This window comes from Glycine max, chromosome 19 (assembly GCF_000004515.6).
Source record: "Glycine max cultivar Williams 82 chromosome 19, Glycine_max_v4.0, whole genome shotgun sequence".
Taxonomy (NCBI): domain Eukaryota; kingdom Viridiplantae; phylum Streptophyta; class Magnoliopsida; order Fabales; family Fabaceae; genus Glycine; species Glycine max.
The window spans coordinates 9104908-9176996 of NC_038255.2; the positions used below are offsets into that span (position 1 = coordinate 9104908).

Sequence of the window (72089 nt, forward strand, 5' to 3'; positions counted from 1 at the left end):
AGAGGAAATCAGACCTACGTAGTTCTTTCTTAAGAGTGAATCAAGTGATTCTTTTTACTTGAAAGGTGATCATTTTAAGGCGTTGGACCTTAAAAATGATCCATTTACTTGGTAAGGAAAACTGAGATAAACTTTCAAATCCCCTCTTTTTTAGTGACTTTTTGTGGTCGAGCTTGACTAGGCAGGTTGATTTTAGCCTTAGTTTCTCTTTAGTTATTAGTCAATTCAATTAAGAATGAGAAGTCCCAAAGAGAAAACGTCCGATTGATTTTTTTTCGCTTCATTTTACTAAAAGGTATATTTTGATTATTATATTATTATTTTACCTCTTTTTTTATTTCCAACGTGGTTACGGCACGACCGAACGGTCGGAATTCATTTTAACAGAAATTAACGAATATTACAAATCAAATGATCGGTGGAAATTTATTTTATTTTTTTGATTAGGCAAGAGATGACTTAAATAAATGACTGAAGCCCGTCAAAAGGGGGTACGGAAAGTAAATGAAAACGAGAATAAAAGTACATGAAACAAATGGGGACCACCACGGGTACATAGAATGAATTGAAAAGCTCGGTTTGGGGTACTTACCAGTTGAAGACCGAAGAAAACGAAGAACGAACGATGAATGTCGAAGAACGGTTGAAAATCTTCGCGTAATTACCCACGGAAATGTTACGGAAGCGCCTCGGCTTGGATTTTCTTCATGGAAACAATTTTCCTCAGCAATTTCAAGAGAATACGAAGTGCCAAGAAGGCTGAACCCTTTTCTCCTCACTCCTCCCCCTATTTATAGCAAAATAGGGGAGGAGCTTGCAACCCAGCTCGCCCAAGCGAGCAAGGTTGCTTCCTCCAGAAGCAACCGCCTTCTGGAGGAAGAATCTGGAAGGCCCAAGTGGGCCTGATTGCTATTTGTACCCCCCTTTTTACTAAATGCACCCCCTTTACTTTTTTTGGTGATTCTTTTTTCGTAATGTTACGAAACTTTACGAATTTCGTAACGATACTTATTTTCTTTTCGTAAGGTTACGAATCCTTACGAATCATGTATTTACTCTTTTTTAGCTTTCGAAGAAGTTACGAAAACTCACGGATTGCGCAACAACACCTCCTTTTGGTTTCCGCCACATTACGGAATTTCACGGATCGCATAACCCTGCTTCCTTTTGATTTCCGGCGCGTCTCGGGACTTACATATTGTGCAACAAAGGGTGCCAAGTATCTTGAAGCGGCCAATCAAAGGTTGCATGTCATCAAGTAATAATCCCCGGACGAAATTAGGGTATGACAATGAATAACAAAATTTTATTTGTGTCTTGTTTGATTGGTATAATTAGTTTGTACTCATATGTTTAGTTGAGTTATCTTTCTTTCTCAAAATATGAAGATTATCATAATTGATGATGCCATGATCTATAACTTTCAATTGTTGTATGATTACTTGTATAATATGTTTAGAAGTATTTGATTGATTGTTCATGTTTTTCAAAACCATTATATTATATAAAATTATTTTTCATATATTAAAACTTTCTATGTTCATATAGGAAAGTTTTAATTTTGTATTGTTGATTTAGAAGAAGTGTCTGGTAATCGATTACCTTATCATGTAATCGATTATAGGCAGTTAGGCTAAGTGTAATCAATTACAAAATTCCTATAATCGATTACGTAATCAATTACAACATTCCTGTAATCGATTACAGAGAGTCTATGTCTATAAATTCAAAATTTCAGAAACCGCGAGAATGCGATTTCTGCAGAAACTCCAACCCAAATCCCTAAATCTTCAAAACTTGATTTCTCCCTCAATTCTCAACTGAATCACGTCCCACAAAGCCCAAAATTCATCTTTTTTTATCCTCTTTCATTTCAACTGATTGAAATTTCAAATAAATCTCTCAAATGGTGGAACCATCGAAGAAGCGAAAGGGGGTTGCGACTTCATCCGTAGTCTCCGGAACACGAAGCCACGGAACATCCAAGGCGCAGACATCTCAAATTGCTCCCTTTATATCATCTCCTACGTTGATTTCCTCAGAAGAACAACGTACCCGGTACAATTCTCTTTTCTCTTCTCGTTCCATTATAGACCCTAAGTTCGTAGACTTAGCTTTCTTTGATGATGAAGTGTTTGATTGCTTTCAAGCATTTCAAAATTCTGGTTTAATTTAGTTTATCTCCATGAAACTTCCCTTTTACCCTGAATTGGTTAAATTTTTTTATTCAAACTTGGAAATTCAAGAAGATTCCTTGATTTTCGAAGTCTATGGGATTATTATGGTCATAGACCAGTCCCTTTTCTTTGATCTCACTCAATTGTCAAGTGATGGCGTACCATTTGAGGGTTCACTTGATGATGAGTTGAAGTTTAATTTCTCTGTGTCTGATGCCCGCCGGATGGTTTGCACCAACCAAGCGGATATAACCAGAAGGCTTCTTTCCGGTTCATTGGCATTTGAATGTCGCATCATGCACTACTTGATTATGCGCATCCTTCTCCCTAGATCTTCCAACTTTGCACAGGTGTCTGAGGAAGATTTGATAATCATGTAGGTTTTCTTAACCGGTCGTCAAATCAACTGGGCCCATCTTGTGAGATATTAAATGCATAAGGCATTGCGATCAAATGCTCCACTCCCATATCCTCATTTGATTACTTTGTTTCTATAACATTTCAATGTCCCTCTTGACTCTGAGCCCTTTGTCAAAGTCAAGAGATCCTTCTCTATAGGTGCAAATGTAGTTTCCTCCTTCGGTTACCTCAAAGAGAGGGATGGTTCTTGGGTAAAGAAGGATGCTCCAGTACAAGCCACAGAAGATCGCTCTCCATCACCACATTCTCAGAGAGATGACTCTTCATCTCTTATGCACAGTATTCTTGAAAGCTTTGATGGACTTCAAACCTATGTAAGTGAGAGGTTTGATGCTTTGGAACGACAAGTGGACACGTGATTCGATGCAATGGACTCAAGAATCACAAAGGTTGAAGAAGATGTCACCATCATTTGCGACTGCCTTGATTTACCTCCACCACCATCAGTTTAGACTTTATTATTATTATTATTATTATTATATTTCATTTCTAAAAGCCTTGTATTTGGCTATATGCTTATGACATTTGAACACTTAGTATTTTTAGTATTTGCTTAGAATGACTGAACTTTTATGGATTGTGTTATATGACTAAGTGGTTTACATTTTAATTTGGTTTATTCATGTCTTGCTTCATGATTGGTTTAGAATCTTTTATGGTTGTTTTACAAAGATTGTTTTGTGTATGTCTTAAATTATGTATGTTTTACGTACTTTGGCCTTTTTGATGTTGCCAAAGGGGGAGAGAAAAATGGGTATTTTAAGAAATCAAGATGTTATTTTTTTTCAAGACTTAAAATTAAGCATGAATTCAAAAAGAAAGGGGCAGAAAGGGATGAGTGAATGGCAGAACAAAATTTGTATGCATTCTCTTGATTTCAGGATTGTCATCATCAAAAAGAGAGAGATTGTGGAAGCAATTCCTTCCAAGGTTATTTTGATAATGGCAAAGAATCAAGAGTTAAGCAAAGATTCAAGAATCAAGTTTCAAGAATCAAGATTCAAGAATAATCAAGATCAAGATTCAAGACTCAAGATTCAAGAATCAAGAGAAGACTCAGTCATGATAAGTACTAAATTTTTTTTTTCCAAAACATTCAGTAGCACAAGAAGTTTTCACAAAATCATTACCAAAGAGTTTTACTCTCTGGTAATCGATTACCAGAAGCCAACATTGATTTCAAAAGTAATTTACAAAGTTGTAATTGATTACCATGAGCATGTAATCAATTACCAATGTTTCAAAATGTTAGAATTCAAACTTCAACAATCACAACTAGTGATAAAACATTTTTCAAATCATTTTTAACTTGTGTAATCGATTACACAATACTTGTAATCGATTACCAGAGCTTCTAAACATTTTAATTTTCAAAATTTAAAATGAAGAGTCACATCTGTTGATGTGTAATCGATTACACCTTAACGATAATCGGTTACCAGTGACTGATTTCAAAAAAATGAATTTCCAAAAGTCACATTTCTTCAAGTGACTTGTTTCTGAAGATTTTTTCAAAAGTCATAACTTTTAAAGTGACTAGTTTTAAAGAAATTGCCAAGAGTCACAAGCTTTGACTTGAGTCATCAAGAGATTATAAATATGTGACCATGGCATGAATTTCAAAAATAATCTATCATCCATCTTTCAATATCTTTCAACACTTTCAACAAAACTTTCTGATTCATTTCTCTTCATCTTTCTAAAAGTTTTTGCTCAACACTTTCTCTTTCAAGAAAAGTTCTTTGTTCAAAAACTTCTACTATTCATCTTTTTCATTCTCTTCTTCCTTTGCCTAAAGAACAAAGGACTAACGGCCTAAATTCTTTTGTGTCTCTCTTCTCCCTTACAAGAGAATTCAAAGGACTAACCGCCTGAGAATTCTTTTGATTCTTCCCTTTCCCTTAAGCAAAAGATTTCAAAGGACTAACCGCCTGAGAATGCTTTGTCCCAACACATTGGAGGGTACATCCTTTGTGGTACAAGTAGAGGGTACATCTACTTGGGGATCGTTATACTGAGAACAAGAGAGGGTACATCTCTTGTGGATCAGTTCAAGTGGAGGGTACATCCACTTGGTTTTTCAAAGAGAACAAGGGAAGGTACATCCCTTGTGGATCTTTGGCTTGTAAAGGATTTTACAAGGTTGAACAGAAATCTCAAGAACCGCAGGTTGCTTGGGGACTGGATGTAGGCATGGTTTATGGCCGAACCAATATAAAATTCTTGTGTTTGTTTTCTTCTTTCCTACACTCTTTAATTTCCGCTGTGTACTTTTCTTTTACACTTTACTTTTGTTTAAATTACATAACTTAGTAGTAAAGCCTAATTGAATCTAGTAACATTAAGAAGGATAAGTTTTTAATTAGTCAAGGCACATTAATAATTAATTCAACTCCCCTTCTTAATTATTCTGAGGCCACTTGATCCAACACCCTTCACTGAACCCTGGTCATATTGGCGTGATCGGAATTTCAAAATGACGTCTCCTTTTTTAGTAGAATCTAAAACACCCCCTTAGCCCTTTATGTTTTGACAAAGGTAATTAACCTCGAATGTTGTCATTAACCTTATTTCTAAAATCTATACTAAATTTCCTTCAATTTGGGATATAGAACCTTGCGTTTAGACTGACGAACATAAACGAGAAAGGTCTCTTAGTGACGCAAAGAGAAACTGACGTAGAGCTCATGATAGGTGAGGGGAGTTTATTATAATTTACGGCTTTTGATATCATAGTTGGGGTCAGGGAACCTAACTATGGGGATGTATGCTTATCCCTATTACATGCTGATTTTCAAGAAAAACAATGTTTTGACTAATGAAATGTGATATTTTTGTTATTGATAAATGACATTATTGTTTTTATTAGACTTATGTTATCTGAAGACCTGGGGAGTATGAATCTCACGCATGAACTGTATAAGTATATATATGTGGAATGTGGGATGACATTATTGTCTTTAGAGGGGGATGGCTTAGAATTTTCAATTATCCACTGTTAGTGCATTGATGGTGCCCATGTTTCATACTTCATATTGCATGGAAATAGTATAAACTTTACCAGTAAGTACTTGTAGTTTCTCGTGAGGATGAATACTTGTACTTGGGGGCATGTCACTCAGTTTGGAACTCCCTTGAGACCTAGGCTGATCACGTGGGGGGGGGGGGGGAGTTTTCTATGCACAATAGGATGAGCTCGACACTTGTTGCCTAGTTTTCCTAAGTAAGAGGGTCGTGTGGTCACGCTTAGGTTATTTCCTTGATGAATGGTACCACATTGCATTTGAGAGTTGAGATGCATGCATCATACAGAGCATGATTGATTGGAATTATGGATGGATGATGACTACTTGTTGAGTGTATGCTGGACTAATGGATGTTTGTGTATGCATATGGTAATTGTTAATGTTTTCTTACTAATTATGGTTATTTGATTTTTGTGCTAATTTCTTTTATAATAAACTCATCCTCCCAATTTTTGTACCTTGAGGTTGGTATTTGTGATGATCGTGAACCTTTGTTCATGGGAGCAAAATGATAGCAGTAGAGTACGTGAAGTGAGATTCTTTTGTGGAGCTGCCAAGCCGACGTGATGATGTTGGGATTATTTTGGGAGAGAGTTGTGTTTTGTTAATCAACTCCTCCATAGTTGGTTCCGTAATTCTTTTTTGAATTGAGGATGTAAATCACAGATTTAATTATATGTATAAACTAATTTACTTTTCATTATGTGAATGATATGTATTGAGTTACTCTACCTATATATTGTTGAACATGTAGCCTCAGAAATCTTAAGAAGGGGTGAATTAATTTCCCGCTAACAAACTTTTAACCCCATTCTAAAAGAAATAGGCTCAGAATGCATAAGAAGCAGTAATCAATTTAATAATATTCTTTAAACATGAAAGACAAAATTGATTGCAACAAAATAAATGAGATAAGGGAAGAGAGAATGCAAACACAATTTTTATACTGGTTCGGAAAAATCCGTGCCTACGTCCAATACTCAAGCAACCCACTTGAGATTTTCCACTCCCTTTGTAAAAATCCGTTTACAAAATCTGAACCACACAGGGACAACCCATCCTCTATATTTAGGAATCCTTACAACTTAAGAGACCCTCAGTCCCTTAATCGATCTCTTTGAATGAGAAGAAAGAAAGAAGAATTCTCTCTTGAAGAGAAGGATATTACAATTGAAGTCCATGGAGAAACTCATAATGGATTTGAAGGGTCATGACTTTTGAATTTGAATTTCCATGGAGAAGGATATTACAATGTTTGTGTAATCGATTACACAGTTATAATTTGAAGGGTCATGACTTTTGAATTTGAATTTCAGGAGTTTTGTTGCTGGTAATTGATTACAGACATATGGTAATCGATTACATGTTCAAAATTCAAATTCGAAACCTTTTTCAATAGCTATTTTTCATTCTTCCCTTCTGGTAATCGATTACATTTCCTGGTAATCAATTACCAGAGCCTTGCATGACTTTGAAACCCTTTGTTCTGAGGCAAGGCTTGATCTTTAGTGAATCTTGAAACAAGGCTTTATTTGTTGAAGCAATCTTGAATTAATTTTGAAGCAAATGTTTATCCTTTGAAGCAGCCTTGTTTGATTCTTCTTTGGCATCATCAAAATTCATGAATTCATACATTCACATTCTCCCCCTTTTTGATGATGACAATCAAGTGATTTTTTTTTCGACATCTTCAAGATATGCATGATTCACATTCTCCCCCTTTGTCAAGCAAATTCTTTTTTACATCATCAAAATCTTCATTATTTACATTCTCCCCCTTTTTGATGATGACAACCACCTGTGGGTTAGGAGCAACAACAAAACAAAAAAAATATCTATTTGCATATAGTTTACTCCCCCTTGGTTTTGCAATGATTGCTTATATGAGACAATTGAAGATTTCATATTTTTCATATGTAAAAAGTTGTCTCATAAAGAATAGATATTTTTTCCTTACTATTTTATCTTTTATCTTTCTCTCCCCCTTTGTCAACATAAAAAACAAATCATTAATAGAGAGGAGAAAAATGTCACCACTTGTTGCAATGTATGAGAATCAAGTGATACCAAAAGACATTAAAACAATCATTCAATATTAATCAAGCAAAAAAAAGTACAATAACACATCAATTTCAAATTAATTTCAAATTTTAAATTTTAAATTTCAAATTCCAACTTCAACTTCCAATAACTTCCCCTCCCAACTTCCAACCTCCAACTTCCATTTTCAACTTTCAACTTCCATTTCCAACTTCCAACTTCCATTTTCAACTTTCAACTTCCAATAACTTCTACTTCCAACTTCCAACTTCCAAATTTTAATTTCAAATTTCAATTTTCAATTTTCAATTTTCAATTTTCAAATTTAACTTTTCAAATTTCAAATTTCAATTTCAAAATTTCCTTTTCTAAATATGAAATAGTTTTCTTAAAATATGAAACTAATTTGAAAAGTTTAATAGATTCTTTAAAGACAATCAAAAACTCAATCAGGAACAAACATCAAAGACAATTATCAAATACAATCAAACACAATCAATCAAAAGCTATCATCAAAACACAATAAAAAACAATTATCAAAGACAATCAAAACTCAATCAAAAATAATCATCAAACACAATTAATCAAATATAAAATATAATCAATCAATCAAACTAACAAACATTGAATATCAATCAAGCAAAAACAAACGCATCAATAAAAAAACACAATCAATCAATCATCAAATACAGTCAATCAAATTCAATCACAATCATCAAGGACAATCTAAACTCAAGTAGAAAACAAGCATCAAAAGTAATCAATCAAAGACAAGTGACCTATTGGTATCATTTGATATCACTTGTTGAGCTTGTTGATCAAGTGGCCTTTGTTGTCTCCATAAATCATATATTCACTTTTCTCGAGATTCACTTTTCTCGGGGAGAAATGTGGCCTTTGTTTGTTGTCTTCATAAATCACATATCCACTTATCTTGGAGAGAAATATGAATAAACTTTGATGCATGCCATGTGTTTGGAGAAATTGCTATCAATGTATCGACTTTGCTCTTCTTCATTTTCATAGTCTTTCATCATGATACCCAGACTTATGATTTTATTCTCTAAATCACTTGAAGAATTTATGACACTATCTTCCCAAGTGATGTATCCTTTCTTTTCTTTCTTCTCTTTGAAATTCCTCTTGTCAGATTTTTCATTCTTCTTTTGAAGAAAGGACAATTGAATCTCATGTGTCCAGATTGATCGCATTCAGCATTTCGGGGCTAAGGAGGAAACTTTTTCTTTCTTCTTTCATCATCATCTTCTTTCTTCTTTAGTTTTTTTTATGTGGTTGCATTTCTCTCTACCATTGTAGGAATAAAGGAATCAAATTCAATGGCTTCCCATATCTTTAAATCTATGGCTTCTTCAAAGATCTGCATTCAGGTTTTCTAATAATGATAACCCTCACCATTGAACATAAGAGACCTATTAATAGAATTTCCCTTCGGAAATGGAAAGTTAGATGAGGCCATATCTATTCTTGAAGTTTTTAAACTTTATACAAGAAATCTGCTCTGATACCACTTATTGAACATGTGGCCTTAGAAATCTTAAGAAGGGGTGAATTAATTTCCCACTAAAAACTTTTAACCCCTTTCTAAAAGAGATAGACTCAGAATGCAGAAGAAGCAGCAATCAATTTAATAATATTCTTTAAACATAAAAGACAAAATTGATTGCAACAAAATAAATGAGATAAGGGAAGAGAGAATGCAAACACAATTTTTATACTGATTCGGCAAAATTCGTGCCTACGTCCAGTACTCAAGCAACCCACTTGAGATTTTCCACTCCCTTTGTAAAAATCCATTTACAAAATCTGAACCACACAGGGACAACCCATCCCTTATGTTCAGGAATCCTTACAACTTAAGAGACCCTCAGCCCCTTAATCAATCTTTTTGAATGAGAAAAAAGATACAAGAATTCTCTTTTGAAGAGAAGGATATTACAATTGAAGTTCATGGAGAAACTCTTAATGGATTCGCAAGTGTTTGCCTAAGAGTTTCTTTTGAGAGAGCATTTGGCAATGAAGTTCTCTTGGAATCTCTCTTATTTCCTTTTGAGAGGATAAGGCATTTTGAACAAGCAAAACTCTCTCTTCAAAATTCGTGCCCAAGTCACCTATTTATAGGCCTTTGATGGTCATTCACAAATCCAATCAAAAGATGTGATTGTTGGCAGATTTTCTAAAAACTCTCCACTGGTAATCGATTAGAATGTTTGTGTAATCGATTACACAGTTATAATTTGAAGGGTCATGACTTTTGAATTTGAATTTCAGGAGTTTCATTGCTGGTAATCGATTACAGACATATGGTAATTGATTACATGTTCAAAATTCAAATTCAAAACCCTTTTCAACAGCTCTTTTTCATTCTTCCCTTCTGGTAATCGATTACACTTCCTGGTAATCGATTACTAGAGCCTTGCATGACTTTGAAACCCTTTGATGAGAGGCAAGGCTTGATCTTTAGTGAATCTTGAAACAATGCTATGTTTGTTGAAGGAATCTTGAATTAATCATGAAGCAAATGTTTTCCTTTGAAGTAGCCTTGTTTGATTCTTCTTTGGCATCATCAAAATTCACACACACACACACACACACACACACACACACACACACACACACACACACACACATATATGTATGTATGTATTCATTTAAGTAATGATGTGTTGTTTGGTGAATGTATATCCTGAAAATTTTACTTTCATTTTTCAAAAGCAAATTAACGGAGTTTTCAATTAAAAATTGAAATTTTTGTAGTTTAGAGTGGTGATATCGTAGCGACGAGGCAGGTCGTTACACTTATTAACCGGGGATATCTTTCTAGTCCTTTCCCTTATCTTATGGAAGTTGCTTGATTCAGATTAAGAACATTTTGGCATCGAGTGTTGCTAATCCTCAAGGCCATTGATATAGTTGCAAGCTTGATATAAATAACTAGTCACCTCGATCTAATGCAAAGTGAATATTTTTATATTAATTATTTGTGTCTCATGGTATTATGCTGAAATCCAAACTTGATATTTTACTCAAGTTTGTATCACCACACTTATAATGTTGTTTGTATTTTGTCATTGTCACGACCCACTCTTGGGACATGACTGACGCACAGACTACGACTTCCTTAGTCTGGCCAGCCTATCCTATACAACATAACCTGTAAAAGAACACAATATATATATCTAGACAAATCCATATGTTGGTATCTCATCTCATCCATTTAATAACAAAGTGGTTTATAATTACTAATCACCAAGTGTCTCAAAACATCATAAGTTCATCATCATCATATCTATAAGAGAGAATCATTTACATTTCAAAATACAAGAATTCTCTCTAAATCTCCTACTACCTTGGCCCCTATAGCTGCATTATACTGGAGTTACAACCAAAATATCCATCAGACACAATGGGGACCTACCAAAAAGATAATCAAGTTCCTAGGTGTGTCAGCAAATCCCAGGAAATCGATTACTCCACTACTGGGTATCTGAGAAAAGAAGTAACATAAAGGGGTAAGTCACAAGGACTTAGTGAGAGCATAATATACTAAGCAAACATGAAAGAGAGCACCCACCATTTAACATGAATCCTTCCATTTCAAAAGATATTAAAATGACATTTAAATAAATAATGAACGAAAGATACACTTGCTTTTAGAAATCCATGTACACAAAGAATATACATTTCAAAACTTCTGATAACTTGGTATCCTAAAATAATTACTTTAAAATCAAGTATTTATTCTACTATGTGCACATAGACCACATTATCTCTTCGTTGTGGTGAACGGTAATTATATAACTACAACATTTAGCTCGTAGGCTGCATTATCTCTTCGTTGCAGTGAACGGAATATATAAATATACTATGAGAATTTAACTCATAGGCTACATTATCTCTTCGTTGTAGAAAACGGCATATATAATTTACTATATAAAAAAATCAACTCATAGGCTATATTATCTCTTCGTTGTAGCAAACGGAAATATAATCATTATACTATGAGAAATCAACTCATAGGCTACATTATCTCTTCGTTGTAGCAAACAACATATCCTTCATGAACTCAACATAAATAAAATTGAACAAACAGTTCGACATTCATCCTTATATATTATCAAGATCTCAAAATATATATCAAAGCTCACAAAAAATATATATGTTCGGAAGTATACTTGTTCCTCCATAAATGAACTTTAAGGAAATCGTTAAGTATATTAGCTACTCACCTAAATAACGCAATCATTGACTTCTACCGTTGTTAGGAAGATCAACCACTATATTTTCCACAGAACCTAAGCATTTACATAATAGAACAAGGGATTAGACAAAATCCTCAATTTTTGCAAACCTAGGGTTTTGAGAAAATCACAATAATCTATAATACTTAGTTTCTAACTCTTTTTCTCATAGCTCATGACTAATCAGTGTTATAACATACTCATCTAACATAATGGGTCATAAACATTTACCTTAAAGAGATCAAACAGAAAAACCTAGGAACTGTATAGTGTTTTCCCCTTTTTGTCGTCACCTCTCCGTGCTTGGAAAAACCCAAAGGTGTAAAAAACTTGCAAATTTCAGAACCATGGGAGGAGATGAGTGAAAAATCAAAAGATTAAATTTTTGGGGGAGAAGGGATAAGGTTAGAGAGGTGTGGTTGCTGCAAGAAGAAAAAGAAAAGAAGTTTTCGGAAATGGGGGAGCTCTCGGGAGTTTTAAAAAAAACTACAAGGGAGTGGGTTTTGTTATATTATTATTATTATATTATTTTTTTTCTCTTTCCTTTTTATTTAAACGGTGTGTTTCAGTCATACTTTTTGAATTTCAATAAAAGCTATTAGATGCATATAAAATTCTTGACTTCAAGTTGTCAAAGTAGTTCTATGTTAATGAAACTGTTAGAATGCAAGCTAGTTTTATGATTATCAGAGTAGTCTTGTAGAGAAGGTTATTTTATATATGTTGTAAAGCTGTTTTCTGGTTGTATTTACCTACTCTAAGTAGATTGTAGGTGCCTAGGCTATATAGCCTTTCTTCTACCTTTTTAAATCAGCTTTGTTATATATAGAGAAAAAGGAGGGATCAACTTACTCAAATAATAACTCTTTTAGAGTTATTCTTCATCCTCACCATCTATTTTCTCCTAGTTATTTTTAATCTGATTTTGGTTTCCAGTCATAGGAAAATTATACTATGATGGTAGAGGATGCTACAACATGCTATGTCTAGGTTTTGCACAAGTTGATAAAACTCTTCACTTTGCACAAGTACAAGTGAAAGCATAAGAGGTACATTTACCTATTTAGGTGGTATTCAATGATATAAATGTTGTAAATAAGGATGTTGGTTTGAGTTTGGCGTGTCTTGACCTTGTGCATGCATTGTTAAGGATGTATTTAGACCTACTCATGTTGAACAATGTCGTGTATTATTTAACTCTTGTTTAGTAATTAAAGATTCATTGGGTTCCACCTTCTTGCCTCTTTTATTAATGAATTACACTTTTGCTTTTAAAAAAAATATTTTTCTCAATGATTATTTTGTTTAAATTGTCAAATTCTGACAAATATTTGAATAAATGAGTAACAATAATTTATAAATGAAAAATTAAATTAAATTAACTAAGAATTATATATATATGAGAAGAAGGTATTTTATATGAGAGTGAGAAGATTAAATCAAACCATTAACTATACATGAAATGCCAAGATTTCATGTCATCTGACCACTTAAAAAGTCATGTGATTTTTTGACATTAAATCTCAACTCTTCATATATGGTTATACGTTACAGATTTAATCATCTCACTCTCATATAAGATATTTTCTCTCATAATATATATATATATATATATATATATATATATATATATATTAATCTTTAATTTAACTATGAATTAAGGAGGAATTATTGACTAGGAAATAATTTTTAAATTACTATAGATATAGGAAAATTCGAGCTATACATTAATAACTACAAAATTACTATGAAAACAACCTAGTTACATAGCTAGAAACAAAGAAAATTGAATAATATATTACCGCAAATCAACTAGAGAATAAATTATTTTTCTTAGTTAATTAGCCACTTATTTCATGCTAACACAATTGTAGCAATTTTGTAGTTAATTCTTTTTACCAGAGATTAGCTACATTTAGCATCCCTAAAAAAAAAAGGCTACATATTAGTTACTTATTTTGTTGTTGCTAATTTAAAAAATTCTTGTAGAGTTTATAACACAATTTGATAATTAAATAAGGATAGCTAACAAAAATAATAGTTTCATATAAACTCACAAAAATGTATGAATTTAGCTAATAAAATTGAAGTTAATTTCGTGTCAATGGAGTTCCAAATAGCAACATTTCTCTCAGGCATTACATCAAACAAGTTTTTGGCACTCTTGAGATTGCTCACATCTAAAACACAGAGCGGTCAAGCATTACATATAGCCCATATAATCTTTTTCGAGGAGTGTCCAAAGAGGTTGACAATTGTATAAATGTCATAATATTTAGAAGCATAAAGAATTACCAGTAGTCTAAGCGGTTATCTCTTTGTGGTAATAAAGTCTAAGCGGAGACTGATTTGAATGAGATGATGTGAAGAGATCGATAGGTGCCAAAATGATGAGAACAGCAGGAACCCATTCAACGTGTTAGAATTAAAGAGTTTTTTCTTTTTTAATTCAACATCATTTGTTAGTATTGGTTATTTTATTATATTTAAAAGGTAAAATTGTATTTTTGGTCTCTCAATTTGTCTCCAGTTTTGATTTTGGTCCCCCATTAAAATTATTCACGAATTTTGTGGATGTTGAATCCATGAAAGATGAAATGCATTGTCGTTGTCATTGATCAATCAGAACATGGCACGTGACAGTCAATATCCTGGATTGGAAAACCAAGATTGTGTGATTAAATAAAATAAGAGGACAAAATTTATCAATAATTTTAAAGGGGAACCAAAATCAAAATTAAAGACAAATTGAAGGACTAAAAATGCAATTTTGCCTATTTAAAATGAGGTGATAATTTGTGCTTGGGTGTGTCCATCACCTCACATTTGGGTTAGTCTACCCAAGTCTTTCTCAAAGAAGACAAGACATACGATGATATGAAGCTTCGTGGATTTATGTTTGAAGTGCCGTGAGTTAAAAGTAACTCCTTTTTTCCACGTTCACGCTCATCACAACGCTTGTTTTTCCACGTTCACACTAATTTGAATCTTTGTGGATTTTAATATTTTATGTTACACCAAACACATTGAAAAATGCTCCAAGATAGTCTGTGTTCTTGAATGACTTTGACGACCCAACACTCCATTCACAATCATACTAAGTTAACTAATTAACCTTTTTTTAGTTCTCATGGCTATGCAATCATCCTCATCTTCCTTTAGTTACAGATTCAGCAACGATGTGTTCCTCAGCTTCCGAGGGGAAGATACTCGTCACAGTTTTACCGGCAATCTCTATAAAGCTCTCTCTGACAGAGGAATTCACACCTTCATCGATGACAAGAAGCTCCCTAGAGGAGACCAAATCAGCTCAGCACTTGAGAAGGCAATTGAAGAGTCCAGAATATTCATCATCGTGCTCTCTGAAAACTATGCATCGTCCTCCTTCTGCTTAAACGAACTTGGTTACATCCTTAAGTTTATTAAGGGGAAGGGCCTATTGGTTTTGCCTGTTTTTTATAAGGTTGATCCTTCTGATGTGAGAAACCATGCAGGTAGTTTTGGAGAGTCATTGGCTCATCATGAAAAGAAGTTCAACGCTGATAAGGAGACTTTCAAGTGTAACCTGGTGAAGCTGGAGACATGGAAGATGGCTCTTCACCAAGTGGCTAACTTGTCTGGTTACCATTTCAAACATGGGTACCCTTCGTTGCCAATCTTTAACTTATTTTATCTTAATTCATTAATTTTCACTTCTCTAAATGTATTTTATGGTTAGGTTTAATTATTAATTGGATCCCTGTATTTTTTTCGCACTTTCCTGTTTTGACCCTATACATCAAAATTGTAATTTTTAGTTACTGAATGAGCAAATTTTTTGCATTTTGGTCTAGCGATTAAGACAGTCACTAACGTGGCTGACAGTATCCTTGCGATGACTGCCACAAAAATCTGGTTATTTTACAAAGCCACAAAAATTTTGTAGTAGATTTATAGTGTTTTAGACAACTAACCTGCAGGGACCAAAATATATATCATCCGGTCCTTTTTATAAGAAGGACTGGAGGGAGAATTTAATTTGCTTGTCTAGGGGCTAAAGCATACATTTTCTTGCGTATAGGGTCAAAACAGAAAAGTGTAGACCAATATAGAGACAAGATTAATAATTAAACATAATGTTGAAATTTAAAGGGATGAAAAAAGTTTATTACCTTGAACAGCATACATACATATCAAGATATGGAGGATGACTAGTTTTGTTTGACTTCTCACAAATTTCTCTGATTGATTAGGGAAGAATACGAATATAAGTTTATTCAGAGGATTGTTGAGTTGGTCTCTAAGAAGATTAATCGTGTTCCTTTACATGTTGCGGATTATCCAGTTGGACTAGAGTCACGAATGCAAGAAGTAAAAGCACTTCTGGATGTTGGATCTGATGATGTTGTCCATATGCTGGGGATACATGGGCTGGGTGGAGTAGGTAAAACCACACTTGCTGCTGCAGTTTATAATTCCATTGCTGACCATTTTGAAGCTTTGTGTTTCCTTGAAAACGTGAGAGAAACTTCAAAAAAACATGGGATACAACATCTCCAAAGCAACCTTCTTTCTGAAACAGTTGGAGAGCATAAGTTAATAGGTGTGAAACAAGGAATTTCCATAATACAGCATAGGCTTCAGCAACAGAAGATTCTTTTGATTCTAGATGATGTTGACAAAAGGGAGCAGCTACAGGCGCTTGCTGGAAGACCTGATTTGTTTGGTCTTGGCAGTAGAGTCATCATCACGACTCGGGACAAACAATTGCTAGCATGTCACGGTGTTGAACGAACATATGAGGTGAATGAATTGAATGAGGAACATGCTCTTGAATTACTTAGTTGGAAAGCTTTCAAGTTGGAAAAAGTTGATCCATTTTACAAGGATGTTCTGAATCGAGCAGCAACTTATGCTTCGGGCCTTCCATTAGCTTTAGAAGTAATAGGTTCCAACTTATATGGAAGAAATATAGAACAATGGATATCTGCTTTAGATCGATACAAAAGAATCCCTAATAAAGAGATCCAAGAGATACTTAAAGTGAGTTATGATGCTTTGGAAGAAGATGAGCAAAGTGTTTTTCTTGACATTGCTTGTTGTTTCAAAAAATATGGTTTGGTAGAGGTTGAAGATATACTTCATGCTCATCATGGGCATTGCATGAAACATCATATTGGAGTGTTGGTTGAAAAATCTCTCATAAAGATTAGTTGTGATGGTAACGTAACACTACATGACTTGATAGAGGACATGGGTAAAGAAATTGTCAGGCAAGAATCAGTCAAAGAACCTGGGAAACGTAGCAGATTATGGTTTCCAAAGGATATAGTTCAAGTTTTAGAAGAAAATAAGGTGAATAAGATTGATACTTGAATTATCTCTTTTGATTATTATATCCTTATGTCCCAATTAATTTTTTGGTTTATAATATGTGCATTTCTCTGAATATTCTTGTTGAAGTCTTGATATTTATGCATGTATTGTGGTTGATTCATGATTTTTGTGTTAAAAGGGAACTAGTCAGATTGAAATAATTTGTATGGATTTCCCCATATTTCAAGAAATACAAATAGAATGGGATGGGTATGCCTTCAAGAAGATGAAAAAACTCAAAACCCTTAATATCAGAAATGGTCATTTCTCCAAAGGTCCCAAACATCTTCCTAATACATTGAGAGTTTTGGAATGGAAGAGATATCCTACACAAAATTTTCCATATGATTTTTATCCGAAGAAACTTGCTATATGCAAGTTGCCTTACAGCGGGTTTACATCACATGAGTTGGCTGTCTTATTAAAAAAGGCAAGTGTATCGAGTTCATTTCCTTGATTTTGTATCTTTACAAGTTTAGTTTAATGTTATTTATTTGTTTTTTGTTTTATATTAATAAATTCTCTTTTAGTTTATTCATTTGCTTTTTCTTTCTTTCCTTTTTTTTATGTTGCAGAAATTTGTAAATTTGACAAGTTTAAATTTTGACTACTGTCAATATTTAACACACATACCAGATGTATTTTGTCTCCCACATTTGGAAAATTTGTCATTTCAATGGTGTCAAAATTTATCTGCAATTCACTATTCAGTTGGGTTCTTGGAAAAACTTAAAATCTTAGACGGAGAAGGTTGCTCCAGACTTAAGAGTTTTCCCGCCATGAAGTTGACCTCTCTTGAGCAATTCAAACTTCGGTATTGTCACAGTCTTGAGAGTTTTCCAGAAATATTAGGAAGGATGGAAAGTATAAAAGAACTTGATTTGAAAGAAACTCCTGTAAAAAAATTTCCACTTTCATTTGGAAACCTTACCCGGCTTCAAAAATTACAACTGTCTTTGACCGGTGTTAATGGAATTCCCCTTTCCAGCCTTGGCATGATGCCAGATCTGGTCTCTATTATAGGTTGGAGATGGGAATTGAGTCCATTCCCTGAAGATGATGACGGTGCAGAAAAAGTGAGCTCAACCTTGTCTTCAAACATTCAATATCTTCAGTTCAGATGCTGCAACCTAACAGATGATTTTTTTCGAATAGTTCTCCCATGGTTTGCTAATGTGAAGAACTTAGACCTACCAGGAAATTCTTTTACAGTTATTCCCGAATGCATCAAGGAATGCCACTTTTTAACTAGGCTTAATTTGAATTATTGTGAGTTTCTTCGAGAAATTAGAGGGATTCCTCCAAACTTGAAATATTTCTCTGCAATAGAATGTCGATCTTTGACTTCTTCATGTAGAAGCAAGTTACTGAATCAGGTATTGTTTTTAAGTATTTGATTTGGTCATTTATAGTGTATTTAATGTTGCTAAAATTAATGAATTATTTATCACTAACAGGATCTGCATGAGGGTGGTAGTACCTTCTTTTATTTGCCAGGAGCCAATATTCCAGAGTGGTTTGAGTTCCAAACATCAGAATTGCCAATATCTTTCTGGTTTCGTAACAAATTGCCGGCCATAGCTATTTGTCTTGTTATGGAACAGGTGTGTGCGTGTGAGTATTCTTCCTCGTCAAAAGGTGACACATTGAGACCCTTGATGATCCCTACTACATTTAGACTCATGTCACCCATCGTGATCATCAATGGCAATGAACAATTTTTGTTTGACAGTTGGGAAATGGTCCGGATGGGAAGTGATTGCACATGTCTTTTTGATCTGCGGGAGACAATACAACAAAATAATTTAAATGAAACACTTTTGGAAAATGAATGGAACCATGCAGTTATTAAATGTCCAGATCTTAATTTTGGCCAAAAATCTATAAAAAACGGAATCCACTTATTGAAACAGGAAAGTAGCATGGAGGATTTTCGATTCACTAATCCTTTTAGAAAAAGAAAATTGGTTGATGATTTCAATAGTTCAGAATCATAAAACCAACGGTTTCTGTGAAAGTAAAGATGAGTGGACTCAATTTGTGCAGCACCAACAACTTATGATTTGAGTTTTTTATATGTCACACATGAGGAACTGGGCAAAATTGTTTGGCATCTCTTCCTGCACCAGCAGTCAACAATACGATAATGAGCAAGACGATTCGAGTTCAACTGGTGTTAATGTAGATAAAAGACAACTTGGTAACTAGTTTTATTTTTCTAGTGCTTACTTGAAACTGATTTAAGTTTTGCAGTCAAGTATGTTTTAGATATGTAACTTGTCTTTGCTTTCATTGAAAATAGATTGTTCCAAATTTTACACGTAAGTCTCTTAATACAATTATTGTTCCATATTTTACTTAATTTGTATTCCAAATCTCTGGTTTTATATAGCAATTTCAACTGTATGCTTGGTTTAGAATCTAAATTCTATACCCCTTCAGATATGTTTAAAGTGTCTGTTAAATAAATGTTCGAATTTTTTGGGTCCTTAATAAATTTTTTATATTAATTTTTTTATATATTGAAATTTTTGTTTTGACTACCATCAATTAAGGAATAATGTCACCTTATAAATTGATTTTGTCAATATTATCAACTATTCTGATATTGATATGTCATCACTTAATTAATTATAGAGATTCAAAACAAAAGTTTGAATATATCATACTCACAACAACAAAATTTTTATTAGCCATCCATAATAAAATTTGATCATTTATAAAAACATTAAACATATTTAAGTCTTTATTATTATTTCATTTAAAATCAATGACAAAATCTTTCGATAATTCTATCTGTTCAACTTTCTTGAGTTGCCATTGTTAAAGCACTAGGATCGGCCTAGCAATGGAAGGTTTGGAGTAGTAAATGTGAGGTCTTAGATTCAATCCTATCTTTGTATAAAAAAAAAAAAAAAAAATCTTCTCCTTAACGTTACACCTTAGGATTCTCTCCACTTCAATATGCTGCTGAGTATCATGTGGCTGCTTGCTGTGCTTGTTTCACACGTTATGACAACTCTTTTTTTTTAGTCATACCATGTCACGTCAGTTTCAAGAATTTTAGTAACTTTATAGCTTAATGGTGTGAAATTCTTTAATAATATAAATAACTTTCACATCTTTATATTTCTTTAAACAATTAAATATATATTTTTATCTCTAATAAATAGTTAATTTTTTATTTTTTTATTTTATTTCTTAATAAATTTTAATTTTGTGTTGAATCTCTAATAAAATAATAATTTTATTTTCATTTTTTGATATTTTATTTTGGTCGATGATAAATTGACAAATATTCTTTTAGTCCCGACCAAAGACAAAATATAAAATTATCTTTTAACAAGAACTTAACATAATAATTTTTTTAAATGACAAACACAAAAATCAAACTATGATTATTCAAATTAAAAACCATTCTTAACTTTATGAACCACTTAAAAATTATAGTTGAAGTTTCTCTAACAATTCCAAATTTGGAATTCAGACCTCAGCTTTAATGTCAACAAAATCTTATTGTTCAATCAAAATAATAGCAAATAATGATGGATTTTAGATGAAGTAATTGCTGTGCAGCAAAGATATTCGATTAGTTATATTTGGGTAAATAGTCACTTTTGTCCCTCAATGTGTAATTCGCTGACAAATGTGTCCTTGAAAGATGAAAATACAAAATTTAGTCCTTAAAAGTATAAAAAATACAACAAATATGTCCGGCCATTAATTTTCGTCCGTCACTATTAATAAAATAGCCTAGGTGGCACGGAGGGACAAATTTGTTACTAAAATGATTGTTAACGTGAATTGTCGGCATAGGGACATATTTGTCATAATATTTTTTTGACTTTTGATCTTCCCATTCTGTTGACAAATGTATTCCTGGAAGATGAAAATACAAAATTTAGTCCCTGAAAGTATAAAAAGTGCAAAAAATATGTCTGGACGTTAATAAAAAAATTGTGACTAATTACTATTATTATTTGTTAATAATTTACTGCTTCTATTCATTTAGCACTTATGCAATATATTTTTTAAATTTCTTTTTGATATATATATATATATATATATATATATATATATATATATATATTATTCTGATTTCCTTGTCAAACCTTAATCTTTGTTGTTAAAAAGACTTTATCTTATATCTTATATTTTGATAAATTTAAGAGCCATAAGTTCAACCATGCTTGTAAATAACATGCTTGTATATAATACTATCATTTATATATGTTACATTAAAGCTATAAAACTTTCGTTCAAAATCAGTCATACTTTGGCGTTCATACTTAATTCAGTATCTCCAAGATTTGTTATTCTACTACTATATATTATATTTTATATGGTTGAACTTATGGCTCTTAATCTCATCAAGTGCTAGAGAATTTTTCATTAACACAATCTAATTCTCTCCAAGATTTGATATAATTTTATCAAATTTCTACTAAATTTCTACTATCTCATATCTTATACTTTGAGAAATTTAGTAGAAATTTGATAAAAGTATAAGATATAAGATAAAAAAAATTTAATAACAAAGATTAAGGTTTGACAAGAATCAAAATAATAAATATATATATATATATATATTAAAAATAAATTTAAAAAACATATTGCATAAGTATTCAACGAATATGAACAGTAAATTATAAACATATAATAATAATAATAATAATAATAATGATAATAATTAGTCACAATCTATTATTAACATCCGGACATATTTATCGTACCTTTTACACTTTCAGGAACTAAATTTTGTATTTTTATCTTCCAAGGTTGTATTTGTCAGCGGATTACACATTGAGGGACAAAAATGACTATTTACCCATTACATTTTTAACAAAAGTTTAAATATGTTTTTATCCCTAATAAATATTCAATTTTGTAATTATTTTCTAATAATTTTTTATTTTGGGAAGAATCTATGATAAAACAATATTTTTATTTTTGATCACTTACACTAATTTTTAACTCCTAATAAATTAGTAAATCTTATGTTTGCTTTACAATAAATATTTTTCATTTATTATTAATACAAACTAAAACAAAATTTACTAATTTATTAGAAAATAAATAGAAAATTTTCTAATTTATTAAGGACTAAAAAAATATTAAGGATAAGAAATAAAAGAATTATTTTATTAGCAACATCAAAAATTTATTAAGAAATAAATATATTGAGTATTTATTAAAGATAAAAACATATTTAAACGGTATAGTAAATAATGTTGGCGCGGGAAGAAAATGCCAAAGAAGTCAAACACTTCAATGAATAATTATTAATCCATCAAAAGCAATGTTACCTAAACATAGACGGTTGTTCTATTTGAAATTTTGTTCTTTCCATGAATGTGATTTCCTCCATCAAAAGTTAAAAATTAAAATTCTTGCATCCAAAACAACTACACAAAAGAAGTTACCGGCTGTTTTAGTTAGTTAATTCCTTTGTGAAAGTATAAAATTTAAAATGCAAAGAAATTAAAACGCAAGAAAAAACATCTCATATAATGGGTGGGAACTTCTATTGTCGCTTATAAATTAATAGGTTCAAGGCTGCTTAGAACCTGTTCGATAAAATGATTTAGAGAAACCTGGTTCTAAGTACAGTTACTTACAACACACTCATTGATGGGTACTGTAAGGTGGGTGACTCAGAGGAAGCTTTTGGTTTCAAGGAGAGGATGAAGGAACAAAATGTTGGACATTTTAGTGTAATTGATCTCTTTATTATGTTAAAATAAGAGTGCACGCTTGTTTTAATGTAATAACGAGATGTTCGGTTTAGGCAAATTTTGGAAGTTACATGGAAGTTACTAAAACTTCCATCAACGGTTGGAAGTTACATGGAAGTTACTAAAACTTCCATCAACGGCAGTTTTTTTAAAAAAAAAAAAAACTTCCATCAACCGCCAAAAACCACCTGTTCTTTGATCATAAATAATCATTCTGGTTCAGAAAGCATAACGGGTGACAAAACATACAAAACCAAAACAAAACTCTTGAATTATAATCTTCTGATTGTATCCGATTGAACAATTTTGGTTGAACCCCGAAATTTGATTCAATCTAAAAGTGTTATACACGACTTTAGATTTATCCAGTATTATCTCGATTTTAAAATTAACCAACAAAAGATTGAATCAAATTTTTTGAGATGACAAACGATAGTTCGAAGATGACAAGCAAGTTTGCGAAGTTGGACAAGTTTGAAGGGCAGGATTTCAGAAGATGGCAGAGAAGATGCACTTTCTCTTGACAACATTAAAGGTGGTGTATGTGTTGAGTACACCGATGTCGGTGTTTATGGAAGACGAAACTCTGGATCAAACAAGAAAGCGTTCGAAATGGGAGAACGACGATTACATTTGTCGTGGACACATTCTGAACGGTATGTCTGATTCTCTCTTTGATATTTATCAAAATGTTGAGTCTGCTAAGGAATTATGGGACTCTCTTGAATCCAAGTATATGGCAGAAGATGCCTCAAGTAACAAATTCTTAGTTAGTAATTTCTTTAATTACAAAATGATTGATTCGAGGCCTGTTATGGAACAATATAATGAACTGCTGCGGATTTTGGGTCGGTTTACTCAACATGATTTGAAAATGGATGAATCCATTGCAGTTTCATCTATAATTGATAAACTGCCTTCTTCTTGGAAAGACTTCAAGCATACCTTGAAACATAAGAAGGAAGAGTTGACTCTGGTTCAACTCGGTAGTCATTTCATGATTGAGGAGTCGCTAAGGGCTCAGGAAATTGACAAAGTCAATGATAAAAATGTAGCAGGTTTCTCTTTCGTTAATATGGTAGAGGAAAGTGGAACAGTTAAGCAAAATTACAATGCTAAAGGTAACAAACGAAAATTTCAAGGAAATAAGAACAAAGGTCCAAACAAACAGACAAAATTGTCATGTTGGAAGTGTGGGAAACCTGGTCATTTAAAGAGGGATTGCCGGGTGTTCAAAGGAAAGAACAAGGCTGGTCCAAGTGGGTCTAATGATCCTGAAAAGCAACAAGGTCAGATTGTAGTGAATAATTTTAATTCGAATACGAATTCAAATTATGTATCACTAATATCTTATGCATACTATGTGCAGGATGATGACGTTGCTTGGTGGTTTGATTCGGGAGCAACAAGCCATGTGTGCAAAGATCGTCGTTGGTTCAAGGAATTTAGACCAATCAATGATGGCTCTATTGTGAAGATGGGCAATGTTGCAACTGAACCAATCCTAGGATTAGGTTGTGTGAATTTAGTTTTTACTTCCGAAAAAATTTTGTATTTGGATAATGTCTTATTTGTACCTGGTATTCGTAAGAACTTATTGTCTGGTATGGTTTTAAATAATTATGGTTTCAAGCAAGTACTTGAAAGTGACAAGTACATCTTGTCAAGACATGGTTCGTTTGTTGGATTTGGTTATCGTTGTAATGGAATGTTTAAATTAAACATTGATGTTCTTTTTGTTCATGAATCTGTATGTATGGCCTCGTGTAGTTCTATAACTAATATAACAAAATCAGAAATTTGGCATGCTAGATTAGGACATGTTCATTACAAAAGATTAAAAGATATGTCAAAAACAAGTATGATTCCTCCTTTTGATATGAACATTGAAAAATGCTAAACTTGCATGTTGACCAAGATCACTAGGAAACCTTTTAAGGATGTTAAAAGTGAGACTAAAGTCTTAGACCTTATTCATAGTGATTTGTGTGATTTGCATGCTACTCCATCATTAGGTCATAAAAAATATCTTGTTACTTTTATTGATGATGCATCAAGGTATTGTTATGTATATTTATTAAATACAAAAGATGAAGCTCTTGATAAATTTTAAAATTTATAAGAAAGAGGTAGAACTTCATCAAAATGGGCTAATCAAAACTCTTCGTACGGATAGGGGAGGTGAGTATTATGATCCATTTTATTTTCAATCTACTGGAATAATTCATCAAACTACAGCTCCCTATACACCACAGCAGAATGGTGTAGCCGAAAGGAAGAATAGAACCTTGAAAGAAATGGTGAATTCCATGTTATCCTATTCGGGTTTAAGTGAAGGATTTTGAGGTGAGACTATGTTGACAGCCTGTTACTTGTTGAACCGAATTCCTAACAAAAGGAATAAGGTTACCCCATATGAACTTTGGCTAAGGCATATAGTCAAGTGTATAATGGGAAGTCTAGACACTTGGGTGTTAGACACAACATGGTTCGTGAGTTAATCATGCATGGTGTGATATCAGTGGAGTTTGTGAGAACTCAGCATAATTTGGCCGATCATTTAACCAAAGGGTTAAGTAGAGATCTCGTGAAAAGGTCGGCTGTGGGATTAGGATTAAAGTCCATTTGAAATCTCTTATGTTAAGATACCCAATTCCCATTTAATATGACATTAGGTGCTGAATTCAATGTGGAAAGCTTAACATGTAGAGATTGGAATACATCATCGAAAGTATCCCAAAAGGAATGTGTTCGGTTCTGTAAGTTAAGGAGGTTGAAGTATAACTTCTCAATGGTTCTTTTGAAAAATTGCATTTGCAGGTGCAAGAAAGAAAAGGACTACCTATATAAGCATGAAGTTTAACCGCTTCAAGAAGCTGGGACTTGGCTTTGATATGCTTATGAAGGATAGGGGACACAGGCTAGTAAACTAGTGTCGAGCAAGAGTAAGGTTATAAACTATTGTGCAGATTATCTTCATGTATTCATTATGAATAGAAAGGGTTCAATCCTTAGTGACACCCTGATATTCGAATATTTGAAACATGTAATTTGCTAAGATGAAATTCAATCGTCACGATATTTCATCTATGCAGTAGTTTGTTGTATGTTATGACTTTGGTGATTTGATCGGTAATTACACTAAAATGGGGGAGGTTTGTTGGACATTTTAGTGTAATTGATCTCTTTATTATGTTAAAATAAGAGTGCACGCTTGTTTTAATGTAATAACGAGATGTTCGGTTTAGGCAAATTTTGGAAGTTACATGGAAGTTACTAAAACTTCCATCAACGGTTGGAAGTTACATGGAAGTTACTAAAACTTCCATCAACGATTGGAAGTTACATGGAAGTTACTAAAACTTCCATCAACGGAAGTTTAAAAAAAAAAAGAAAAAAAAAACTTCCATCAACCGCCAAAAACCACCTGTTCTTTAATCATAAATAATCATTCTGGTTCAGAAAGCATAACGGGTGACAAAACATACAAGACCAAAACAAAACTCTTGAATTATAATCTTCTGATTTTATCCGATTGAACAATTTTGGTTGAACCCCAAAATTTGATTCAATCTGAAAGTGTTATAGACGACTTAAGATTTATCCAGTATTATCTCAATTTTAAAATTAACCAACACAAAATGTGGAGACTGATCTTGTCAAATCTAATTGCATGTTAAATGGTCTTTGTGGTTCTGGGAGGGTGGAAGATGTGAGGGAGGTGTTGCTAGAGATGGAGGGTGATGGTTTTTTGTCTGGTGGGTTTTTGAGTGATGTGTTTGGCGATCATTCAAGTGATGATGATTCGTTTGATGGAAAATGAATAAGGATCAATGTGCAAACTTACTTTATCTTGTTGAATGGACTATGCAGGGTTGAAAATGCTAAGGAGCTTCTGCATAAACTAGTGGAAAATGGAGTTACTCCAAGCTGAATTTCAGTAAGGGGGGCTGAGTGGTAAGTGAGACTTAAAGTAAACTTTCAAAGAGTTTTTTACTTTAAATTACAGAATTGTATGTTGAGTTTTTTGGTGGTGGCCATTCTGCATTAATTAAAATATACTTTTTATTCTTAATAAACATTTGAATTTTGTATCGTTCTTGTCACTTTTTTTAGTCTTTACTAAATTAATGAATTTTATTTTTGTTTCTGATAATTTTTTTTATTTAGTATTAATTTTTTTCAAAGGAACTAACTAATAATAAATGGAAAAAATTATCAGTGATCGAGCAAACAAAAAATTTGCTGATATATAGCTATTAAAAAAGTAAAAAAGTGTCAATGGCCAAAAATAATTTTTTATTTAATCAAAAAGCAAAAACAAAAAAAAATATTTGAAAACAATAACAAAAATTGAATAATTTGAACTACAATAATTTTACTCTTAGACCGACTTTAGATTTCCATATAACATACTGGAGAGTGCATATTACCCAAAAAAAACTCAAAGATTTACCCTAATAAAAAATAAAAATAAAAAATCAAAGCTTTAAGCCACATTAGGAAAAAAAATCAGACTTTAAACTTGTTGGGCAACTCTGGGGGGATAAAATTTCAAAGTACAATATATAAATCAAACATTAAGCTTGTGAAACTCACAAATTTTTTATAAAAGTAAAAAATAAAAATAAAAAATCACCCACTTTCTTAGAGGTAAAGAAACAATTGGTCAATCCCAAATGTACAACCCAACGTAGAAGGAAATGCAAAGTTGGGACAAGGGAAGCCCAATGTGTCTATCAGAAAACCAACCAATGGACAGAGTTAGAAAAAGAAAAATGATTTTTTTACCAAATTAGGTGATTTTATAAAATTTTATATCAAATTAGATGGTTTTAAAATTTATTTATTAAAATGGAATGATTTTAACTTTTGACATTGGATATAATTAAAACCGATGTAAAATGCCACTTTTTTATATTAGTTATAATTACAGTCAAAAGATAAAATTATTCATCTTTGATAAATAGTTTTCAAAACCACCTAATTTGACATATAATTTTACCATATTACCTAGTTCTAGTTTCATAAAAAAAAAGTTAAAAGAAACTAGCTAGCAAACACAGAAGCAAGCTAAACGGGTCTATTAGAAAATAAAATTAGACTTCTAATTTAAATACATAAATTGAAAAATAATAAACAATGACCTGAGAGAGAATTTCTGAGCAGGGGATTTAGTATATAAAAATAGGAGAAAAAATAACATTAAGTGAGAGGATATATTTGCACACCCTTAGGTCAATTTGTGAGTCTATCACCCTGCGGGTTCAATATATAAGTTTAGGAGATACAAAAGGTAAAACTATATATTTATTTGTAATTTTATGAAACTGAGGAGGTGCAACTGTTCCACCTCAAACTCAAATAATTGGCTCTTTCCACTCCCCTTTGTTACTAGTACACTGTCCTTTTAATTATTTTTTTTCACAAAAAAATATCCACAAAATACACTCCCCATTGCATCATCCATAAGTCTTGTATTTCAGAAATTGTTCCCAGCATCTTAGAATTGCATTTCAGAAATTGCTCTAGAGATTATAATAAAATCCTCATTCCTCAAATAATGTAAGTTTGCCCCCAAATCAAGAAAAATCATTAAACTCACACAAGTCAACCTTAGTTTGCTTCTGGAAAAAGTGAAAAACTATAACAGTGCAAGAAATGGTTTCATGCGCTCAAAGCTTAACCAAAGAGTATTCTTTGAAAAATTGTTATCACTCATCAATCTTTCAAGAACCAAGCCTTTCCACCAACGACCCAAGCCTCACCATCTCCTTTGCATTGTGGGGACATCCGTTGTGGATAATCCTACTATTAATGCATAGTTTGAAAATTTTAATATTTTCAAATAATCAAAAGGAGTGTTGAAACTTTAACTAAATCTAAAATAGTTTGAAATAATTTAAAAAGTAAAAAAAGATGTTCTACAACCAACTGAGAGTTAAAATTCTAATTTTGTTTAAGTGATTAAGTGAATCGTGAAAACGAGAAAAGAAGAGACGATCTCACTCTTAATTACTAAGTCTGATAATAGTAGTAGTTTATTTTTTAAATTTAAAAATATATTATATAATATTTATACATGTGTGTGTGTGTATATATATATATATATATATATATATATATATAATATAATAATAATAATTTAATACAAATTAACAGGTCAGTGAGTCAGGACAAGAAGTCATCGTGTCCATATATTAAAGCCTGTGATCTAATCCAAAATTCAACGGGTTTGAATGAATTGATTTATGTGCAACCCAAAAACACAAAATATCAAGAGTTGTTGTTGGTCTCATTCCCATTGTTCTTGGCCGGTACCAATTGGTCGAGATTTTTTATTCCAAAAATACCCTTTCCACATAATCATGATTTCGTCGTAAACCAGTTTTTGCACCCCGATCATAACAAATTTGTGATTTCATTGTACATGTATTCAACGAAATCACGATTTTATTGTGTTTTTTTGCCCCAAATATAACAACGAAATCACCCCCTTAACACAACAGAATCAAGATTCTGTTGTGTAACTTTTCAACATCATAATGGAATCTTGATTTGGTTTATGATGCCTTTCCATAACAATAACAAAATCTTGATTCTGTTTTGATAAAAAAATTTATCTACAATGAAATCTTGATTCCGTTGTGGTGTTTTTAAAAAAAATGAAAAAAATAAGAAAAAACACATTTTGTGTTTTTTTAAATATCCTTTTTATTGATTGAACATTGAAACACTACAATTATTGACCATTTATTGATTGAGATTGTTTTTCTCCCAAACGTATTGACCGAACACCCTTTTTTTCCTGATACGTATTTACTTAACACTCTTTTTTCTGATATGCATACCAATCATATTAAATATAGACACGATCTCAACTGTTTATATTGCCAGCGCGATCTCAATCGTTAGTTTGATATGAGTCACGAAAGAACAGTAGATCCCTACTATAAATAGTAGTAGGGATTTGATGAAACTCAACACCTACTTGATATTCACCATATTGCTTAAATATTTTGCAATAGTGACATGATTTCATCAACTGAAGGGATATTGTTTGAATATCGTACTGGTCCTAAAGTCATCATAATAAGTGAAGACATGTTGTTTGATGCCATACGAAAAACTATTATGGACGCCATCAGAGGTTGCAAATTTTTACTTGAAGATGAGTGTATAAAGCTTAAATGCGACGATGATATGAGAAAAATATTTTTCATCTTTTTGGAATTTAGTAGCAAATGTTCGATTGAGTTGAATGTAACTTTTGGTCGGTCTCCAAATGAAATCCTTGCTCTACTGTGCAATCCAAGGAAATCATGATCTGATGATGAGATCATTGCTCTGATGCGTGATAAATCTGTATAGTCATGTTTTTATTTTATAAAAATTGTACGTTGCTTTTTATTTTATTTTAAGAAAAGTTTGTATTATTCGTGATTGTTTAGTTGTTGATGTTTTTTTTTATAAATCAATTGAAGACATTGTTGTTGTTACTATTAGGCGCATGTTATTTAAATAGTAAATCAACCACAATATAAACTTAAAAAAATGTCAAAACGACAAAAAATGTGCATACTGCATCAAAATTTAATAATAATTATAATAATACAAAAAAATATCATTGGCCTCTACTACCCTCCTTGCTTCCCTTGGCAACCTCGGTTGCCCTCTTCTTTGTCTCTCTAGGATGCACCCAACTGCAAAGCCATCTTGCAACAATTGCAGAGCTTGTTGTATGGTCTAATGATGACTCGTGTCATCTGGCACAACTCTAAGATCTAAGCTCTACATAGTGCCTGAAGCTATCTAGAATTGGTCCTACAAGAACAATTTCACTTAGTAACTATTTTTTAAGTGACAATTTAGGGAAAAATTAACAAAATCAAATTTGATTTACCTAACAAGAGTAGTCTATACCTGGTACATAGTCTGCTCGTGGCTACCTAGACGGTAATTGTACTGGGATGGACGATAAACACATAGGAGGACGTGGTGGTTGTCCGTTTGCTAGCAGAATGACATAGGAGTGAGAAACCTTGTAAAACCAAGACAAATAGTTATAGGTGCAAGCCCAAGGACCTCGGGTGACATAACATCACCAAGAGAAATGACATGTTGCTACCACCCCACCCACGCCGTATCACAAAGCTAATATGCAAGACGAGGAGGTGGATGATGTGGAATGTGCTATAGATGGTTGAACTACCTTAGCACCATCTCCGAAAGATAGGGCTACATGTCAGTCTTGCACCTAATGAAGCTAGAGAAAAAAGCCTCCCGTGCAAAAGGGCTGACACCTTTGTGGATCTCATAAGGATACCACACAACAACATCCATCTACAGTTCATCCAGTTTCTCCCTCATCGGAAGGGTAAAGTGGGAACCTCTAGTTGGCTTCTATCTGTTGGCTACTGAGTCATCCAGAGCATCGATCCCACGCTTTGTATAACCAATATGAGGGAGGGGTGGATTTTTTGAAATTGGGGGTAAAAAGGTTCCTAGCCATTGTGACACCCTCTACCCCTCACATATATACTAATAAGGAATAAAAAAATTCGAATATTAATTAAAAGTATTTTTAAAACATTTTTTTTTAAACAAGTGTTTCAAAGGGGAAAAAGGCTCACATTCATTTTCTTCTACATCATATTCAAACTTGTCCAAATAAATAATAAAGTATTCTCGACTCAACAAGGTCGTCTAAGCTTCATACAATTAATATAGAACCTATATCCTAATGTCACATCCTATCAGAGCGTTGTGTTCCCGTGTCCTCTAGCATGAGGTTCTTCATAGTCATCCACCTATTCATCTACTCCCCCGAACACAAGTTTAAGATCATCACAGGATCCAAACACAACAACACACAGAGAGTGAGTTATCACATTCCTAGCTAATAGAGAAACAAGACAATTAAATATACATATTATATAAATGAGATACCACTTGCTTAAACATAGCTCACGTAACTTCACCACTTCGTCATTCAAAATTCACTTTTCAATTATCAATCACATTACACAAGAATCCCACACTTCGATCAAGATATAATAACACATCAATTAGCAAGCATATGCAATAGTTATGCTAAGACTCAATCCTATATGCAATGTGGTACCATGTCAGTGAAAAACCACCCTGGGGCGCTTAGGAGTACATAACAAGACACACCATACAATGAGTTTGTCAGGTCACTCTCACTAAGTAAGATCATAGGGAGACCAGTCAGGGTCACGATGTTTTGCGAGAATGCTCAACCATATGAGATCAGCATAGGCTTAAAGGAGCACTCAAACCCGGTGACCCCCAAAGCCTACACTCCGAAGAGTCCGTCAGGGCCTTTCCCTCCTGATTCAGGTCCAACCCCTAAAATAATTTTTGCATGCAGACACTGCTCATGAATTATATAATACCCACGACCTTACACTCGTGTTTTAAACACGTTCAACACAATTGCGCTACGATTTAACACTGATTCCTAAATAGGAAACCTACATTTTCTCTTTAACACTGTGCATCAACACTTTTCTCAAGATAACGCTGGTCGGGTTATTGTACAATTCATAGCTTAAACACACAAGTAATTTCACATCAAGTGTTAACTACACACTTATCCACAATTAGAACTCATTCACAATTTCACATCTCATAGTGTCACAATCCACCATCACATGTTTACACGTATCTCACAAATTAACACATGTTCAACTTTACACTTATACTCAATCTCAATAACAATATTATAATCTCAAAGGAACATGTTATTCTACAATTCATCACATACTCACAATTTGAATTATCATTTCATATCCTCAATATAACAATTTATATAAAAGACTATCACAACATGAGGATTAAAGCCCCTCAAATAATATTACACAATTATATCAAAATCATAGGTCGAAATATACAAATATCAAGAGCACAATTTATCAATCAATTTTCATCAGGACATCAATATTTTATTTATAATCATAAAGGAAAAATTGCAATTTAACAAACATCCCAAAATAAAATCCCAATTTAATCCTCTAAGGATCCCTACACATGTTTTCACTAATCCCCAACTGTGAATAACTCATCCCTTACCTCTGAGCGGACTCACGTGTCTTCAACAAATGATAGCAACATCTCTAGCGGTTCCCTGAAATTCTTTCAATTATTCCTCGGACTGCTCCGATAGAATTCCCAAACGTCAAAGAGACGGAGAAGAGATTGAAACCTCCACTTATACTGTCTTCATGAGATTCCTTTTTCTCCCTCCACGAATATTATTTCGCAAATCCCAACGGTAGAAGTGTGCGGAATTGAATTTCTAACAACATATCCAAATTTCATGGAAATCCAACGGCTAACGAAATCGGGATCGTAGTTTTACCGAGACAATTTTTGGGTTTCTGCGGGAAATTAAAATGCTACAATGCGAAGGGTTTTCCTCTAAGCTCAGATATGATTTTGAAATTCCCAACGGTGAGAATGTTTGGAATTGGGTTGCGAACATGATACTCAAATTTCACGACGATCCAACGGTGAACGGTTTCGAGATCATCGTTTTTCTGAGACTGGTTTGGTGGGCTGCACGAAAAAGAAAGGGTTTTGAGAGGAGCAGGGGAAAAACGAAAATGAGGCATAACTATTTATACCTAGGGTACTCAGCCTATTATTTGCTCTATATTTATTTATTTATTTATTTTTACTAAAAAGCTTTTTAAATTTATTTATGAAAAAATTGGGATGTTACAGCCTTGAGAAATTTTTTTAGGGGTTAATAGTAACTCCCAACATATCCAACACAAATTGTTTGAGTTGATTTAAGTCACTTTAGATTCGTGGATAATTGGCTCCCCTAAACACCCTTATGAGCAACTGAAAAAATGGAGGAAAAAGGGATGAAGCCTAGCTAGTCATGTCACTTTAATAGTCAAGTTCTCCAAAACCAGAGACCGTGGACCAGGCAAACACATGGGTAGGGTAGTTTGGAAGAATAATTAAAAAAACAAAAGTAGAGGAGAGTGTACAAGTAAAAAAAGGCCCGGGGGTATTTAAATAACTGCCCAGATTTTATAAAACGATATAAGTTCTTAATTTTGTAAATTTTGTCCAATAAAAAATTGCCATTGTATCGAAAACAGGAATACGCCCACCTCAGTCCAACCAGACATCATTTGACTGGTTGGGCAAAATATTTTAATGTTATAAATTACTAGTGGAAAGAAAGAGACCTGTACTTTTTAGTAAAACGTAAAGTAGCTTGCATCTCTTACCACGTTCACAATCACAACAACATTTATAGTTTTTCAGTCAAACTGAACACACTGAAAAACACTAGCTACAAGGTACATTACCTTCTTGTTCTGACTTTGGAAACCCAACACTCCACTGATTCCATTCGCAATCTTAGAATCATAGTAACCTTTCTTCTTAGTTCTCATGGCTATGCAATCATCCTCATCTTCCTTTAGTTACAGATTCAGCAACGATTTGTTCCTCAGCTTCCGAGGGGAAGATACTCGTTGCAGTTTTACCGGCAATCTCTATAAAGCTCTCTCTGACAGGGGAATTCACACCTTCATGGATGACAAGAAGATCCCTAGAGGGGACCAAATCACCTCAGGACTTGAGAAGGCAATTGAAGAGTCCAGAATATTCATCATCGTGCTCTCTGAAAACTATGCATCGTCCTCCTTCTGCTTAAACGAACTTGATTACATCCTTAAGTTTATTAAGGGAAAGGGCCTATTGGTTTTGCCAGTTTTTTATAAGGTTGATCCTTCTGATGTGAGAAACCACACAGGTAGTTTTGGAGAGTCATTGGCTAATCATGAAAAGAAGTTCAACGCTGATTAGGCATGGCAACGGGGCAGGTCGGGGTCGGGTTTTGTTTACCCCATCCCCGCCCCCGACTCCTCATTTCCCTCCCAGCCCCCGCCCCCAAAACCGACGGGGGTTGGGTTTTCCCCGCCCCACCCCGCCCCCGACATTTTTATAAAATTTTATTAAAAAATATAATTTTTCATAAAATAAAAAATAATTTTAAATAAAACATAAAATTCAATTCAGCACTAACATAAAATTTAATCTAATAGTTTCATATTTCAATGTGTAATATATATTAATAATTAGCGGGGCGGGTTCGGGTACGGGTTCGGGGCGGGTATTGAGAATCCCATCCCCGACCCCGAACCCGAATTTGGCTATTGGGGAAAACACGACCTCGACCCCGACCCCGATCAACTCGAATTTTCCCCATCAAAATCGGGGCGGGTCCGGAGCGGACCCCACGGGTTCGGGCCCCGTTGCCATGCCTAACGCTGATAAGGAGACTTTCAAGTGTAACCTGGTGAAGCTGGAGACATGGAAGATGGCCCTGCACCAAGTGGCTAACTTGTCTGGTTACCATTTCAAACATGGGTACCCTTCGTTGCCAATCTTTAACTTGTTTCATCTTAATTCATTAATTTTCACTTCTCTAAATGTATTTTATGGTTAGGTTTAATTATTAATTGGATTCGTATACTTATCCGCACTTTACTGTTTTGACCCTATACATAAAAAATTGTAACTTTTAGTTTCTGAATGGGCAAATTTTTTGCATTTTGGTCTAGCGATTAAGACAGTTACTAACGTGGCTGACAGTATTCTTGTATTGACTGCCACAAAAATCTGGTTATTTTACACAGCCACAAAATTTTGTTGTAGATTTATAGTGTTTTAGACAACTAACCTGCAGGGACCAAAATATATATCATCCGGTCCTTTTTAGAAGAAGGACTGGAGGGAGACTTAAATATGCTTGTCTAGGAGCTAAAACATACATTTTCTTGCGTATAGGGTCAAAACATAAAGGTGTAGACCAATATAGAGACAAGATTAATAATTAAACATAATGTTGAAATTTAAAGGGATGAATAAAGTTTATTACCTTGAACAGCATACATACATATCAAGATATGGAGGATGACTAGTTTTGTTTGACTTTTCTCAGATTTCTCTGATTGAATAGGGAAGAATACGAATATAAGTTTATTCAGAGGATTGTTGAGTTGGTCTCTAAGAAGATTAATCGTGCTCCTTTACATGTTGCGGATTATCCAGTTGGACTTGAGTCACGTATGCAAGAAGTAAAAGAACTTCTGGATGTTGGATCTGATGATGTCATCCACATGCTGGGGATCCATGGGCTTGGTGGAGTAGGTAAAACGACACTTGCTGCCGCAGTTTATAATTCCATTGTCGACCATTTTGAAGCTTTGTGTTTCCTTGAAAACGTGAGAGAAACCTCAAAAATCATGGATTACAACATCTCCAAAGAAACATTCTTTCTGAAACAGCTGGAGAGGATAAGTTAATAGGTGTGAAACAAGGAATTTCCATAATACAGCATAGGCTCCAACAAAAGAAGGTTCTTTTGATTCTAGATGATGTTGTTTTTCTTGACATTGCTTGTTGTTTCAAAAAATATGATTTGGCAGAGGTCCAAGATATACTTCATGTTCATCATGGCCATTGCATGAAACATCATATTGGAGTCTTGGTTGAAAAATCTCTCATAAATATTAGTTTGGATGGCTATGTTACACTACATGACTTGATAGAGGACATGGGTAAATAAATTGTCCGGAAAGAATCTCCCCAAGAGCCTGGGAAACGTAGTAGGTTATGGCTCCTTACAGATATAGTTCAAGTTTTAGAAGAGAACAAGGTGAATAAGACTGATACATGTGGATGGTTTCGTTTTTCATCTTCAACCTTGAATTATCTCTTTTGATTGTTATATGCTCATGTCACAATTTTCTTTTGTTTTATAATTTGTACATTTCTTTAAATATGCATGTTGAAATCCTAATTTTTATGGATTTATTCTGATTGGTTGGTGATTTTTTGGTTAAAAGGGGACTAGTCAGATTGAAATCATATGCATGAATTTCTCCTCATTCGAAGAAGTAGAAATAGTGTGGGGTGGAGATGCCCTCAAGAAGATGAAAAATCTCAAAACACTTATTATCAGAAGTGGATATTTCTCCAAAGGTCCAAAACACTTTCCTAACAGTTTAAGAGTATTGGAATGGTGGAGATATCCTTCACATTATTTTCCATATGATTTTCAAATGGAGTAGCTTGCTATATTCAAGTTACCCAACTGTGGGATTACTTCACGTGAGTTGGCTGCCATGTTAAAAAGGCAAGTGTATTGAGTTCATTTCCTTGATTTTGTATGGTAATAAGTTCGCTTTAAGGCTATTCATTTGTTTTATTTTTATGATTTATGTTAATAAATTCTCTTATAGTTTATTACTATATTTATTTGCTTCTTTTTTTTCACTTTCAGAAGTTTGTGAATCTGACAAGTTTAAGTTTTGACTCCTCTCAACATTTAACACAGATGCCTGATGTATCTTGTATTCCACATTTGGAAAATTTGTCATTTATGGAGTGTGATAATTTATTTGCAATTCACCAGTCAGTTGGGCTCTTGAAAAAACTTAGAATCTTAGACGCAGAAGGTTGCCTCAGGCTTAAGTATTTTACCCCCATCAAGTTGACCTCTCTTGAGCAACTCAAACTTGGGTATTGTCACAGTCTTGAGAGTTTTCCTGAAATATTAGGAAAGATGGAAAACATAACAGACCTTGATTTGAGAGAAACTCCGGTAAAAAAATTTCCATCTTCATTACGAAATCTTACTCGGCTTCATACTTTATGTGTTTCCCTCGAAACCAGAAAAATGGTTGTAACGGCATTTTCCGTTCGAACATTTGCCTGATGTGAGAAAGCCCGGAACTGATCAATGCCATAGGTGTGGGATGGGAAGGGTGTCTATTCCGTAAAGAGGATGATGGTGCAGAGAATGTGAGCTCAACCACATCTTCAAAAGTTCAATATCTTGATCTCAGAAACTGCAACCTGTCAGATGAATTTTTTCCAATAGCTCTCCCATGCTTTGCTAATGTAATGGAGTTAAACTTATCAGGGAATAATTTCAAAGTTGTTCCCGAATGCATCAAAGAATGCCGCTTTCTATGAACACTTAACTTGAATTATTGTGAGCATCTTCGAGAAATTAGAGGGATTCCTCCAAACTTGAAACATTTCTTTGCAAGAGAATGCCTATCCTTGACTTCCTCATGTAGAAGCATGTTACTCAATCAGGTATTGTTTTTTATGCATTTGATTTGGTCATTGATAGTGTATTTGATATTGCTAAACTTAACAATGCATTTATGACACACAGGAACTGCATGAGGCTGGAAGAACCTGCTATTTGCTGCCAAGAGCCAAGATTCCAGAGTGGTTTGAGTTCCAAACATCGGAATTTCCAATTTCTTTCTGGTTTCATAATAAACTCCCAGCCATTGCTATTTGTCATGTTATTGAACAGGTCGCTGAGTTTTCCTCATCAAGAGGTTGGACATCTAGACCCAGCATTATAACCAACATGATCATCAATGGTAATGCAAATTTGTTTTACTCTATGGACTTGGGAAGTGATTGTTCAGTTCTTTTTGATCCGCAGGATGATAAAGTAACAGATAATTTAGATGAAGCACTTTTAGAAAATGAATGAAACCATGCAGAGATTTCATGTGAAGATCGTTTTACTTTTGCCCCAACCTTCAAAAAAACTGGACTGCATGTATTGAAACAGGAAAGTTACATGGAGGATATTCGATTCTTGGATCCTTGTAGAAAAACAAAATTGGATAATGATTTCAATAGTTCAAAACCAGAAAATCAAAGATGGGTGGGCAATGAAGTTGCCAAGACACAAGTTGTGCTGCAGCAACAACTTATGGGCTCTTTTTTGTCACGCATGTGGCACTGGCCACTAGTGTTTCTCATTTCTTGCCGCATCAGCAATCAATGATTGGATAATGTGAAAGAAGATTCAAGTTCAATGGATTCAATGCAAATAAAAGACAACACTGTAACCAATTTTACTTGCTCTAGTGCTTACTTGAAACTGATTTATGTTTTGTAGTCAAGTTTGGTTTTGGATATATTTAACTTTGCTTTGGTTTCAATGAAAATATATTGTTCATTTTATATTTGAGTCTTTTCATACATTCATCTGAATCAGTGTTTATTGTTCCATATTTTACTTTGTATCCTGAAATCTCTGGATTTAGGAAGGTAGCAGTCTCAACTTAATGCTTGGTAGGTATAGATTTCAGACCTCATCACATTTTAATATTTCATTAAAATTGGTGACAAAATCTCTCGATAATTCATCTTTCTTAAGTCACCAATGTTCTAAGAAATCTAGAATTTGGTTATTGTCTTCAACTATTTTACTAGATATGACTGCTACTTTGCAAATTTTAATTGATCATTTTGATTTCAAAAGCGCAAAAAATAGGCTTCTGTGTTTTTCAGTTAGTTCTTTCATGAATATAAACTGAGGCAGTATACCCTTCCCCAGTAGTTTAAAGCTGAAAGTTGAATTTCGTATTTAAATTAAGTAGTTCACATTATTTATGTGATCTTGTGCTTGATGCAAAATTAGATACTAAACTACAAAAATAAATAAATTGAGAACATATTATAATTAGAAGTGAGAAGGGTAAGCCAAGTGTGCTTATCTTTATCACCTTCATCAATAATTCAGAAAAGCTCTCAAAGTTTACCAACAGAAGCTTTCTGAATGTGTTTAAATTTACAACTTTTTCCCCCAGTTATATTAGAGGTGTAAGAATTGATGATACTAAAACCAAATTGCTAGTCAAATTGCAACAGAGCTTGTGATTTCTTCAGTGTAAAATCACATTCTAATAGTATTCACCATTCTTGTCTTGTCCATTCATTTTGTGTTTAATTAATCATTGAATTTATAAGTACATGGCACCATTGCTGTAAGCTTGTCTACATCTAGTTCAAATAATGACAATGTAATTCGACTGAGATTCACAGATATTTACAAGCATTGAAATTTTTCCTGCAGCTTCTACTAATCATAAGCAATAGATTTGAAAAGAGATCAAAGCCTTTCAAGCATTCTTTCACATCTATTTCTCTAGGATGACACTGTAGGTTCAACTACAATTAGAGGCTGGCTTAATTCCGAGAGGGTTAATTCATGAACGAAACTACACCTTAGACATTCTCTGACAATGGTTGATCCGAAGACTTTGCATTGTTATGTTCAGTGGAGATTTTTTGCAGGATATAGCAAATAATGTTGGCACAGGAAGATGTCATCAAAGAAGATAGACACCTGCCATTGATAAGTTACCTCAATCTTTAAAGAAGACAGACACTCTATCTTTGAAGAAGTTACCTCAATCTCTTGTAATATAGGGCATTAGGTCAATCTCATGTGGAAATATACTCTTTTCTCGAAGAAGTTACCTCAATCCCTTGTAATGTAGAGTACCAGCTCAATCTCATACTATCAAACAATCATATATCAAAAACATGATATCAAACATATCACAATTAATTAAATCAACCAAGAACCTATCACAATTTAATTGATTACAAACACACACCATATAATCATGGTCCATCTCAATTAATCTTATAATTATAAATTATAAACATCAATTAATAAATTATAATATCTATATATGCAATCAAGTATGAAACCTATCATCAATGAAATCTAATATCTAAAATGCATCTCACCATCTACAAGAACTCTTTAGATCGCATGTATGTCCAACTACATATATAAGCATTACAAAGTTTTTTGTTCGAAATCAATTAAACTATAACCACTCAAACTGCTTTTAAATTTATTATTATTAATTAAACCATAATTATATGTTTTAGGAAACTTTAATGAATCCAAATGTGCATGTCACTCAGGTATTATTATTTTACAAGGATCCTGCCACATCATGGTTCTAATTGAAAGCAAACTCTAATACATAAGGATTGTACGTAATTTCAAAGTCGTTTGCCAATTTTAAGAGTATTCCCATCACGTGAAATTTTTTTGCTTATGCTTACACCACCAAAGGCAATTGAAACATCAAATTCCCATCAGAATAATAATTCAATGTGAAAGGAAAATAGAAGGAATTGTCACAATATTAGAACATAAATACTGTCACCAAAACCCATTTAATATCTTACCCAATATATCTAAAGTTTCAAATATAATCTAAATATATTCTTGTGAATACCAATAAATTCTAATCTCTTTATATCGAAAACACGAACATAACTATACATTCTCAAAACAATTATACCATGGAAGTTTAAAGTGTATGTTTTACTCATCTCTTGAAGACCATCTTAAGCCTCGACTAGATTTTCCCACAATGTATCCTATAGTCATAGGACATTCCCCTTTTCAATTGTTTTTATCACACTCTTCTTCTCTATTTCAACATCTCTCTCCCGTTGATATCCCTTGATTCTTCTAATTTCTATTTATTCTAATTTCTAGCAATTTAATCATCTATATTGATTACATTTTATCTTATTTGTATTATATATGAATATAAAATAAATATAATGTTGGATCAAGTGGCCTCGGAATAATTAAGAAGGGGGTTGAATTAATTATTAATGTGTCTTGACTAATTAAAATTTATCCTTCTTAATGTTACTAGATTCAACTTGGCTTTTACTACTAAGTTAAGAAAGTAAAGAACAAAAACAAAAACTTAACCAAAAGTAAAAGCGGCAATTAAAAGTACACAGCAGAAATTAAAGAGTGTAGGGATGAAGAAGACAAACACAAGAATTTTATACTGGTTTGACCACAAACCATGCCTACATCCAGTCCCCAAGCAACCTACGGTTCTTGAGATTTCTTTTCAACCTTGTAAAATCCTTTACAAGCCAAAGATCCACAAGGGATGTACTCTCCAGTTGAACTGATCCATAAGAGATGTATCATCTCTTGTTCTCAGTATAACAACCCAAGTAGATGTACCCTTTACTTGTACCACAAAGGATGTACCCTCCAATCTGTTAAGACAAAGAATTCTCAAGCAGTTAGTCCTTTGAATATTTGTAAGGGGAAACAAAAGATATCTCAGGCGGTTAGTCCTTTGAAATCTTTTTTTTAAGGGGAAGGGAAGAATCAAAAGAATTCTCAGGCGGTTAGTCCTTTGAATTCTCTTGGAAGAGGGAGAAGGGAGACACAAAAGAACTCAGGCGGTTAGTCCTTCGATTCTTTTGGCAAGAGGAAGAGTGAATGAAGAAGAAGAGTAGCACAAGTTTTTGGTCAATGAACTTTTCTTGAAAGAGAAAGTATTGAACAAAAACTCTTAGAAAGATGAAGGGAAATGAATCAGAAAGTTCTGTAAAAAAACGTTATTGAAATTCATGCCATGATCACATATTTATAATCATTTGATGACTCAAGTTAAAGTTTGTAACTCTTGGAAATTTCTTTAAAACTAGTCACCTTTTAAAAATTGTGACTCTTTTGAAAACTAGTCACTTAAAAAGTTGTGACTTTTGAAAAAATCTTCAGAAACAAGTCACTTTAAGAATTGTGACTTGAAAATTTATTTTTCGAAATTAGTCACTAGTAATTGATTACCATCAAGGTGTAATTGATTACACATCAACAGATATGACTCTTCATGTTTAAATTTGAAAATCAAAACATTTAGAAACTCTGGTAATCGATTACAAGTATTGTGTAATCGATTACACAAGTTTAAAAAGATTTAAAAAATGTTTTATCACTAGTTGTGACTCTTGAAATTTGAAATCTAACGTTTTAAAACATTGGTAATTGAACACATGCTCATGGTAATCGATTACAGCTTTTTAAATCAGTTTTGAAAACAATGCTGGCTACTGGTAATCAATTACTACCTTCTGGTAATCGATTACCAGAGAGTAAAACTCTTTGGTAAAAGATTTTGTCAAAAATTATTGTGCTACTCAATGTTTTGAAAAACTTTTTTAGTACTTATCTTGATTGAGTCTTCTCTTGATTCTTGAATCTTGATCTTGATTCTTGACTCCTGATTCTTTGAAACTTGCTTAACTCCTGATTCTCTGGCATCATCAAAATAATCTTGGAAGTCATTACTTCCACATATAATATCTTATCTTATTTATCTTATATATAAATATAAGATAAACTAATATGTTAAAAAAATTAGACAATAAAACAAATATCCTATTTTGTTTTATCTAAACTATACATATGTATCTTTTATCCCATTAAATATATATATATATATATATATAATAATAATAAATATTATCATTAGTTTTGGGATATTACATTTCTCCCTTCCTTCAAGAATTTTGTCTCCATAATTAACATCAACTTAACATGTAGCAAGCAACAACATAAATAATATTTGGCGTATTAGAATCAATTGAAATATTTCGCATAGCAAATGATTTATTAGAACCACATATAACAACATGATTGAAATGCAATCAATGTATTCCAAGTATGATAACCAAACAAGATATCAACAAGCATTTAAGATCAACAGAATAAGACACACTTTGATACAGTAAAGAACAACTCAAGCAAGTAATGGAGTTAACAAGTTTTTCCTTTGTAAAAGTAGCAACACTCAACTCATGCGACAATTTACAAAAAAGAAAAGATAAATTTTTCACCCAATTAGGAGATATGAATGAATGTGTCACTCCTAATTAGACTATATGATTATATGTTTCTATTTAATAGAGTGCATACCTTCAATCAAACCATTAGACTCATTCACTTTTCTCCTTAGAGCGTAAAGACTCTTCCTTGGTTCTGTGGCCTTGGTTGTGGCTTCTTCTTGATCATGCAACACCGTGCAAAATGTCCAACTTTACCAAACTTATGAGATTTACATGCTATGGCACTTCACATGGTGATACTTCACACATCAAAGCAAATCTCTCTCCTAGTATGGTGTGGTTTAAGGACGAACTAGGTGGAAGTGGTGGATATGTAACACCCCTGATGAATCACCCTAGAAAAAGAGGGATGTAGAGGCTATGCAGGTGTGAGACTCTATAGTTGAGGATGACTTAAATGAATTAAGTGGTGGATATGTTCAATTCTTAGTTGATTTTGTGCTTTTGTCACTCAGCACAGACCATGCTCATCCTCAACTCAACTTTTCACTATAAGAGTTTTTCATAGACATAAAGCATTAGCAAAGAAACTCATGCATGAGAAGTTCCTTGAGCCTGAACCACTTGCATTAACTTTTAAGCCTAATCTCATTGTGTGTGATGTATGTCCACTTGAGTTTTTATACACTTGGTTTATCTTGAGATACATATACTTGAGTAAATTTCATATGTGCATTGAATTGATTGAGACAATTTATAGGCTTTGTTTGTAGACCCATATTATTTGCTAATATATGTCCCCTAGTTGTCCCCTTTGAGCTAAGTTGATGTTTTCCTTGTTACTTAGTTGTGTTAAAAGTTCAATTCTTGCTACTTGGTGACTTGAAAAATAATGGGACATCACTGAATATTGGTTTGGGTAGAGCAATGATTCCTCCTATGATGCTTCTCCTTTTACTAAAAAAAATATGAAAAAGAAAAATAAGGTAATAAAAAAGGCCTTGAAAAAATGAACTGAATAGTTTTGTTGAATAAGATGAAGGAGAAGCCTAGTCCTCAAAAGAATAAATTTTGGATGTGTAAGTGCATAAAATAACAATTGTTCCCCTTGGGTAGTGTGTCACTGAGTACAGGTTATTTCTTAAAGTCTTTCTTTATCTTGTTCCTTTTAGTAACTACCTTTTGTTGCACCCTAGTCCCATTACACCTTGTGAAGCCTCACTTTCATGCAAACTAGAATTTTACTTAGGTTGTGTTGATTGATAAATAAACTAAATGCATGCTTTTTGAGCTATGATATAAGCTTTTTTTTTTTATCTTTTTTCCTTAAACACTGAGAGTGATCGGTTTGTCACTATGGAACCAAACATGTTGGTTGGCATTGAAATCCTAATGGAATTATGTGGGATGTATCTTGTGAATGTGATTGTTTACTTATGTCAACCCTTTGTCTTTCTGTTTATAATAATGTGAAGGGTTCACTGTAAATGGTTTCTTGATTTCATAAAAAGTTGCGTGAGTCTCTAATTTAGAATAAGTGCTTGAGGACAAAAAAAATGATCGAGTGTGGGGTGGTTGATAAACCGCATCGAGAACAATTGGGGTCCAAATCTATAAGGGTTTTCAATGTCTTTTATTTCCAATACAATATTGTATGTTGTTTAGTTAGTCTACGACCATGGTTGACTAAACCCCTTAGAACTTGGATTGTGATGTAAATGTATCCATGTACTTTGATTTCTCTTTTCAATCAAGTTCTTCGAGCAAGATTGATTTAAGGGAAAGAGTATTCTCAAACCTTGATCATAGGCTGATAATTAAAATAAGAGTTATTAGGCGATTAATTGATAACTGAAAGTTCTTAATTAAAATACGAATTAGGGGTAAAATAGTACATGTAAAATCATAATCTGAGACACTTGTCTTCATACACATCTTTAGTTTTATTTTCTTGAATTCAAACACAAACAATCCTTAACTCAAGATAAAAACCCAAAATTATTTAGTTCATGCAATTTAGATTATTTGGGAATACAATTAGTCTTTAGGGTACGATATTTGGACTTTTGAGTCCATTGTTGTTGCTCCATAGGCTACATTTGCCTTTAGCAAGTACATATTTTATGCATCGGGCCATAGCTTGCAATGGCCAATCAAAATGGGCTAGCATCATTCTAAAGGAGGTTAACCCCCAAAAGAGCCATGTAAATGTAGATTATTCATTTGTTCCTCCATGAAATTGTAACGTGAGTTTCTCTCCTCTATTGTTTTGAAATGAATAGTTAGTGATTCAATTTCAGTTAAGTTCATTTCCTTCTTGCACCCGAGTATATAGTGAACGAACTTCAGAAAGTTGAGCATTAGTAATATTTTTGTGCTTGTTGTGCTTCTCTTTAACTATGGCAACTCTCATGATAGGATGTTTCCAATTTGCCCTATTTTGAATTGAGAAATTTATGTTAGGGAATTGGTGACAAATGGAGGTACCAGGTACTATGAAGAAGAACATATCCTTCAAATAAGATGCATCTACAAATATGAACTAAAAATATCCCATGGATTTCAAGGTCTTAACATCAACGATCTCAATATGACTTTGGAGTTGAAAATGATCCTGAGTCGTTTTTGCAAGCAATTAAAAGTTGTAATTCTAAGCTATGTTATGATGCTATGAAAGATGAATTGGAATCTATAACAAATAATAAAGTTTGGGATCTTGTTGATTTGCCTAATGGGATAAAGCCTATTGGATGTAAATGGGTTTTCAAAACCAAGAAGGATTCATTAGGTAACATTGAGAGACACAAGGCCTGATTGGTTGCCAAAGGATTCGCTCAAAGAGAAGGAGTTGACTATAGAGAAATCTTTTCTCCTGTATCCATGAAAGATTCCTTAGGCATCATAATGGCATTAGTTGCTCATTTTGACTTGGAATTACGTCAAATGGATGTGAAAATGACTTTTCTAAATGGTGATTATTGAGACGTCGGCAAGTGTACCGATGTGCACAAGTAGTATATAAAACGATAAGACCGAGTATCGTATTCACAAAGAATTTGTTTCACCTAGACTATGTATATTCAGTATGTAAACACTTTTAAGGTTTGAAACAAGGCAAATATTGAGTTCTACACTATTAATCTATTTGAACAAAAATAGAATATTCAAAGCTATAAATGTGACAACTATCAATTTAAAAGCATTGGGGAGTGTCCTACTGAATTTCTCTTGCTGTATAAAATGCGTTTTTCTCTATTTAAAGTTATCCTAGTGTTCTTACACTGAGAAATTACTCAAATCATGATTCCTCACATGAATGAGCCTAACTCTCTTTAGCCTTTGTCCTTGATTCCTTAACAAACTTGTTCTAAAAGAGTTGCACTAAGCCTATAGTGTAAACTAGACTAAATTACTGCACTCCATTCCTAGACATACAAATTTCTAGCTTGCTCTATCAAGTTCTAAGGTTTTAAAGCATTTTCCAATACTAAAAAGCCTAACTACAGATACAAATGGGTGATCAAGCCACAAGCATGTAAAATAAGCATAAATAGAAGCAATGAACACAGAGAAATAACATTAAATAGATAGTAAGAGTATTACATCAAGAGGTTCAGTAGTAACTCCCCAACAAAGAGGCTTAGCCTTCCATTACAAACAAAGCTTCACAATACAAAAAGAAAACTATTTTTGGTGAAATAAAAATGGAAGAAATGGTGGATAATGTCTTCTCCAGCCTCTCAGCCCTAAATCTCTCTTTTTCTCACAAAGCACAACTCTCTTTGTTGCTCTAGACTCGTTCTCTTTCCAAATTCTGCCAACTTTAGTGTTTTAAAGGCTCTTGGACTCTTCAACTTCTGAAGGCTCGCTTATCGAGCATGTCTTGCTAAGCAAGAGTACGTGAAAATCCGCTAAGTGAGCATGGGCGCGCTAAGCGCGAGAAGAGTCAACATCCTCGCTGGGCGGGCTGGCTGCACACTGGGCATGCGGATCTCTGACTTATCCTCTTCTAGGGTTTCCCATCCGCTAAGCGAGTTGGATGCCTCACTAAGCGAATGCATCTCGCTTAGCCAATCTGCCTCGTTAAGCGAGTCATCAACAACTTTTACCTTCCCTTCTTTGGCCTAAAACTGAGTTGGATTCAACATTAGGTCACATAATTGAAGTTTCTACTATATAAAATAACTCAATAAAGAAAACATGTACAATTTCTACAAAAAGAACCATAAATTGGAGGCATATTGCTATTTCCTTCAAATTTTCAACACCAAACTAACTTATGAATAACAACTAACAGTGACTTAGAAGAAGTTTATATGACACAACCTGAAGGTTTTTCCTATAGTGATGGGGCTCACTTGGTTTGAAAGCTCAAGAAATCAATATATGTACTAAAACATGCATCATGTCAATGGTATTTGAAATTCCATAGTGTCATCTCATCATTTGGTTTTGTTGAGAACATTATGGATAGATGCATATACCACAAGGTCAATGAGAACATTCTTGAATGACTTTGGCGACCCAACACTCAATTCACAATCAAACTAAGTTAACTAATTAACCTTTTTTAGTTCTTATTGCTATGCAATCATCCTCATCTTCCTTTAGTTACAGATTCAGCAATGATGTGTTCCTCAGCTTTTGAGGGGAGATACTCATCATAGTTTTACCGGGAAACTCTATAAAGCTCTCTCTGACAGGGGAATTCACACCTTCATGGATGACAAGAAGATCCCTAGAGGGGACCAAATCACCTCAGGACTTGAGAAGGCAATTGAAGAGTCTAGAATATTAATTAATGGCTAATCATGAAAAGAAGTTCAAAAGTACTAATAACATGGAGAAGCTGGAAACATGGAAAATGGCTTTGAACCAAGTGGCTAATTTGTCTGGCTACCATCATTTCAAACATGGGTACCCTTCGTTGCCAATCTTTAACTTGTTTCATCTTAATTCATTAATTTTCACTTCTCTAAATGTATTTTATGGTTAGGTTTAATTATTAATTGGATTCCTATACTTATCCGCACTTTACTGTTTTGACCCTATACATAAAAAATTGTAACTTTTAGTTTCTGAATGAGCAAATTTTTTGCATTTTGGTCTAGCGATTAAGACAGTTACTAACGTGGCTGACAGTATTCTTGTGATGACTGCCACAAAAATCTGGTTATTTTACACAGCCACAAAAATTTTGTAGTAGATTTATAGTGTTTTAGACAACTAACCTGCAGGGACCAAAATATATATCATCCGGTCCTTTTTAGAAGAAGGACTGGAGGGAGACTTAAATATGCTTGTCTAGGAGCTAAAGCATACATTTTCTTGCGTATATGGTCAAAACATAAAGGTGTAGACAAATATAGAGACGAGAATAATAATTACACATAATGTTGAGATTTAAAGGGATGAAAAATCTTTATTATCTTCAACAACATACATACATATCAAGATATGAAGATGACATATTTTGTTTGACTTCTCACAAATTTCTCTGATTAAATTGGGAAGAATACGAATATGGGTTTATTCAAAGGATTGTTGAGTTGGTCTCTAAGAAGATTAATTGTTCTCCTTTACATGTTGCGGATTATACAGATGGACTAGAGTCACAAATGCAAGAAGTTAAAGTGCTTCTGGATGTTGGATCTGATGATGTCGTCCACATGCTAGGGATACATAGGCTGGGTGGAGTAGGTAAAATGACAATTTCTACTGCAGTTTATAATTCCATTGCTGACCATTTTGAAGCTTTGTGTTTCCTTGAAAACGTGAGAGAAACTTCAAAAAAACATGGGTTAGAACATCTCCAAAGCAACCTTCTTTCTGACACAATTGCAGAGGATAAGTTAATAGGTGTCAAACAAGGAATTTCCATAATACAGCATAAGCTTCAGCAACAGAAGATTCTTTTGATTCTAGATGATGTTGACAAAAGGGAATAACTACATAGAAACCGATCTCAAGGGATTCTAGGCTTGTCTCAAAAGGCCTATATTAATAAAGTTCTAAAAAGATTTAGGATGAAAGATTGTTCACCCAACATGGCACCTATTGTGAAATGCGATAGATTCAATTTGAATCAATGTCCTAAAGATGAGCTTGAAAGGGAACAAACGAGAAGCATTCCACATGCTTCCGTTGTAGGAAGCCTTATGTATGCATAGGTGTGTACAAGACTTGACATTGCTTTGTGGTTGGAATGTTTGGGAGATATCAAAATAATCCAGGAATATAGCACTAGACAGCTGCAAAGACAATGTTAAGATATGTTGACGAAATCAAAGATCCAACAATTTAGAAGTTGTTGGCTACTCAGACTCGAATTTTGTTGGTTGCGTTGACTCTCATAGGTCAACATCTAGATAAATTTTCATGATGGCTAATGGAGCAATATCTTGGAAAAGTGCAAAACAATCATTAGTTGCTACTTCTACCATGGAGGCTGAGTTTATTTGATTATTTGAATCGACATCATAAGGTATTTGGTTAAAAAGTTTCATGGCTGGTCTACAAGTGATTTATTCTCTTCGTAGATTCCTAGACCGTTAAAGATATATTGTGATAATTCAGCTGTTGTTTTTGTGGCTTAAAACAATAAAAGTGGAAGTCGAAGCAAGCAGATTAACATTAAGTATTTAGCCATGAGGGAACGTGTCAAAGAAAATGAAATCATCATTGAAAACATCAGTACTGAACTAATGAGTGCAGATCCAATGACAAAAGGCATGCAAACAAAGTCATTTAAGGATCATGTTAAGAGTATGAGACTTGATTTTGTACACACACACAAACAAAGTCATTTAAGGATCATGTTAAGAGTATGAGACTTGATTCTGCACACACACACGCACGCACGGAATGCACACACACACACACTTGGAATGCACACACCCGTATACTTTCTCAGTTTATATTTATGAAAGAAATAACTGAAAAAAACACAAGCCTGTTTTTTGCGCTTTGGAAATCGAAATGATCAATTAAAATTTGCAAAATAAAGTAGCAGTCATATCTAGTAAGATAGTTGAAGACGACAGCCAAGTTTTAGAATTCTCTTGAACATTGGTGATTTAAGAAAGATAAATTATCGAAAGATTTTGTCACCAATTTTAATGAAATATTAAAATGTGATGGAGAGAGGTTTCGACTATATACCAAGCATTAAGTTGAGACTTATCTAAAACCAGAAATTTCAGGGTACAAAGTAAAATATGGAACAATAAACACTGATTCAGAGGAATGTATGAAAAGACTCAAATATAAAATAATGAACAATATATTTTCATTGAAACCAAAGAAAAGTTAAATATCCAAAATCAAACTTGACTACAAAACATAATCAGTTTCAAGTAAGTGTTCTCTCTTATCTGCATCAAATCCATTGAACTTGAATCCTCTAGCACATTATCCAATCATTGATTGTTGCGGCGGCAAGAAATGAGAAACACTAGGAAAGAAATGAGAAACACTAGTGCCCAGTGCCACATGCGTGACAAAAAAGAGCCCATAAGTTGTTGCTGCTGCACAACTTGTGTCTTGGCAACATCATTGCCCACCCATCTTTGATTTTTTGGTTTTGAACTATTGAAATCATTATCCAATTTTGTTTTTCTACAAGGATCAGAGAATCGAATATCCTCCATGTTACTTTCCTGTTTCAATACATGTAGTCCAGTTTTTATAAAGGTTGGGGCAAAAGTAAAAGTAAAACCTGGACATGTAACTTCTGCATGGTTCCATTCATTTTCTAAAAGTGCTTCATCTAAATTATCTGTTACTCTTTCACCCCGCAGATCAAAAAGACATGTACAATCACTTCCCAACACCACAGAGTTAAACAAATTTGCATTGCCATTGATGATCACCTTGGTTCTAATGTTGGGTCTAAATGTCCAACCTCTCGATGAGGAAAACTCAGCCACCCGTTTGATAATATGACAAATAGCAATGGCTGGGAATTTGTTACGAAACCAGAAAGAAATTGGAAATTCCGATGTTTGGAAATCAAACCACTCTGGAATCTTGGCTCCTGGCAAATAGAAGAAGGTTCTTCCAGCCTCATGCAGTTCCTGTTGGTCATAAATACATCGTTAAGTTTAGCAATATTAAATACACTATCAATGACCAAATCAAATACATAAAAAAACAATACCTGACTGAGTAACATGCTTCTACATGAGGAAGTCAATGATAGGCATTCTTCTGCATAGAAATATTTCAAGTTTGGAGGAATCCCTCTAATTTCTCGAAGTCGCTCACAATAATTCAAGTCAAGCATTGTTAAAAAGCGGCATTCTTTGATGCATTCGGGAATAACTGTGAAATTATTCCTTGATAGGTTTAACCTCATTACATTAGCAAAGCATGGGAGAGCTATTCGAAAAAAATCATCTGACAGGTTGCAGTTTCTGAGATCAAGAAATTGAACGTTTGAAGATGTGGTTAAGCTCACATTCTCTGCACCCTCATCCTCTTTACGGAATAGACACCCTTCCCATCCCACACCTATGACATTGATCAGTTCCGGGCTTTCTCGCATCGGGCAAATGTTCGAAAGGAAAATGCCAGTACAACCGTTTGTCTGGTTTCGAGGGAAACACAGAAATAAAGTTCGAAGCCGAGTAAGATTTCGAAATGAAAGAGTGAATTTTTTTACAGGAGTTTGTTCCAAGTGAAGTTCTGTTATGTTTTCCATCTTTCCTAATATTTCTGGAAAATTCTCAAGGCTGTGACAATACCCAAGTTTGAGTTGCTCAAGAGAGGTCAATTTGATGGGGGGGAAATTCTTAAGCCTGGAGCAACCTTCTGCGTCCAAGATTCTCAGTTTTTCCAAGAAGCCTACTGACGGGTGAATGGCATATAAATTATCACAATCTTTAAATGACAATTTTTGCAAATGTGGGACACAAGATACATCAGGTATCTGTGTTAAATGTTGACATGAGTCAAAATTTAGACTTGTCAGATTCACAAACTTCTGCAACATAAAATGTGGAAAAAAAGGAAGCAAATAAATAAACTAAAACAGAATTTATTAACATAAATCATAAAAGTAAAACAAATGAATAGCCTAAAGCGAACTTATTACAATACAAAATCAAGGAAATGAACTCAAGACACTTGCCTTTTTTAACATGGCAGCCAACTCACGTGAAGTAAACCCACAGTCGGGTAAGTTGAATATAGCAAGCTTCTCCATTTGAAAATCATATGGAAAATAATGTGAAGGATATCTCCACCATTCCAATACTCTTAAACTCTTAGGAAAATGTTTGGGACCTTTGGAGAAATGACCACTTCTGATAATAAGTGTCTTGAGATTTTTCATCTTTTTGAAGGCATCTCCATCCCACTGTATTTCTACTTCTTCAAATGAGGAGTAGAAATTCATGCATATGATTCCAATATGACTAGTTCCCTTTTATAACAGAAAAATCACCAATCAACCAGAATGCATGCATAAATATTAGGACTTCAACATGCATATTTAGAGAAGTGTACATATTATAAAGCAAAAGAATAATTGTGAGATGAGCATATAACAATCAAAAGAGATAATTCAAGGTTAAAGATGAAAAACCAAACCATCCACATGTATCAATCTTATTCACCTTGTTCTCTTCTAAAACTTGAACTATATCAGTAGGTAGCCATAACCTACTACGTTTCCCAGGCTCTTGGGGAGATTCTTTCCGAACAATTTCTTTACCCATGTCCTCTATCAAGTCATGTAGTGTAACATAGCCATTCAAACTAATCTTTATGAGAGATTTTTCAACCAACACTCCAATATGATGTTTCATGCAATGGCCATGATGAGCATGAAGTATATCTTGGATCTCTGCCAAATCATATTTTTTGAAGCAACAAGCAATGTCAAGAAAAACACTTTGCTCATCTTCTTCCAAAGCATCATAACTCACTTTAAGTATCTCTTGGATCTCTTTATTAGGGATTCTTTTGTATCGATCTAAAGCAGATATCCATTGTTCTATATTTTTTCCGGATAAGTTGGAACCTATTACTTCTAAAGCCAATGGAAGGCCCGAAGCATAAGTTGCTGCTCGATTCAAAACATCCTTGTAAAATGGATCAACTTTTCCCAACTTGAAAGCTTTCCAATTAAGTAACTCAAGAGCATATTCCTCATTCAATTCATTCACCTCATATGTTCTTTCAACACCGTGACATGCTAGCAATTGTTTGTCCCGAGTCGTGATGATGACTCTACTGCCAGGACCAAACAAATCAGGTCTTCCAGCAAGCGCCTGTAGCTGTTCCCTTTTGTCAACATCATCTAGAATCAAAAGAACCTTCTTTTGCCGGAGCCTATGCTCTATTATGGAAATTCCTTGTTTGACACCTATTAACTTATCCTCTCCGGCCGTTTCAGAAAGAAGGTTTCTTTGTAGATGTTGTAACCCATGTTTCTTTGAAGTTTCTCTCACGTTTTGAAGGAAACACAAAGCTTCAAAATGGTCAGCAATGGAATTATAAACTGCAGCAGCAAGTGTCGTTTTACCTACTCCACCGAGCCCATGTATACCCAGCATGTGGACAACATCATCAGATCCAACATCCAGAAGCGCTTTTACTTCTTGTATTCGTGACTCTAGTCCAACTGGATAATCCGCAACATGTAAAGGAGCACGATCAATCTTCTTAGAGACCAACTCAACAATCCTCTGAATAAATTCATATTCGTATTCTTCCCTATTCAATAAGAGAAATTTATGAGAAGTCAAACAAAACATGTCATCTCCATATCTTGATATGTATGTATGTTGTTGAAGATAATCAAATTTTTTCATCCCTTTAGGACTCAACATTATGTTTAATTATTATTCTTGTCTCTATATTTGTCTACACTTTCCTGACCCTTTACGCAAGAAAATGTATGCTTTAGCTCCTAGACAAGCAAATTTAAAAAGGACAGGATGATATATATTTTGGTCCCCTGCAGGTTAGTTGTCTAAAACACTATAAATCTACTACAAAATTTTTGTGGCTGTGTAAAATAACCAGATTTTTGTGGCAGTCATCACAAAAATACTGTCAGCCACGTTAGTAACTGTCTTAATCGCTAGACCAAAATGCAAAAAAATTGCTAATTCAGAAAATAAAAGTTGCAATCTTGATGTATAGGGTCAAAACATTAAAGTGCGGATAAGTATATGAATCCAATTAATAATTAAACCTAAACATAAAATACAATTAGACAAGTGAAAATTAATGAATAAGGATAAAATAAGTTAAAAGATTGGCAAGGAAGGGTACCCATGTTTGAAATGATGGTAACCAGATAAATTAGCCACTTTGTTCAGAGCCATCTTCCATGTTTCCAGCTTCTCCATGTCATTAGTACTTTTGAACTTCTTTTCATGATTAGTCAACGCCTTTCCAAAACTACCAGTGTGGTTTCTCACATCAGAAGGGTCAACCTTATAAAAAACTGGCAAAATCAATATGCCCTTCCCCTTAATAAACTTAAGGATGTAATCAAGTTCGTTTAAGCAGAAGGAGGACGATGCATAGTTTTCAGAGAGCACGATGATGAATATTCTGGACTCTTCAATTGCCTTCTCTAGTCCTGAGGTGATTTGGTCCCCTCTAGGGATCTTCTTGTCATCCATGAAGGTGTGAATTCCCCTGTCAGAGAGAGCTTTATAGAGATTGCCAGTAAAACCGCGACGAGTATCTTCCCCTCGGAAGCTGAGGAACACATCGTTGCTGAATCTGTAACTAAAGGAAGATGAGGATGATTGCTTAGCCATGAGAACTAAGAAGAAAGGTTACTATGATTGTTAATGGAATCAATGGAGTGTTGGGTCTACAAAGTCAGAACAAGAAGGCAATGTACCTTGTAGCTAGCGTTTTTCAGTGTCTGTACTTTGTTGTCTCATAAAAACTATAAATTTTGCTGAGTGTGAACGTGGAAAAAGATGAAAGCTACTTTTAGCCACACCACTCCAAACCCATATCCACTCTAAAATGAAATAAGGCAAAAAGAACAGTCAAACATTAATTTTTTAAGCGTTGTAAATCACATCTATTTTTTTGCTGAGTTTCTTTTTTTCTGAGATATCATATATCTATTATTCTATCTTGATTTCTTTGTCACTCTTTAATTTATTCACTGTTACGTTCCCACCTCTCTTCATACTTGTATATATTTTGATTTTTTGGTTTTTTGTAATTAATATATATTTATTTAATGTAAAATAAGAGAAAAGAATATAAAATATCAAACTTTACTTTTTAGTAAAAAAAATAAAAGTACCTATCTCTTTCTTTCCAATAGTATTTTATAACAATAAAATATTTTGCCCAACCACTCAAATGACGTCCGGCAGCGGGGGCTGAGGCGGGTGTATTCTTCTAGGCATTTATATCTTGTACTCTTATTTTCATTGCATCCAAATTTTCTATTTTATAAAGTTAATTTTGAAATATAAATTTATATTTTAAAATGAATTTCTCAAAATATAATAGGAGATGCTAATGTGAATGCAAAATACAATAATCATTCCTGTTTTGGATAAAATGACAATTTTTTATTGGACAGAATTTACAAAATAAAGAACTTATATCGTTTTATAAAATCTGGGCAGTTATTTAAATCCCCTCTTTATTTTAATTGTACACTCTCCTTTCCTTTCCTTTTTATTTTTAATTATTTTTTCAAACTACCCTACCCATGTGTTTACCTGGTCTACCTCTCTAGTTTTGTAGAACATGATAATCAGGCTATTAAAGTGACACGAGTAGGCTCCAACCCTTTCATTTTCTGTTGTTTGTCGCCATATAGGTCTCTTTATGTCACTCTCTTGGGGACCTGTGGCGGACCAAAAATTATTTGGGTATTACTATTTTCACTTCCCTTCATTATTAATACACTTCCTTTTTTATTTTCTTTTCCAAAAATATCCTACAAAATACACTCCCCTTTAAGTTGAGTTTTCCTCTTTCAGATTTCAAAACCCTACGCCTCTCCCTTTCTCTCATTCAAACTTCAATCTTCCTCTTCCTTTTGTTTTACCTCTCATCACCTCAACACTGTCACTTATTGTTGTAGCCTAAATATACGGTCACCATCATTTTTTCGTTGTATCCCATGTTCTGTTTTTTTTTTTTTTTTTCTTTTTGCAAATTCTATATTTCTAATAACATCTTATCCGCAATAGATGTACCACACATTGCGAAGGAGATGGTGAGGCTTGAGTCGTTTTGTGGAGAGGCTTGGTTCTTGAAAGATTGATGGGTGTGATAACAATTTTGCAAAGAATACTCTTTGTTTAAGCTACGAGCGTATGAAACCAATTATTGTTGTTTTTCCAGAAGCAAACTTAGGTTGATTTGTGTGAGTTTAATGGTTTTTATTGATTTGGGCGCAAACTTACATTATTCGAGGAATCAGGGTTTTATTATAATCTCTAGAGCAATTTCTGGAATGCAACTCTAAGATGCTGGGAACAATTTCTGAAATGCAAGACTTATGGATGATGCAAAGAGGAGTGTATTTTTTGGGCATTTTTGGAAAGAAAAAAAAAATCAAAAGGCAGTGTACTAGTAACGAGGGGAATAAAAATAGCAAGAGCCAATTATTTGAGTTTGAGAGGGGACAGTTGCACCTCCTCACTTTCAGAAAATTACAAATAAATATATCGTTTTAGCTTTTGTATCTCCTAAATTTCTATATGGAACTCACTTAGAGGTGACAGACTCACATATTGACATATTAAAGGTTAGCAAATATATACTCTCACTTAGAATGTTATTTTTTCCTCCCATTTTTATATACTAAATCCCTTGCTCCAAAATTCTCTCTCGTGTCGTGTCATTGTTTGTTATTTTTCAATTTAAGCATTTAAATTAAAAGTCTAATTTTATTTTCTAATAGACCCGTTTAGCTTGCTTCTCTGATTGCTAATTTTTCTTGACTTTTTTTTTTTATCAAACTAGGTAATTTTGTAAAATTATATATCAAATTAGATTGTTTGAAAAATAATTTACTAAAGATGGATACTTTATCTTTTGATATCAATTACAATTATAATTAATGCAGAAAAATAATTTTTTATATCAATTTTAATTATAATCAATATCAAAAGTTAAAAGCACTTATCTAAGTCAATAATTTTTTAAACCACCTAATTTAGTATATAATTTTATGAAATCACCTAATTTAGTAGAAAAAAGTCATTTTTTTTCCAACTCGGTCAATTGGTTGGTTTTCTGATAAACAAATTGGGTTTCCCTTGTCCCAAATTGGGTTTTCCGATAAACATTTCCTTCTACTTGATTTATCTTCTAGTTGGGTTGGGTTGGACGAATCTAAAAAAATTTACTTAGTGTAAATCAAAAATAATTTATAATATTTTTATAAAATAAAAATATTATGAAATTTTACAAAATACATAATATTTTCAAAAAAATTAAAAATACTTAAATTTCTACCTATTATAATTTTTCTTTATGTATTTTTTGTTTTTTAAAAATGTAAGTTTTTTGTTGTCTATGTTATAAAAAAATTAAGATAAAGTGATAAAATTAGTAGTATCAATTTATTTTCTCTTTTACCTCTTATAAATTTTTTATTAATTCATTTTAAAAAATTGTCCTATGGGATAATATTATTTTTTATGGAAACAAAAATTAAAATTATTAAATAGATTAAGTATAAAAATTTATCTAGTGGAAACTGTTGAGAATTTTCAATAAACCATATACAATACCAAATGAGTACCAAAACACATTACGTCAGATTATCAAGAGGTTTTAAGGAATACCTGAATCCATAGAGCTTGATTAACACGTAGCGAAATCTGACAGTGGTCACGAACAATTGGTTTAATGACTTTCCTCAACCAAATCACCTTCTTCCTTATGGGACCTTCGTTTTCTCTTCAGATGGGGAAAGGAGAAACTGTTTGTTGATTTGGTATATTGGGGACCATAATCATACCTTATGTTTTAAACCTATTAGGGTTCTCATTATCCCCTAATGGGCCAAACTGGTTTCCGCTCATTAAGCCCATATCAATTATCTGTTGGCAATCTAATGGACTCACTTAAATAGATCACTTTATATTGAACCCATTTAAATGTAAATAACTAATATAAATGTTATAATATAATATGTAGCCCATATTAATTAATTAGGAATTATAAAATTCCTAACAATCTCCCACTTGGGCTTCATATTAACCTTAGACATTTATATCACAAAATTCTTTAGGCGCGCAACCGTATGTTATTTACTTTTAGACTCCTTTTATACAATCTGGTCCATCTTATATAGCAACAGGAAACCACTGCAGTTTTCATCATAATTTAGCTTGACTAAGCCACAATGGTCACCACTGTTACTCATACTCAATGACATAGACCAAATATGGATAAGCGGCTTGGAAATTACATACAATGTGATCTTAATCATGTCTATTTCCAACTAGTCCAAAGTTTATTCTTTATAGAGATCAATCCAAAATGCAATACAAATATTGCACACAAACAAACTTATAATGAAATGATAAACTTCAACTTTATTTCTACAGAAAATCCAAATAACAAAATGTTTGCAAACCGTAATATATAGAACATGAGTAAGACTCCCACTAAACCAAGGTACTATCAGGAATTACACTCATATGAGCAGTGTGCTCATGAAAAAAAACTTTAGTATCATACATTTAATAAGTGGATCAGCTAGTATGGAATGAGTTCCTATATGTTCTATACAAATTTATATTTTCTGGATTCTTTATTTAACAACCAAATACTTTATGTCAACAAACTTTTATTTGGTTGAATCTTTAATAAGACTGCTAAGATATTGTCTCAATAAACATCTGATGGCTACTTAATGTTGGCGACAACAAGCAAGCCAGTTACAATAATTTAGCAATCATAAATTCTAGTATAATGTCTCATAGCAAAATATTAACTCCACTAACATGGTCAAATGTGAATCTTTATGTGAAGTGATTGCTATTAATACATTCTGAAATAATCGAAGTTAGAATACCCAATGATCTCTAAACTTCTAAACTTTCGATATGAAAACACATAGTTTCTTGTTCTCTTCAATTAACGCATAATGCGCTTTACTACTTCTAGTATTACATACCAAGATTACTCATATATCACCTTAGGATTCCCACAAAATAATTTCAAACTCTAAATTTTACACATGCAGATTTGGGATTCACATAATATGAGTAATTTAAACCATAGTAGTAACAACAACAACAATTAAAGAAGAGAACAACAACCATGCAATGCACAAATAATCTTTATGGTAAATTTCAAGACCCAAACAAGATACCTAACGCACCATTAATCCTCAATCTTTGAATTGAAAAAGACTAACTGCAAGTGGTACTCTCAATGCATTGAGCAAACATTGGTAATAAGTCCTGTCAAACAAAGGTTGTCTTTGGACACTCCATTGCTCACATGGAAAACTTATATGATGATTATTCCGGTCAAATAATGATTATCTTTGAACATTTCATTATTCACATGGAAAATCACACTATTTATAATCACCACATGTTTGCCATTGCAAACATGTAATTATTCTGTCAAATTGTGTCTTCCTTTGGGCCGAGCACAATTCACATGAATAATTTCATGCAACATCCATGTAAATTCAATCAAATAAACTTACGCAACAGAGGTTACTTTGGCAACATGTTGTTTCAATCAATTTAACCAAAAATACAAGACAATTTAATACAATAAATGGGAGGTCTAAAAATTACACAAATTTTCTTAAAATTACACAATTTAACCAAAAGAATCCTTTAAAGATACTAGAGAAAAGGTTTCTTTATAGTCAATGTCTTCCTTCTGAGAAAAGCCTTTAGCAACTAGACGAGTCTTATATCTCTCGATTAAATATCCATTTACAACCAATATGTTTCATACCTTCAGGCAATTCGATTAGATTCCAAAATTCATTGTCATTCATAGACTTCATCTCATCCTTCATGGCATCAATCCAATTTTGAGAGTTACAACTGTGCATAGCTTGACAGAAGTTAATTGGATCATCCTCTGTTAAACCAACACCATCCTTATGTTCTTGGAGAAATATAATATAATCATTTGAGATTGCATTTCTCCTATCTCTAATGGATCTCTTTAATGACACTTCTTGAGGTTGCTCTAAAGGTATTTGAGGGGGAACCTCATTGTTATCTTGTTCCGGAACAATGTCAATAGTTTGAACATTATCTTCTATTACTGGAGTTGTGTCTTGAACAGTAATAGGTATGAGGACTTGATCACTGTAAATAACAGGTTCTTCCTCAAAGACAACATTCTTTATGTTCTCTTCCTTCCCAAACTCAACTTCCTCAAGAAATTTTTCATTTCCCATCTCGAAAAAAGATCTTAAGGTGGGATTGTAAAATTTATAGCCTCAAGAGCGTTCAGCATAGCCAACAAAATAGCAGCTAATTATTCTTGAGTCCAACTTTCTTTCATATGGCCTATAAGGCCGTGCCTCAACTGGACAACCCCAAATGTGCAAATGTTTAATACTTGGCCTTTCCAAGAAGTTGTAGGAAAAGGACCACAAATGTCTGTATGCACTAGTTTCAAGACATCTTTAGCTCTTTCGGCACCTAATTTCCTTATGTTTGTTCGTTTGCCCTTTATGCATTCAATACAGACCTCAAAGTCTAATAAATACAAAGGGTCAAGAATTTCATCCAACACAAGTCTCTGAATTCTTTGTTTAGAGATATGGCCCAAACGCTTATGCCATAAGGTGGCTGAATTCTCATTCAATTTTTCATTTTGTACCATGTGAACTTATTTGCAGTATTTCATTATAGGAACTAACAACATCAAACATGTAAAGATTATCAATTAAAGAACCAGAACCAACCATATTTGAATTTTGGTAGAGACTAACTTTATTATTTCCAAATGAATAAGAAAATCCAAATTTGTCCAAATTAGAAATAGAAATCAAATTCCGTCTAAAAGAAGGTACAACAAAAGTCTCAAATAAATCCAAATAAAATCTAGTTTTTAACTGTAATCTAAAAGTTCCAATAGCTTCCACTGCAACCTTCTTGCCATCACCCACAAAGATGAATCTTTCATCATCACTTGGTAGTCGGCTCCACAGGCAACCCTGCATAGTCATACTTATGTGAGTAGTAGCACCAGAATCTACCCACAAAGTATCTTTAGGTACAAAAGCCAAATTAACTTCTGAACAAACTAGAGTAAGAAATTTACCTTTCTTCACACGCCATGCGGCATACTTGGGACACTCTTTCTTCATGTGTCCCGACTTTTTGCAGAAGTAATAGGTAAATTCCTCATCTTTATTTTGTTTCTTTTGCTGAGAAGTCCCTTCCGCAGCACCCTTAGTCTTCTTCCTTTTTTTATTCTGAGAGGTCGAAGTCAAGTGAGCACTTTCAGTCCTATCTCTCTGTAGCCTCTCCTCCTCTTGCACACAGTGAGATATAAGCTCATTGAGGGACCATTTGTCCTTCTGAGTGTTATAGCTCACTTTGAATTGCCCAAAGTGTGCAGGAAGCGAGATCAAAACCAAGTGCACGAGCAGGTCTTCACCAAGCTCTAACTTAAGTGACTTGAGTTTTGATGCGAGATTAGACATCTCCATAATGTACTCCCTTATGTTTCCTTTGCCTTTATACTTCATGGAGATGAGTTTGGCCAAAAGATTACTCGTCTCCGCCTTTTCATTTTTGGCAAAGTATTGCTCAATTTCCTCAAGGAATTTCTTTGCACTTTGACCCTCAGAAATAGAGTCCTGAAACGCCTCTGGAATGGAGCGCTTCATGATCATAAGGCACATTCGGTTGGACCAACCCAACTTCTCAATTTTTACCTCATTAGAGGTTTCCGGAGGGGAATGGGTCGTTCCGTCCTCAATGCCAAGTCCAAATCCATACAACCAAGAACAATTTCTATGGCTTCCTTCCAGACCTTAAAATTTGTCCCATTCAATATTGGGATAGAATTCACTTTGGCAACATTTGCAGCACTAGTAATATTAACTAAAGAGAGAACAAAAATAATAACATGTTCACAAATAATCAAGCAAGTCATATAAAGTAAATATATAACAAGACATGCAACTATTTCCCATAACAGATCCATCACAAGATACCTAGCACAACATTAATTCTAGTCTTTGGACAGAAAAATTAATTTATAATTGGTACTCTCAACGCAATGATCAAATATTGACAATTAGTTCTGACAAATAATAGTCTTTCTTTGGACCGACTATTATTCTCATAAAAAAAAAACTTAATAATTGTCATATATTTATCATCGCAGGTATGTTATTATTTGGCCAAATTGTGTCTTCCTTTGGGCCGAACACAATTTGCATAAATAATTTCATACTAACATTCATGCAATTTAATTAAATCAATTTACATAATAGAGGTTACTTTGGCAACATAATCGTTCAATCAATTTAATTAAAATTACTGGACACACAATCAAATGGAAAGGATCTGTAATGGTTAAATTTGCACCCAATTGTGATAGTAGTATATGTTTGAAAAAATACATCATGGTAAACTAATTATGCACCCGAAACAAACATATCACGGTACTATCACAAATTTATACCAACCACATGAATAACATAAATTATCAGCTTATCACTGTTTCATAAAAAAAATAGTTGGCCCAATATATATATATATATATATATGAAATTGTGTCACGTACTAATTGCCAACACCAGATACGTAGAACCTTTATCCCAAATAGAATAATATGCCAGCAGATGCAACACAAACAAAACAAAAAATTGTACAATCCCGTAAATCAAATGTAGAGACCTTTTATTAATTCTAGAGAGGAGAAAAACTTTATGGCCATAACACATGAATTTAGGGGTTTTACAATTTTATTGATCAAAATAGTTTCTCCCCAAAATAAAATTAGGGTTCATATAACTAAAATGATCCAGATATAATACATATCAAATAGAGCTTTAAATCCCAATAATCTAACAGTAATGGTGGCTCTGATACCACTTGTTGGGAATTTTCAATAAACCATATACAATACCAAATGAGCACCAAAATATATTACGTTAGATTATCGAGAGGTTTTAAGGAATACCTGGATCCATAGAGCTTGATTAACACGCAGCGGAATCTGACAGTGGTCACGAACAATTGGTTTAATGACCTTCCTCAACCAAATCACCTTCTTCCTTATGGGACCTTCGTTTTCTCTTCAGATGGGGAGAGGATAAATTGTTTGTTGATTTGGTATATTGGGGACCATAACCATGCCTTATGTTTTAAACCTATTAGGATTCTCATTATCCCATAATGGGCCAAACTGGTTTCTGCTCATTAAGTCCATATCAATTATCTGTTGGCAATCTAATGGGCTCACTTAAATAGATCACTTTATATTGAACCCATTTAAATATAAATAACTAATATAAATGTTATAATATAATATGTAGCCCATATCAATTAATTAGGAATTATAAAATTCCTAACAGAAACAATTACCCCACACTCTTACCCGTGGATCCGTCCTTAGGCATTTGGGACTGGCCAATTGTTTCTTTACCTCTTAGTGAGTCGGTGAATTTTTTTCTTACTTTTATTATAGAATCAAAAAATATTTGGACCGAGTTGCACAAGCTTAGTGCTTGATTTATATATTGTACTTTGAAATTTTATTTCCCCGAGTGTTGCACAACAACCTTAAATCTTTGATTTTTATTTTTATTTTTATTTTATGATTTGGGTAAATCTTTGAGTTTTATTTTTTGGGTAATATGCACTCTCCAGTATGTTATATGAAATTTTATTGTTATATAAAATCATCACATAAATGAATCATATTTTGGAATGATTTGAAGAAGGACTAGTCACTAATTTGGCTTCTATTATTATTATTATTATTATTATTATTATTATTATTATTATTATTATTATTATTAGTATTTTATTAATTTTTATCATTAATTTTGGAATGTTAGTAGAAATTTAAATTTGTGAACTTTTTTGTTATCTTTCTGTTTTCACTGATATACCAACCTTATATATTTGAATTCCAAATATTTGAGGATTGTTCCTTGTCTTTTAATATTTAGTAATGAATCTATCAGTACTACTATTTAGTACCAAAAAAGAGTTACACCATATGCACAAATTGTTATATAGAGGTTGTTATCCTTTTTTTAAATAATTATAAATTAAAAGTTAAAAAATGTAATTGCAAATTGGTTATTATTGCAACGTCGCTATGTGTCGCCGCACCTCCGTCGCCCCCTGGTATCCCCCTCTTCTCCTTTGGGTTGAGTAAGTCATTTAAACAATGGTTGATGTCTTAAAAATAGTATTTTATTACCATGTACACTAATCGTTGGTTTACTTTCAATATCTTATTCAATTTAGTGTAACAAACAAAGAGGAAGCACTAAGTGTGGCTATTATGTGATGCACTGGATGTCAACGATAGTCCCGAGAGGTTTCAACGATAGTAGATGATTTTATGTATTGACATTATTGTTTTCTTGAAATATTTCTTATAATAAATAGTAATTGTTCATTTATAACATAAAAATTTGTACTGTGAAACTACTTGGTTTGGTCTTATTTTAAATTTACATCGGTTTGGGTAATATTTAAAAAACAGACAAGATATTTAAAAATTGCAAAAAACAACATTGAGTTTTCTAAAAACCAATGTTGATTTATGTATCACAATATCGATTTTTAGAAAAATCGATGTTTTTTTTTGCATATTTTACATTTTTTTGGTTTATTACTTATTATACGATATCGGTTTTTCTGAAAAACCAATATCGTGTAGTGTATGTCAACATTGGTTTTTTGAACACTGATGTTAACATTGATTTTGTTAACATTAGTGGTTTTAACATCGGTTAAAAATCAATGTTAAAAGTTGAAAAAAAAACTTATGTTAAAAGCCTATTTTCTAGGTGTAAGCAGTACATGCAAAATCATAATCTGAGTCACTTTTCTTCATATATATCTTTTCTTGAAATTGTTATTTGTTTTTAGTTTTATCTTCTTCAATCCAAACACAAACAATCCTCAACTCAAGATAAAAATATAAAATTATTTAGTTTATGCAATTTAGATTATTTGGGAAGAAATCTAGTCTCTTGGTTATGATATTCGAACTTTCGAGTCCATTGTTGCAACTATGCAGCGTACATTTGCCCTTAGTGAGTACATATTTTATGCATCAAGTTTCTAGCACCGTTGTCGAAGATTGGTTGTGGAGTTCCTAGATAATTTGATTTGCATCAATTAAATAATTTTTTCATATTTTTTCTTTCTCATTACTTTATTTATTTAATTTTTTTCTTTTTCTATTTTGTTCTATTTTATCTTTGTTTATATTCTAAATTTTTATTGCAATTTTAATTTTGTGAGGAGTGTGGGTAGACAAGACATATGGTTGGAGATTGCCCATACAATTCTAAATTTCTTTCTCATTCCTTTTTCTGACAATTGAGTTTTAATCCATTTTTAAATGGAGATTATGATGAAGGATGAGGTGCAAATGATGACACCCATGCCTCCACCTCTTGTTTGTGAGGAGTGTGGGTAGACAAGACATATGGTTGGAGATTGCCCATACAATTAGGCCCTTGAGGAAGTGAACTATGCTAGTGGAAAGAGTATTGGTTATGACCCTTACTCTAATACCTGCAACCAAGGGTGGAGAGATCACACAGACTTCTCTTCGAAAAAGCAGAGAGATCAGAGGCAAGGTCAAATTTAGAACCATAAGGTGTGTAGGCTCTTTCACCTACAAAGTCAAAATCAAAACAAAGACCCTCAGTATCATGGTCAAAGGCCTAAACACGAGTAAAGGAGACCAACCTAGCAAAGACATGGTGATGGAGCACATAACTAAGAGTGATGAAAGGTTCAAATCCTTGGAATCCACCATGTTAAACCTTGTCACTCTTATGCCTCAAGGAACTCCTGGCACACTTCTTTCCCAAACTTAAGCACCAAGAGTGGAAAGCCTATGGCAGAATCAAAAAAAGAAAATGAAGGCTACTCCAACAGTAGGAAAAAAGGCTCTCGCTAAGGAGAATCATGAGACAAAAAAGTGGGTGAGAAGGAGGTATTGACACCTCCTCAGGTAAGTTTTCCACTTCCTAAAAGAGTAAAAGATGAGTAGAAGGATAGAAAATTTTGTTGGTATGTTTAAGAAATTGTATTCCTTTTGTTGAGGCAATTGTTGAAATGCCAAAGCATGCCAAGTTTTTAAAGGAGATTATTTTAAATAAAAAAATTGGAAGACATTGCAATAGTTAGTCTCAACAAGGAATGTTCTGTTCTTGTTATAAAGAAACTGCCTCCTAAGCTTAAAGACTTGAGAAGTTTTTTAGTCCCTTGTGCCATTGGCAACTTTTTCTTTGATAGAGAATTGTGTGGCATAGGTGTTAGCATTAATTTAATGCCTTACTCTATTTATAAGAAGTTGGGGTTTCAAGAACCATAAACTACTAACACTTTTATTCAACTTGTAGATAGGACTTTCACCTACCCACAAGGGATAGTGGAAGACTTACTTGTTAAGGTTGGAAAATTCATTTTCCCAATGAACTTTATGATTCTAGATATAGATGAGGATGAAGAAATACCAATTATTTTGGGACAATTCTTCCTCAACATAAGAGGGTCCTTGATTGATGTTAGGGAAGGGAAATTGACTTGGCAGCTAGGTGATGAAGAGGAAGTATTTAAGGTGTTTGGCACTGCAAAGTGTTCCTTCTCCTCCCCTTTCTACAATTTTGTGCAAGCCATTAATAACATGGAATTCATTATGGCTAAGTTTCACTCAAGTGTGGAGATATACTCATTCCTCGAAGAAGTTACCTCATTCTTAATAATGTGGAGCACAAGCTCAATCTCATATGGAGATATATTTCTTCCTCAAAGAAGTTATCTCAATCTCAATTTTGCGAAGCACCAATTCAATCTCATGTGGAGATATACTCCATCTTTGAAGAAGTTACCTCAATCTCTTGTAATATGGGGCATTAGGTCAATCTCATATGGAGATATACTCCTTCCTCGAAGAAGTTACCTCAATCTCTTATAATGTAGAGTACCAGCTCAATCTCATACTATCAAACAATCATATATCAAAAACATGATATCAAACATATCACAATTAATTAAATCAACCAAGAACCTATCACAATTCAATTGATTGCAAACACACACCACACAATCGTGGTCCATCTCAATTAATCTTATAATTGTAAATTATAAACATCAATTAATAAATTATAATATCAATATATGCAATCAAGTATGAAACCTATCATCAATGAAATCTGATATCTAAAATGCATCTCACCATCTACAAGAACTCTTTAGATCACATGTATGTCCAACTACATATATAAGCATTAAAAAGTTTTTTGTTCGAAATCAATTAAACTATAACCACTCAAATTGCTTTTAAATTTATTATTATTAATTAAACCATAATTATATGTTTTAGGAAACTTTAATGAATCCAAATGTGCATGTCACTCAGGTATTATTATTTTATAAGGATCCTGCCACATCATGGTTCTAATTGAAAGCAAACTCTAATACATAAGGATTGTACGTAATTTCAAAGCCGTTTGCCAATTTTAAGAGTATTCCCGTCACATGAAAATTCTTTGCTTATGCTTACACCACCAAAGGCAATTGAAACATCAAATTCCCATCAGAATAATAATTCAATGTGAAAGGAAAATAGAAGGATTTGTCACGATATGAGAACATAAATACCGTCACCAAAACCCATTGAATATCTTACCCAATATATCTAAAGTTTCAAATATAATCTAAATATATTCTTGTGAATACCAATAAATTCTAGTCTCTTTATATCATGGAAGTTTAATGTGTATGTTTTACTCATCTCTTGAAGACCATCTTAAGCCTCGACTAGATTTTCCCACAATGTATCCTATAGTCATAGGACATTCCCCTTTTCAATTGTTTTTATCACACTCTTCTTCTTTATTTCAACATCTCTCTCCCGTTGATATCCCTTGATTCTTCTAATTTCTATTTATTCTAATTTCTAGCAATTTAATTATCTATATTGATTACATCTTATCTTACTTTTCTTATATATAAATATAAAATAAACATAATATCTTATCTTATTTATCTTATATATAAATATAAGATAAACTAGTATGTTAAAAAATTAGACGATAAAACAAATATCCTATTTTGTCTTATCTAAACTATATATATGTATCTTTTATGCCATATATATATATATATATATATATATATATATATATATATATATATATATATATATATATATATATAAAATAAATATTATCATTAGTTTTGGGATGTTACATTTCTCCCTTCCTTCAAGAATTTCGTCTCCATAATTAACATCAACTTAACATGTAGCAAGCAACAACATAATTAAGATTTGGCAGATTAGAATCAATTGAAATATTTCGCATAGCAAATGGTTTATCAGAACCACATATAACAACACGATTTAAATGCAACCAATGTGTTCCAAGTATGATAACCAAACAAGATATCAACGAGCATTTAAGATCAACAGAATAAGACACACTTTGATACAGTAAAGAACAACTCAAGCAAGTAATGGAGTTAACAAGTTTTTCCTCTGTAAAAGTAGCAACACTCAACTCATGCGAAAATTTACAAAAAAGAAAAGCTAAATTTTTCACCCAGTTAGGATATATGAATGAATGTGTCACTCCTAATTAGACTATATGATTATATCTTTCTATTTAATAGAGTGCATACCTTCAATCAAACCATTAGACTCTTTTGGATCAAGTGGCCTCAGAATAATTAAGAAGGGGGGGGGGGGGTTGAATTAATTATTCCTAAACCTTTACTAATTAAAAAATTACTCTTTTAAGGCTTTTACTACGTTGTTAAGAGAATAAGGAGTAACAGAAAGTAAAAGCAGAAATTAAATGCACAGGGAAAAGTAAAAGAGTAGGGAAGAAGGAAACAAACACACAAGAGATTTTATACTGGTTCGGCAACAACCCGTGCCTACATCCAGTCCCCAAGCGACCTGCGGTCCTTGAGATTTCTTTCAACTTTGTAAAAATCCTTTTACAAGCAAAGATCCACAAGGGATGTACCCTCCCTTGTTCTCTTTGAAAACCTAGTGGATGTACCCTCCACTAGAACTGATCCACAAGAGATGTACCCTCTCTTTTTCTCAGTCAAACCCAAGTAGATGTACCCTCTACTTGTACCACAAAGGATGTACCCTCTAATGTGTTAAGACAAAGATCTCAGGCTGTTAAACCTTTGAAACTTTGTGAATGGGGATACAAAAGAATTCTCATGCGGTTAGTCCTTTGAAATCTTTTGTATATGGGAAAGGGAAGAATCAAAAGAATTCTCAGACTATGTCTTATTGAATTCTTTGACAAGGGAGACGGGAGATACAAAAGAATTCAGGCGGTTAGTCCTTAGCGAATTTTTTTGGAAAAGGGAGAAGAGATGAAAAGAATGAATAGCACAAGTTTTCAAGGTTTAAAAAACCAAAAAACTTTAGAAAGATTTTGGCACAAAGAAGAAGAAGATGTTCAAAGAGATTCAAGGCTTGTAAAGGATTGTAATAGATTGATTGGATTGTTAGAAAGATTCATTGAAAATGCGAAACAAAGCTTTGCTTTTATAGACTCTTCATGTCTGGTCAAGAGAACCATTAGAAGAGTTATAACCTTTAGAAAAACTTAAAAACCATTTGGAAAAAGTCAAAAAAACATTTGAAGAGTTACATCTTTTGATTTATTCAGAAACAATCACTGGTAATCGATTACCAAATCAGTGTAATCGATTACCAAATCAGTGTAATCGATTACACAAAGCTTTTATGTGAAAGGATGTGACTCTTCACAATTAAATTTGAATTTCAACGCTCAGAGACACTGGTAATCGATTACCAAAACATTGTAATCGATTACAGCTTTTTGAAATCAATTGGAGCGTTGTAAATTCATTTGAAGACTTTTTCAAAAACATTTTTGTTACTGGTAATCGATTACTAGAGAGTAAAAACTTTGGTAAACATGTTTTGAGAAAAATCCATGTGCTACTCAGTTTTTGAAAAAACTTTTTCATACTTATCTTGACTAAGTCTTCTCTTGATTCTTGAATCTTGATCTTGATTCTTGGAAGCTTGATCCTTGAATCTTGATTCTTGAATCTTGAAATCAACTTTCCTCTTTAATCTAGAAGTGTTCTTGATTCTATCTTGAACATCTTGAACTCATTCTTTGATTGACCTTTGAGCCTTTTGTCATCACCTTTGTCATCATCTTTGTTATCATCAAAACATCTTTGAATCAATCTTGATTCATCATGAAGCTTTGCTTCTACAGACTCATTCACTTTTCTCCTTGGAGTGTAAAGACTCTTCCTTGGTTTTGTGGCCTTGGTTGTGGCTTCTTCTTGATCATGCAACACCGTGAAAAATGTCCAACTTTACCACACTTATGAGATTTGCCTGCTATGGCACTTCACATGGTGGTACTTCACACATCAAAGCCAACCTCTCTCCTAGTATGGTGTGGTTTAAGGACGAACTAGGTGAAAGTGGTGGATATGTAACACCCCGGATGAATCACCCTAGAAAAAAGAGGGATGCAGAGGCTATGTGTGGCGTCCCCAAACTAATGACTGGTTTAATAGTAATGATTTAAATAACAAAAACCATGGTAAATTTCTTTTTTCTTCTTTTCCTTTTTCATTTCTTTCTCTTTTCACAATAATTAGGTGCAGAAGGAAAATCCTCACTATAGAGTCCTGAATGGCCAGTTAACAACTCTATTCGGAGTCATTTCTTTCTTACCACTCGTAATCTCTAAACTATTTTGCTGTTTCAAAAGGAAGAGTATACCAGCCATTACTTTAGGTCGTCACGTGAAAATAAGAAAATAAAATAAAATACGGTCGGTAAGCTCTTTTGCAAATAAAGTTTGCTAATGCTTTCTTTTCAAATAACAAGGTTAAACATAAGTACATTCATCATTTAATAGCTGTCCAAAATATGGGAGTTTTACAAAATACATAGTGTCATCCAGAGCAAAGGTGTCCACAGTGGTGGCTTCAGCCACATGTATACAATCATCAAATTCCTATACAATAGGTCTACCCATACAAAAACAAAAGAGTAAACCTAACAGTCAGTCCTAGATACACCCACCCTCAAAAGTATATAAAACTAATCCAATGAGCTGTCTACTATGATGAAGAGCCTCCACTGATCGCCATCTCTCCAGGACCACTATCCTCCGTAGAGTCTGCCTCAGATGCCGACATGACGTCCTCGGGAGAATCCACCTTAGGGAGTGGGTCCTCATCACCCTCTAGAAAGTCAAGAGCATCCACAACAGGCTCATGAGGTAGCTCCTCGGGATCCTCCTCAGGGTCTTCCTCGGATGACGTCACCTCGATCACTTGGACTGGCTCCACTAGACGGTATGGTGTAGGAGTGGGTAGTATCCACTCCACAGTA

The 72089-nt window shown here is 33.3% G+C and overlaps 2 protein-coding genes and 2 pseudogenes across 7 annotated transcripts; 3 read left to right on the plus strand and 1 right to left on the minus strand.

Annotated features, from left to right (window-relative positions):
* Positions 1-14849: 14849 nt before the first annotated feature.
* On the plus strand, positions 14850-19639 carry LOC100784366 (disease resistance protein RPV1). Of its 4 annotated transcripts, none has more exons than XM_006603940.4 (5): positions 14850-15561; positions 16155-17256; positions 17417-17707; positions 17853-18653; positions 18735-19639. In XM_006603940.4, the coding sequence occupies exons 1-5, from the start codon at positions 15053-15055 to the stop codon at positions 19272-19274; spliced, it is 3243 nt and encodes a 1080-aa protein (XP_006604003.1). In that variant the 5' UTR covers positions 14850-15052; the 3' UTR covers positions 19275-19639. The 4 variants fall into 4 exon arrangements, with proteins under 4 accessions (XP_006604003.1, XP_006604004.1, XP_006604006.1 ...); XM_006603943.3 differs by having other exon boundaries at positions 15420-15561; positions 16247-17256; XM_041012949.1 differs by having other exon boundaries at positions 15428-15561; positions 16160-17256.
* A 14809-nt stretch (positions 19640-34448) lies between these two features.
* LOC100788083 (disease resistance protein RUN1-like) lies at positions 34449-37782 on the plus strand (annotated as a pseudogene).
* Positions 37783-38153: 371 nt separating this feature from the next.
* On the plus strand, positions 38154-38914 carry LOC102667747 (uncharacterized; annotated as a pseudogene).
* An 11799-nt stretch (positions 38915-50713) lies between these two features.
* On the minus strand, positions 50714-55498 carry KR1 (resistance protein KR1). 3 transcript variants are annotated; one of them, XM_026126955.2, is made up of 6 exons: positions 55381-55498; positions 54798-55262; positions 53132-54233; positions 52645-52938; positions 51673-52497; positions 50781-51589 (listed from the first exon to the last, which is right to left on the minus strand). In XM_026126955.2, exons 2-6 carry the CDS (start codon positions 55151-55153, stop codon positions 50933-50935), a joined length of 3234 nt encoding a protein of 1077 aa, XP_025982740.1. In that variant the 5' UTR covers positions 55154-55262; positions 55381-55498; the 3' UTR covers positions 50781-50932. The 3 variants fall into 3 exon arrangements, with proteins under 3 accessions (NP_001237766.2, XP_025982740.1, XP_006603754.1); NM_001250837.2 differs by having other exon boundaries at positions 50714-51589; positions 54798-55393; XM_006603691.4 differs by lacking the exon at positions 55381-55498 and having other exon boundaries at positions 53132-54228; positions 54798-54930.
* Between the last annotated feature and the right edge of the window lie 16591 nt (positions 55499-72089).

What these genes read in the sequence shown, in the direction of transcription:
- LOC100784366 (XM_006603940.4), top strand. Translation starts at nt 15,053, where the DNA reads ATGGCTATGCAATCATCCTCATCTTCCTTTAGTTACAGATTCAGCAAC. An exon ending in AAGTTTTAGAAGAAAATAAG is followed by an intron (nt 17,257 to 17,416) that starts GTGAATAAGATT and finishes TTGTGTTAAAAG; the next exon opens with GGAACTAGTCAGATTGAAAT. An exon ending in TGGCTGTCTTATTAAAAAAG is followed by an intron (nt 17,708 to 17,852) that starts GCAAGTGTATCG and finishes TTTATGTTGCAG; the next exon opens with AAATTTGTAAATTTGACAAG.
- KR1 (NM_001250837.2), bottom strand. Translation starts at nt 55,294, where the DNA reads ATGGCTAAGCAATCATCCTCATCTTCCTTTAGTTACAGATTCAGCAAC. An exon ending in TACCATCATTTCAAACATGG is followed by an intron (nt 54,234 to 54,797) that starts GTACCCTTCCTT and finishes CTTATTGAATAG; the next exon opens with GGAAGAATACGAATATGAAT. An exon ending in GAAGCATGTTACTCAGTCAG is followed by an intron (nt 51,590 to 51,672) that starts GTATTGTTTTTT and finishes TATGACCAACAG; the next exon opens with GAACTGCATGAGGCTGGAAG.